Source organism: Pocillopora verrucosa, chromosome 7, assembly GCF_036669915.1.
Source record: "Pocillopora verrucosa isolate sample1 chromosome 7, ASM3666991v2, whole genome shotgun sequence".
NCBI lineage: Eukaryota > Metazoa > Cnidaria > Anthozoa > Scleractinia > Pocilloporidae > Pocillopora > Pocillopora verrucosa.
Window position 1 is genome coordinate 10750563 of NC_089318.1, and position 71757 is coordinate 10822319.

Sequence of the window (71757 nt, forward strand, 5' to 3'; positions counted from 1 at the left end):
GTAACACTTAAATACACATAGTTATTTTAAGTGAAATGATTGCGCTGAAAATCAAACCTGTAAAAGAGCACCAAAAGCTGAGCAAATTAGGACCAAGCAAAGGGCATACTGCATGGTCTCAAATTACCAACACAATAGGCAATGTACATGTAATTTAAGGTGAATCATCCTTTGCCCAAGCACAGTCAAACCTGCATTGAGCAGCACTGTATTAAGTGGTCACCATTTATTAAGCAGTCTGTTGTCAAAGACCCAATATTGTTACTCCCTTAATTATGTAACTGTAATTTTCACATCAGTCTACAATAAGCAGTCACCTCTATTGAGGTGTTGTGGCCACCTTTTACTGAGTCCCAACACCTTTTTGAATTGTCCTCTACCTGTACTGGATGGTTACTCAATGTGAAACCACACATATAAAACTAATCTTTCAAGTAAAACTTAATCCATTTTTTATCTTCCAAGAGAGTTTTTGTACATAGCAAAAACTGGCTATTTTTTTTATGTTTTCAAAAATACCCCTATTCTGTGGTCACTCTGCTATTCCTTGTGGGTGACTGCTTAACATAGGTTTGAATGTTATCCTATGTTACCATAATTTCCGGCCGTTTACCTGCATGGGCGATTGCCCACACCGGCCGATTATTGCATACGACGAGAAAAAAAAGTCAACAGATTACCCGCACTGGTGGATAACCCACACGTTATGTTATTAAAATTTTTGGTGGCGAAAACTTGACATTAAAGTGATACATTTCAGTCTTTTAAAAGTTGTCTGATCTAACTTTCGAAAACTTGAACGCTTCTTTGTCGAGTTTAAAGGTCAAAGAAATTCAGACAAGTGCACAATTCTGTGTCAATATTAGCATGTACTTTATTGATGAAATTATACAGTAAAAACACTAACGGCCCATGCGCAAATCTCAATGTTTCATATTTGACAGAATGCAAATTTGTGGCCACATTTTGTGTGAGCGATCGTTCAATGCCATGTTGATTTGTTGAAAGAACCTGGGTGAGTGTTAAAACTTGAATTATAAAGCACTGTCTGCGATTTCTGAAAAAAATAGATGTCTCCAGTTCTATTGGGCCTAACAAGTCCCTTAAAACGGGAAAATTCTCTTCAGCTCAAGCTGGTGTTAAATGGAGATTTGTTATGAGCCAGATATCTTTGGATTATTTTTTTCACCATCAAGGTTTTGTTTTCACGCGTGCCGATAACAATTTGTTCGTCGCACAACCAATTTTGCGTGAAATTAACTCGAGTCTGCATCATGTTTTCGTGCTGCTTTGTGGCACTCTTACTACAGTAAAATTCATTTGAGAGATGGAAACACATGTAGGTGAGAATTTTTTCAATTCAACTACCAGTAGATTTTAAAATTGTCACATAACCCGCATCTCCCTATTATCCGCAGTGGCGTGCGTTTAATGCAAAATCAACAGATTACCCACGGGTAAATGGCTGGAAATTATGGTAGTTCCTTTGTCTGATAAATTTAATAAATAGAGAAGCCTTGAATGTTCTCTGTTCTGTTCTAAAGCAGTCAAATGTTTCTTTCCATTTCTTGAGTGCTCTAGCTGCTTCCTGCATGCTTTACAACAGAACAGAGCACAGTCAAGGCTTCTCTATTTGTTTTATGGTAAAGAATCCTTTAAATTCTCCATGCATCACTTTCAATTTTCAAAACAAACTTTCTTTTCAAAGTGAACAACAGTGTCATCAGCATGCTCCATACTCTCACAAAGCATACTACAATAAGCCAATCTGAAGCCTTGTTAGAATGGTTCAAATAATGTGATTGGTTATTCATCAGTATGAATTTTAAGAGTTGTGCCAGTTTGGATATATTTTTCATCATTCCTATTTTGATCTGTATTGTTTTTGAATACAAAACTATATATACTATGCAAGTGTTAGCTGCGTTTGATTTTAATTACTGTACTAAGCTTCCAGTCTAACTGAGTGTGAAAACCTTCAAAACTTGAACTGTCTATTTTGTTTTCTCTTTGAGGATTTCCGTCTTTGCTCACATCATAATAATGTGAATTACCGCCATTTGCATGTTTACAAAACTTTGTTTGCTTCTTCTGTTGCTACTTGCTGGATCACTTGTTCCAAAATTTCATTTTCAATAAACAAAAAAAACTAGAGAGAGGTCCCAGAAAAGGTTGGACATAGTACAATTTGGAAGATTGCGTGACAGCTTTAGCTCAGTTCTATGCTTTTCACTCTGATAGAGCACACTCTTTCAACCAATGACAGCACACGTTGCATCCAAACTTTCTTATAAAACTTAATAAATCTTCCATATGAAGTTTAAAACTAATTTTAGAATACAAGCATACTTACACACAGTTTGTAAGAGTAGACAAGGAAGCATCCATCTTTTCTATTGGAGGATACTGTGCATATAGCTTGACTTCATCTGATTCTGATGCTTTTTTCTCATGTTTCTGTTCCTGTTTATCACAAATGCAGTACAAAATTAAATGCTTGGGTAACTGAGTTTATGCCAAACTACCATTGAGACTCTACATCTACTTTCCAAACATATTTTTGATTTGAAATGACTATAATAACTTAAAAGTTATTTAAACTGATACTATCATTGCTTTAAGCTTACTCAATTTTCTTTAGGAAATACTTGGGCAACAAACAGAACTTCCTACCCAGCCAGAATACCATGGTACTAACTGGCTGTACTATGAACTTGAAATACCGGTACTTAAAAAAAAAATCCCTGTAACTGTGATAAAAACTTTTCATTTTTATGTATTAAGAGGACTGTATATGGTCGTGAGTGGAATCGTTCTCCAGCACGTACTAAGTACTAAGCACTAACACGTACCATAAAAGACGTAAATTGCAAGTGCAAAGTAAACTTACTGTAAGTGAAATTCAGATTTCAATCTTGTCACTAATACCAACCCTAACAACTAAACACAACAATAAACTATGCTGTTTTCAAAACTAAATACCCAAAGTATGTACGAAGAAAACAGCTCTAACACTTCTGCAAATCCTTCTATTTCACGTTCACCATCGGTGTTTAGGGTGTATTACTATTGATATCTAATTAACTAATACAACAGCTTACCCATTTTGCCAAGGCATCCTTGATTGTTGTTCCCTTCGACTAAGAGAAAACAGAGACGAATCTTTTATAGACTACTTTTCAAAACAGAAGTTTTTTATCAAGACAGTACGTACCATTTCTAATAAGGTTTCAGGAAATAAATAACAATGTGTTGTGTCCTCTTTCCTTACTCGCAGAAACTCAACATGGCGGATCTCTATGGGAACAGAGAAACCGCCCAAAAAGCATGACGGGGTGAAGGGAGTAAGACCGACCAATCAGAGGAAAAGAATGAACAAATGGCGGACGACATTAGTGCAAAGGGTTCTTAATGTTTAAAAGGAAAAACTTAGAGCTCTCGGGAAGGAATCTCAGCAATTCTCGTACGGATAAAATTGGAGACTTCGTTGTCGATATTAAACGGAGCATTTTCCACATTCATCATCAAGAACAAGCAGCTCTTGCTGGGCGATTCCTGTGAAGATAACGATATCCCTTACAATGTTTCCTGGAAGACATCTATTAGTTTAAACGTCCTTGAACTTCTTGAGGAGTGTTTGATGATCATTGCGCAGAGCAACATTAGATTCCACGAAATATGTAAAGTCGCAAGAGTTTAGCCTTTGAAAACTTATCTCGTCCTTATTTATCCCAAATTGCACTCGAAATCATGTAATTACCTGAACTAATCAGTGCACTCGAAATAATGTGATTCCGTAAACAGATACCACTCGTAACATGTCATTACCTATACTAAAAATAATCATAATAAACTTTATTTAACGAGTGCGCATATTACAGTGTGAGCTGAATTATGTAAATCGCTGGTAAACAGGAAGCCGCTTTTTATACATAGGTTTACATCGCCCAGAATTCAGCGACATATCCGGGACTTTCATTGAGACGCTGGCGCTAAATTTAAAAGCTAATTAGAAAATGATTGTCAAACAATAAAGGAAAAGGGCTGAAAATGTCGAGGAAGGCTTACGTTCTCTTCGTTTACGGATAAACTACTTTTCAAATGCTACTTTTACCATATGGCTTTTAAAGAAGAAAGTTCAATTGAATAGTGTATCATTCTCACTTTGTTCTTGCGCTTTCAGAAGAGGTCGCAAATTTGCCTTGAAAATTGACTATGTTAGCATCCTGCTTGTATGAGAAGTCGATCTCAGCGCACTTTCAGGCGTAATTTATCTTCACTCAATTGCTAGATTTCTCTTTTACCATATGGTTATTTTTATTTGACATTCTAGAAAGCGTCATAGAAATTTTCAAGGGATTCCAAACTTTGGAAGTAGTCGCAAAACGCGAATTTCGAAAACGTTTGCTAAGCATCGTAGTGTTCTATCCAAATTTGTCCTTTGGAGACCCCCACGAGAATACAAGTGACCTATTTTAAACTTCCCGCGAGAATATCAAGGTATGTTAAGCTCCGCCTCCGCAAACAATCGCGCACACGCCGCCTAATTAGTATTGAAATTGAGGTGGTAACTAGACAATGCTTAAAAAACTGTAAAAGCTTTTAAGATATGATCGCTGAGATCGCTGCAGAAATATTCAGCAATCGTTACCATCATATGGAAACCACACTCCTATTATTGTCGCAAGATAGACTCTAGTTCTATCTCGACGATCGTCGCACTCACAAGCCGGTTGTCGGAAGCATCGCTCATATTTTTCTCTACCGATTGAAGCGATTTTAACGAAGTAGATTCTTCATGATACTTTTTTTCTAATTTTTCTTTTTTCTATTTTCTATTTTCATGATACTAATTTTTATAATTCCGATAACATTTTGACCAACGGGAGTCTGTCAGTCCATATAAGAATTCGCTGCAAACGAATTTGCTAAACGCTTTGTTAAGAGCGTGGCTATTGTTAATTATTGCTATTGTTCACTTTATGTCAACTTGGGATTTAGTTTACGCATCCAACCGTTTGATTGACAGCAGCTGAAATCTGCAAAGAGACACATGTATTCCCAAAGCTTTACCTGCTGACCAATCACAACCGACTAGTTCAGGATATGCAAATTATTATGCTGCCCGCTGATTAAATGGGCACTGCAAGTACATGTCGCGAAAGACAATAGCATTCTGGGCGATGATGAGCAAGAATAACACAAATTTCCAGAAGGAAAAACACCTGCTGTCATAATTGAGTCTTCGCCACCATCCTGAAAGACAATAATCGTTACTCACGAACTCACTTCATACAAGCTGAAAAATCGATCAATTGCTAAAAAATGTATAATATTTAAGCTAAGGTATAGGAATCAGTAGATAATTTCTTTGTGGCAAAGACGAGTTACTTATCAGTGGCGTGTTTTGTTTGGTCATTTAATGGGCCTTAAATACAAGCAGCTAAAAATACTAACCTCCTATTGGCTAAAATAAGATATTTTACTAGTAATGGAATGACAAAGAGCAATGTGACATCAAATGCTCAGCCTATTCGCGAATTCGAGCAAAGCTGAAAAGCTCGTTGAACGCAGTTACATTGTAATCCATCAGTGGTCCGAGCGTCATGTACTGCGTTTTCATTTGTCTCGTTTTGCTTACAGTGATTGTCGTGATATGCAACATAGACTCCTCCAAAGGCTTGAAAAAATATATAATATTTAAGCTAAGGTATAGGAATCAGTGGATAATTTCTTTGTGGCAAAGACAAGTTTTTTTTTATCAGTGGCGTGTTCTGTTTGGTCAGTTAACGGGCCTTGAACGCAAGCAGCTAAAAATACTAACCCTCTATCGGCTAGAATTAAATATTTTACTAGTAATGGAATGACAAAGAGCAATATGCCCTCAAATGCTCTGCCTATTCGCGAGTTCAAGCAAAGCTAAAAAGCTCGTTGAACGCAGTTACACGGTAATCCATCACTGGTGCGAGCGTCATGTACTGCGTTTTCATTTGTCACATTTTGCTTACAGTGACTGTTGTGATATGCAACATAGACTCTTCCAAAGGCTTGAAGCTTTTGAAGTCTTTCTGAGAAGTTCCTGTTATAAATGATGTTGTGCACGTTTCTTCATGTAGTTGTTTATTTAATTTCAGAGGGAAATTATATGACAAAGTTTTTTTAAAGCAGTAAGATCAATCGCCTAACTCAGTCAGACATTATTCCTCCAAAACTATCTCCTACGATTCATATTGATCAACGCGGAGGAAAAGTTCCGTCATTAGTCGGGTAAAGCAGTTTCCTACTCTGTTTTGTGGGGGAAAACTAGCTGCTGCAAGAATAAGGTGTGACTTGCGTGTCCCACTGTTTGAAGTGAATATCTTGCAGCCCCCATCTCAAAGTTATTGTTTGTCTCTCGTTGTTCGTGTCGCCGCTCTTTAAGATTTGGCTAGACTAAAGGATGAAAAAACGAAACAAAAATGAATGCAAAGTGTCCACCTTTAGAATAATGACGTCAACTGATAAAATTAGTAACGGTACCTTGCATAATGTTTCTCCTTATGAATATAAATTTTATCTGTGTTGGTTGCAAGTACAACTGAGGTGAAATTTACTTTTTTTTGTTTGAAAGGTAAGAGACTATAAGAATATATCAAGAACACTGGAAAAATTATCTCTATATTTTACTAATAAATAGGAGCAAGGTAAATCTAAAAAAATTAAAACTTAAAAATCTCCGAGGTTGTAAAATGCTTTAATGCTAAATAATTTTTCGAATTAAGATGTTTGCTAACTGAAGACATCCATGCAGCATTTTGGCATCAACATTGTAATATTTCAATTGGTATCAGATGAATGAAGAGCCGGCATCTCTTTTTGAAACAATATTTTTTCTTTTGGATTTTAAACGTAAATTAATCAACTGATTCACGATTAAAACCTTTTATCATCTTTAACAGAGGTATGGCCTTCCATTGTTTGAGATTTCAATTATAAGATCCTTGTCCAAATGTACATCATAATGGGAAATCGCTGTAGTGCGGTCAGCATTTGAAATGGCTTCGTAGAAACAACATAAAGAAAACTTATTGTCATCAAAGCTCTGCTAAGTACGCATACTAATTAGACCCTTTTCATTTCTCAGGCAATAATGTTTCATAAGCTAACCATAACCTTTAGCATAGCCGCGTTTAACATAATCGTTGCGTTGTCTTATTGCACATTCTTGGAGAGGACATCCCCACCATATCCCAAACTGCTCGACAAAGTGTATTCATGAAAGACGACTTCCACTATCTGAATGTGTCTCCAGTTGGGAAATCCACGGTGTATGACGCCATGGACTGCGCCTTTGAATGTCTCAGCAGTCCTTTGTGTTTTTCCTTGAACTTGGCCACCTTCAGAGGAGCTAAAGGAAAATTTTTGTGCAAGGTACTTTCCACTGATAAATACAGAAACGCCACACAATATGGTGGAAATATGAGTTCGCATCGCTTCTCCATTGCGGTAGGTATCCTTAAGTGTCTTGATCATGGCTCCTTTCTCGAAATGCTTCTCTCAAGCGTGATTTCCCCGTCCTGTCTGAGCATATACTATACACTTCAATGAATGATGCCCAGAAAGTTGCTCAAAGATGCGTCCTTTGATGTTGATAGAAACACAACTATGCTGATGAGTTCGTGACTAACAACTTTACTTTACACATTTATATCGATTTATTAGTTATTCATTTATTTATTTTTAAAGTCTCCTTGTTCTTCCTCACCATGTCAAAACCAAGCTATGTGTGTGACGAATCACAAATATGGTACCTTTAAATGTCTCTGTGGAGAAGGCTTCACAGGAGAGTTCTGGGAAAATGGTAGATAGCTGACGCAACTGTTGTTTAATTATTATTATTAACTTTAGTACCGGTTGGATAATGATTAACAATCAAAGTTAAAGTGTCTTTAGGCAGATACCTCTGTTGAATTTTTATCGTTCTTCCTAAAAATGATCATCAGTGATGATTTTCTGTTTCTGCATTTAGATCATAGAAAGACATGCAAAATACCACAAAACGAAGGCAAGTAATTAGAATGTTTAGGAGTACTTTAGTGAAATTGAGCATATGACAAGAAATACACAAAATTTACTCAGAATTTGCATTCTATTTAAAATACATTGACCGCCATATATTTGCCGCTTCAAGACAACAGGACTTATTTGAACATCAATAACCCGTGGAAAATCTGCGATAGAATAGAAGACACATACGTAGTGAGATCGCACCATTTTGGAATAGTAGATCACGCAATGTCCCTTACTCTCAACCCCTCCCCTATTCTACTATGTCCCACTTTGTTTTTGTCATCGCTAGACTTCGTAATTCATTTGATTAAGACGTTTTTTTTGTTTTTTTTGTTTTTTTTTACCACAAAATAATTTCGTTACTTGAAAACCAAATGGTCTTTTAGATTACTCATTCTACAGATCAAAACGTTACTCGACTGGTAAAGTTGATCTTGGACTCAAAACCAATTTTCATTCTTTATCACTGAGGAAGTCATGAAGATGGACGGTAGCAAGGTACATGTTGACAATTTGCAAATCCTGTATCCTTGATTAATTTGAGCCCAATTAGTTAAGAATCGAAAATCCGATACGGATCCACATTGTATTTTTCCATTTTCATAGGTTTCCACCCAGAATCAGTAGAATTGCAACAACTACAACAAGGTTGCACTGTAACCATTGCGGAGAGAAAAAAACTCTTCAACTCAAGCCGGTGGTTGTACCATCATGGTACAATCACGCTGTTGAAACATACCATTTTCACACCAAACTTCGAAAATTTACAGTGAAGCACTCTGTTTCTCGTTGTGATGGTTTGAAGGAGAATTCAAGAGCATTTCGATATCTCCCTTCGTTTTACATGAATCACCGAGCTTAAAATTTACCATCTTCATTCACACCATCTTAAATAAGTTCATTGATAACATCTTTTTGACATTCCAATGGTTGTAGTACGCTAAGTTTGTCACTATCGGACCTAGTCAAACCACTTAACTCACCACTAGCCTCCATAGCTCAGTGGTAGAGCGTCCGAAGTTTTAATCGGAAGGTTGTGAGAGCATTCGGAGGTTTTTTTTTATCCGAGTATGCCTGTGTCATTCACTGAATAACACACTGGTTCACCTGAATCACCACGCTTAAAAATTACCATCTTCATTTACATCATTGCGGATAAGCATTACATATTAACATTCCTATCCTCGCAATATGCTGGAAGATTGTCACCATGGACCTGGCTAAATGGCCCAGCTTAGCAATAATCACCAATGGTGGTAGAGCAGCCGAAGCACTAGTCAGGTTGTAAGTTCGAGTCTCGCTGGAAACTCTCCGAAAGGTTTGCCCCAAATTCTACCTTCCCCATTTACATCATCATTGCACATGAGCATCACGTATCGACATTCCTACCATCGCAGTATGCAGGCATTTTGTCATCATGAACCCAGGTAAACGGCCGAGCTTGCCACGAATTTACTATAGTTCAGTGGTAGTGTCCGTAGTACTAATCGGAATGTCGAAGGTTCCAGTATTGGCAGCACTCCGAGTTTTTTTCCCTCGGAGTATCCCTATGTCAAAGTATGGTGAAAAATGACAAATGACGACAGCACCACAAACACAAAGTAATCGCGGGAAGCTTCCTCAAGCAAAGAAACGGATATTCAACACGGTAGTAAAAACAGGAAAAAAACCATAACCTCTCCATCTTGTCGACCTTCCCCAAAAGAACAATGTTCCCACTGATACTGTGATAGAACTGACATCCAAACAAAAGACACTCGTCTCAGCATGCACAACAAAAAAGCTTGCCTTCCAATCACGGTAGTGGTTGTTTTGTGCTTGTGCAGAGGAACGGTACGGGCGGCAAAGCCTAAAGCCTGAATCTAATTGGTGCGAGCAACATACCACTTCAACAACCAAGACTTTACTTTAATATTTATGTTTGTTTTCAAAACTAACTCAACAACAACTCAAAAATAAATCCTTAGAGTCAGGGAATAATAACCACCTAAACATTATCCGCGTGGGTGACCCTTCACTTTCAAGCAATTGCCGAGAACGTTTGAAACAGCCCTCTAAATGCGATTCTCTAAATTACAAGCAAAATTGTATCATAACAGAAGCTGCTCATAGCCTTTCCAAAATTATGTTTCTTTAGTAATGCCTGAAGAAATTGGGTTCCTTTCCGGCCACCTGGCTGGAAAAGTTCACTTGGCTATTTTTCCATCCAGGTCTCTCTATAATTCTTGACTTTGCATACATGATGTGGTGATTCATCCAGGAATACTTTTCGTCCTATGATCCTTTGCGACATCTTAATCGTAATGTTATGTCTTTCTAAATGACTTGAGGATAGGATAGATGTTTTCGAAGGCTTCATAGATTTCTGAACGCACTTTGGCACCTATAGGACAAATAAACATGTCAAAGGGTTAATTCTCACGGCAATTTTCTCTACTCCAGACTACAAATGGGTACCAGGTAACAGTCAGGGAAACCTGAGGAGATGCTGGTGTAACTAGAGATGGACAAGGATCACATCCAAAGGGGGAGGAGGGGAGAGTACCAAAACATCTACTTCATGCTTTGAATTCACTTTAAGTTACCAAGAAAAAAATGAGCCCCAAACAATCCTATGACAGCTACACATGAATGCCAGTCAGTCTCAGTATGATTAGAAACCTGAAGCTTCTAGAGTTCTGAATTAAATGGTTTGGTGTGGGGGATAGCTACCAAAAGGAAGTTGCAGCCAGCACTGTAAGTTGCAAATGTATCAAGTGTAACAGTGAGCTACTATCGGACATCTGTTGTAAATAACAATTTGTAAATGAACCATTTAGAGACAAGTTAATACATCCTCATTACCAATTGTATCACATTCCTATAAGGGAAAGAAGGATTCTCAAAAATGTACCTTGCTCATAACAAGTGGCTTTGTAGCTCAGTTAGTGGTAGCACTGTACTAGTAGCATAGTAAATGTACATGGTAAATCGCAGCTCACCCTTGAAGATCATTGATCAACATAAATATGATTTCTTACCTGTCAAAACCACCTTCCCTGACACAAAAATTAATAACACAATTCTTGGCTTAACCATTCGATAAATCAGACCAGGAAACAGCTCTGGTTCATAACTGCAAAATTAATCAATACACAAAACAATAATTTATTTCATAAGCATTATCTAAACGTCTTAAATAAAACATTGAGAGTAATGGAGTATTTGATGAACACAAGGGTGAAAAAATGTGAAGAATTATGCTAATCAAAGGAGAAAATTCGTTTGTCTTAAAAATCTCACCATTAATCCCATATCTGTCATTTATTTAATCCATAGCAAATTAAACTCTTTTCTAAGACACATGGAAATTGGCCACCATTCTCCACCCTCCCAGTGAGCTTGAATTTGGCCATTTCATTACTGTTTGCAATTCTTTTTTTTTGTGGAGGATGATGGTGTCCACAGTTTATGCATGCAGTGCATTCTATCCTTATGCAATTTAAAGCTTAAATCTAACTTAATTCTTATTCCTTTTACCATTATGGTTTAATAAAGGCCTATCTAATATAATCAATATACATGAAAAAGGTAGATCAACCACACTTTCAAAAATGGGTACATTCTACATTCCAGAATTAAATAGTTTGTTGAGGCTATCATATCAGGACAAATTTTTTTTCCTACAGACCATAAAGGAACAGTACATCCACACTGGAAAATATAACACAAAAAGAGAAGAGAGATATTCATATGCATCACTATTAATCAATTTTCTGAATTTGTTACCTGGAAAACTGTCCATGGGCTAACACCAAGCCTTCAAGTCGAATAGGGAATCTCACATCACAGCTACCAACCATGTTCTGAATTTTGAATTCTGTAAACTTTGCCTAAAACAAAAGACATTAAAATTTTAGGGTCATATCTCTGTTTGCTTACACACAGGATGCATTTTGAAACTCGTAGTTAACAGCTACACACCCCATACAAAAAAATCAATTTTGCAAGCAGTCTGGCCAACAGTGATGGTATTGAATAATTAAAAAAATGTAGGTCTATCCAAGGAGATAGCTAAAAATCAATAAAAAAGCGATTAACACATTTCTTGAGAATTATTTACTGTAACAGAAGAAAAACCAACTAAATCAAATGTTTTTTGGCATTTTCGTTGTGTTAAAAGCCAATTAAAAAAAGAACAAGATCACAACATGTAATCACAAACCACAAAAACTTATCACTTGTGGTCCTTAAAGTTTTTCTATTTCACTTTCTCAATTCTCCCTGAAAAAATACACAATCCAGTTTAAAATGGTTCAGATGCTCCATGTTTACTGGAATAGGTTTTGGATCAATTTAACAACTTGCTGCGAGTGCCTTCAACACTTTGGAGTCAAAATACCTTACTGTTTGGGGAGTTTTTAAAGGAAATGCTCTCAAATATTCCTCCACAAATTAATTTGTTCATTAACCAGTGATTTTAAGGATACCAGTGTTATGATTGGCTAAGGTAATCATAATACTATATGTATTATACATTAATTTTCCAAAAAGATGGCTGCCATGCAGTCTCTTTCTGTTCCTAAAGTTGAAACCAGATTTATTGAAAGGAAATGAAAAAGCTGCCTTAACACTATCCAGAGTACCAATACCAATGAAAGTTCTCAAATAATAAAACAGGAAAGCAAGATATATTCATCTTATTGGTGACTGAAAAAAGTTTGATTAAAATCTCTTTTAATTATTAAGATTGCCAGCATACAAACAAGCATTTTACTCACTGGAAACCCAAGCTTCTGTACCACTCTGGCATATTTCCTTGCAGCTAGTCTTGATTGGTCTTCACTAAGGAAAACATAAAATAACACTTCAGAAGTCTTTTTAACAGCCTTCAAAAGTGCAATCATCTTAAGAATAATATGAAAGAGTCAAATTAAGTTTACAGAGAGTTTTAAATGGATAAGTTTAAAATGAACCAAAACCAAACCAAAGTCTCCATAAATCCTTTCATTTACCCAATGGTAGTTTTCAATGGAATTGGTAAGAATTTGAAATTTTAAAGCAACCAATGATAATAAGAGCTAAAACTTGTTGCAATTGAATAAGACACCAGTCAGTTTATGATCTCAATTTTAAAAAATTATGTTCTCTGAGTTGCAAATACCTTTTTGCTCCTGTGCAAACCATTTTTCCAGAACTGAATATCAATGCAGTTGTCCTTGGCTCTCGTATTCTCATGATTACAGCTGCAAATCGCTGAAAATTGACAAAAATAATTCAGTGTGCAGAGCTCTAGAAAACAAACACTTCTGTTACAAATAGTTCAAAAGCTTCTGTATAAACTTAAAACATGTTATTGATAAAAGTGCTACATGTACAACTTACCTTTGGATTGTATTCTGCATTCCTTGCATGAAGAGCAATCTTCTTCAAGTCTAACTTACAGCCAAGATTTACAGTGGACACAATATTTCTGTCAAAACAAAATATTGACAGCTAGAGATCAACTATATATACTATTGAAAGATTTCCTTTACAAAAATTTTTAGTAAGAATTAAAAAAAGTACGACTACTATAAGCACTTAGTCCACACTCCAAGTATGGCCACAGATCCTCTTCCACCAATGCACCCACAGTTTGGAATGAACATTTGAGACTGACAGTGAATCTGACTTCTTCATACGTGATCTTAAGAATTAGTTATCAGCCAGTTAACACAAATCTTTAATTTAAATTTGATGTACATCACTTTATAATTTAAGAATGATGTGCACCTTTATAAGGTTATTACTGTATACAGTCATATTCTTTTCATCATTATCATCATTACTATCATTGTTATTGTAGAATGATGTTATCATTATCATAATAATTGTTTTTGTATATAATTTATACCTTCAACTTGTTCATATTGGCACAAAACAAATTGCTGGAAAGATTTTTTTACCAGTTTTTTTTAAAAATAGTAGTCTTATTTTATTTTTTTAATCAAGTTAAGTTTTACCGTATTACTTCAGCTATAAGCTGAGTGATTTTTTCAGTATTTGACACAAAAGTCTGGGAGATTTTTCACAAGAAACGGGGTTCTGCTCATAGCCAAGGGTTTGGGATCAAAAACAAGTACAATTGCAAATTTAAAGTTAATGTGAAATGACCATAAATTCTGCGACTGCAGTGCTCTTTATGTGACATGTTTTAAAAATGTTATGACAACAACCTATTTCTAACCACCAATCAGATTCTTTGCTTCCCATGCATTGAAAGATGATCTCACTCAACTCTGCAAAGCTCTTCTCATTTCTATTGGTCTCACTGCTGTGAAAACCACTCCATCACTTGCTCTACTAGTTCTACTGGTCTCTTCTCCAGTGTCGCACCATGGACTTGCTAAGTCCATAATCTCAAGCGATTTCTGAGTTGTTTGCAACAGCTTCAGCTTCCGCAATAACATTTACCGTCACTGAAAGCCATAATACACGAAGAGCGATGTACTTTTGGCATGATGAGAAAAATAACAGTGACGAAAGAAATACTCAGTTGAAATGCTTGTCAGGTTACAGTAACTGAGGGTGTTGTGTTTCTGCAGTTGCATAGTAGTATTTACATCTTCACTGATTAATTTTTTTCTTTTGTGTTTATTGTAATTCATTAGCTTTTGTGTTCAGTGAACCATTTCCCAATGTTTTCCGTTAGGTTCGCTCACTCAAATGGCTGTTTACAATCAAGAATATCACTCTCGGCTTATAGCTGATGGTTTTGCTTTTTTCTTGGACAACACGAGTCTGCTGGAAGGTCTCTAACTTTTAGGGTCTTGGCTTATATCCAAGATTGGCTTATAAGTGAAGAAATACAGTAAATCTAAAATTACACAAGTATCCTCATCATTGTAATTATTATTAGTATATACCACACAAGTGAATAGAGGTTTTTACACCTGCTGATTGGCTGGTGATTATCATTATTATCATTACCATTACTAACAGAATCCAAATTTTTAACTTGTCATTATTGGCACAAAAGAAATTGTACAGGTGTATGTATAGTGTGTAAGACTTTGCACAAGAAAGACAACATGCAAAACCATGGAGGACAAAGATGTAACCCAAGTATCATTATATACACCTGTGCATATGATTATTACAAGTTACTAAGATATTCTTTATGCTCAGAAGGCAAAATAATTTGATAATGCATTTGAGACATTAACAAGTGTATCTCTTTCTAGCTGTTCCACTGAATAAACATTTAGCAAGTACAAGCCTGAATAGTACAAGGAATTTAAATAGTAGAGTAACCAATTATACACTCACTGTAGTTGAGGTACAATCCCAGCTTGTTCTGCTGTCATAGGAGTCATAGGTGTTAGTGGTGGCATTGGACTGGGTGTGGGTGGATAGGTACTCAGGCCCCCAGGCAAAGATGTCGTCGTCTGTAAACCTGAAGACCCAGCTGACAAGAGACCTCCATGGGACTGTGATAGAAAGTTAGGATTAAATTAAATTGTTGTACAACATGTCAACAAGATGATACCATTTAAGTGAAAGGAGGATCACCCGGCTCATTACTCTGGTATAATGTTTACAAATGTGTTCAATTCTCTTAAATAAAATCACCATCACCCTTATAATTAGGCCTGCGGCCATAATAAAAACCACAACTTTGTTAAGACAAGTGCACCTAATACATGTAAATGTCCACAGAAGGGATGCACAATCAAATACTAAGGAATTACCTTTGAGCAAGTAATCACACACTTTTGAGTGCAATTTGAAATATACAAGGAGTTGCTGATAGCAAGTTAAGTGCTGTGAGGGGATAAATGAATTACAACAGTAACACAACTGGCTTTATTAGCACAACTGTACATTTACAAAAAGTATTACAAAAATCAACTAAAAAAGTGTAGCAGGTTTTTTTAACTACGTTGCTAACGATTTGTCATGTAAATCAAAGCAAAATGAAACACTGATAGTAAAGGCAAATAGCCTCTGCGATGTTAACGTGTTTTCATTTGCATTAATTTGTGCCTCGACGTGCTAATCGTTTTAGCCGACTGTTTCACGGCCGCAAAAAGGCAACTTCAAATCGAATTTTTCGCAAATAACAAGAAGTGGCGTAAAATAAATACCAAACCTACTCCTCTAAAGCTAACTAGCAATGAATGCAAATGAAATGACAGTTTAAAGCTTCAGACCCCCTTTTAACCTATTCACGTAAAAACTTGAGCATGCATAACGTTTCATGCAAGGTACCATTAAGAAGGGGATGTTTATCGCTTGTTTTATCGTTTACCAACATACGACCGAGTATCATAACGTAGCGTACAAGACAAGAAGCTTGTCAATACTGAATATTCCAGAGTTGTTCTTCAGGCAATTTGCTGGTTCACAGTAACTCTACTTAGTTTAAACATGTACTGTCTAATGTCATTTACATTATATAGGGAGACAATTTTGTGGGAACGAAAGCAATCACAAGACCTTAGTCCTTGTCATATACATAGTGACAAAAAAGGGAAGAATAATTCAAGCTCATTCACAGGTAACAACCAAAGAAATTACTCCATGGGAATAAAACCGCCGCCGACACAGGTACGAATCAGCACGGATTAATAATAAACAAGACTTTCCCCTTGAAACGTCCAGTCTACGTACATTTAGTTAATTAAGCTTAATTTCTCAACTTATTCGTCCTATTCCAGAAAAATTTCGGATGGCAGCTCCGACTCACCTGGACTGGGGCACTTGTTCTGTATCTGTTATCGTCATTTGGGTCTAATCTGTTGTCCATTTCCTCGACTTCAATTCTCAAGTTGGCGGTTCGAACTGAGTAGTAGCGAAGGAAATTTTTATAATGCCACCTCTTGTACGACCGAAGTGCTTTATGGGAGTATGATCCAGTGCTTTTACGGTTCGTCCTTCTTGCGGTCGTCCCAGGAAGTCGCATCACCGTAAACAAGCAATGAATAACTTTGCTAGGGGGAGCCATTTGTGCCAAAATAATCAATCGCTTGTGATGAATCTCAATCGTTAGTGCTAAAGCATCAATTTCCTTCCTTTCCGTTTAGCCGCCATATTATTTACAAAATCGGTATTTAAAGTATCTGCCAACAACACGATGATAAATATGACGACTCGTTGCACGATGGAGACTGATGGCTGTCCCCTTCAGGAGTTCCCGTTAGACTACTTTACCCTTTACACCCTTAGATCAGTATGCATATTCTCCATAAAGTACGCTACACAGTTTCTGAGGTACCCGACAACGAGAATTTGTTTAACAATCAAGAGCCTCCTCAGTAGGCAATCATTTCATTTACTTTCGTGACCTCTTTGTGACTCAGGGGTGACATTGTAAGGAGATATTTGATGCTCCTCACTGCTAGGAGTTAGAGGGTTAACAGAGCTCTACGAGTTTTATAGTTTCCGCGTTTTTCAAAACATAGGAAAGGGTACCAGCCGCCTCTTGCATTGCCTCACGGCTACCGATGGAATATGGGGAAAGAATCGTAGCAATTGAGGGCAGGCGGAGAGGGCCTTTCCTTACTCTTTGCGGTACTCCTCCTAAGATCTCCTGGGTTTAAAGAAAAAAATACCGGTCTCCCGAACAGTTAACTTGGTCTCTAAATTTCCAAAGACTGATATCTCTACAATGGGGTTCATTTTCCTTTCTGTATCCTTACACCTTTCGGGGGTCCCCACCAAAATGTCGATGGACGAAAGGGGAAGGGGTGTACTAGTCCCCATCTACGCGTCGGAAAAAAGCATTGTAAATTCGGCAATGACTGCTACATAAAAGTGAAAAATCTTTCTGCTTCACTGAACTTATTTCAAACTTCTCACATTTATGATAAAAAGTTACTCACTTTATTTCGTCGAGACTATATACATGCTGGTCCTACGCTTTAATAATTTTGGAGGAGTAAAGTTGTAATGGACAAGTACTCCACAATCTTCATTGCACTTAATGTCTTTCGTAATATCGCTATACCTGAATTCTATTTTCAAGTGTAACACTTACAACTTAGTGCGAATCGAAGCGACTTCAGCCGCCCCACAAGCAATAAATAATTACATTTGATGCTTATTCTTTTTTTTTTTTAGTTTTACTTCAAACTAATTCAAGGCAAAGCAGATTCGCTTTCCACGGTAATAAACGCTGTTATTTTTTTTGCGATATTCGGCGAGATATTGCTTGACTGACGAGTGAGCCTTGAACAAAGTACAAAATACACTGATTTGACTACTTAAAGCGAATGATCTAGCATAATATCGTGGGCGAGATTTTTTTTTGTCAAGTAGTTAAAGTTTGCTTTGTCTCCGTGTCTTAAGCAATGTTCCAGGAAGTACTAACTACGCGAGAGAGAAGACATTATCCTCTCATTTAAGTTTATTCCCCATAAAATAGAAAACGGAGAGGAGAAAGACTACCGTTCTTCAGTTTTGTTTTTCTCTCAGGTTCTTGGTTAAATCTTCACACTTCTTTGCGGATTCATATTCGTCTACTTCGAGTCGTACGAGTCTCTGTCGCATCTAGACCCATGTCGGAATACTGCGTCTCAAAAAAGGCCGACAACCGAATCCCAGCTCGGGCTTCTTTGCCTCGTGGCCGACAATATTCCGAACAGTTGATGAACACTTGGCGAACGTCGGCGGCGAAATCCTCCACATAATCGTATGCCTTGGCAGCTAAATTTTGCTTAATGGTTCCTAAGTCCATAGGCCTTTCTATGATCTCCAAATAATCAGGGTTCTAGGACAAAAATTAAAAATAAAAGGAAGTGACGGAAGTTATCCTAATATAATTATAATGCATAGTCTACCAAAATAATTTTCGTACCCATTTGTAAATCTTGAAGAATTTGGCTAAATTTTCCCGAGTTTGCGACTTGTTACCGAACCCTGTTCCCTCCAGGCTTATTGCAGCTTGTTCTTTTTATTACTGCTCTCTCCGGAAACTATTATCTAGGGTTTCAACCAGGGTTTCAATACAATTTCTGAGAATTTACATTGACCAGGCCTCGTTCCCAAAGAAGACAATAAAAAATGTTGGAGTAATTTAGTATTGTCAACTGAGTTGATATCGTTAATTGGCCACCGCAAAGAGTTTCAAAGCTGACGTTTCGAGCGTTAACCCTTCGTCAGAGCGATGACGAATGGCTGACACTCGAAACGTCAGTTTTAAAACTCTATACGGTGGCCAATTTCCGTTATCAACTCAGTTAACAATACTTATGTTAAAAGGCAAAATTGGCATCAAGCAAGAAGTTTCTGTTTATGTGTTTTTTTTTAGACTTATTTCAGTGTTGGAAAATGAATGCACATAGCACATAAGCACAAACTTTTCAGCAAAAAATAGTAAAAACTAGTTGATAATTCAGTCCTATTTCTTTGGCGGTCTTTCTTTAAAAGTATAGTAAGTGACTCTAAGTTTGTAATTTGGCACTTTCAAAACCTCTTTCTTGATAGAGACTAAAGGTGTAAACAACTTGTACTTTTCACCCTCCTCACTAAATCTCTAATCAGTTAACTTATATGAACAGCAGGTAGTACTCTTGGGGGCGGTAACTTGGGTACGCCCTTTCTTCTTCGAATTATCTGTTTATTCTGTTGTTATGTAACTATCTTCAAAGGCTATTTTCTATTTAAATATCTTTTTAAGTGTAATAGTGTAATTCTTATTTCGTCGATGGGTTCTCTGTAATTTTTGTATTACCATTCTTGTTTTTGTTTGCCCGACCCTCACCGCAATATTGTGAAATTTTAGGTAGAAAGTCGTTTTGGAAAGAGCCAACATGCGGGATCTGTTTCACGTAACTTAACATAATTCGCTAAATAAGTGAAAAATAATGACGATGGTCAAAGATTGACAGCCTGGTGACCGTCACCTTCATAAGCTGGTGACCAACACTTTCCTTCGGAGTGTAGAGCTAAGTTCCGAGCTAGTTATTTGCGTTGAGTTTTTAAGGAAGAAATAACGAAAGTATCGACAGTAAAATTACCCTGTTATACTCTCCCACCCACGCAGCAGCACAGGTTTTTTTTTAAAACTTATCCCCTTAGTAAAAAATGTTGATACGTAGCTCAACTTGTCTTAAAAGCGCAAAGTTATTTGTTAGTTACAAGATTTGTGAAGGAGAATGGTCTACTTCCTAGGGATCGAAGCTTATCCTAAATTAGATCTTAGATCAATTTTTTGGCCACAGTTAATGGTTTACCTCATCGACATCCACAGGTTCAATGAAGGGCCAGGCGTCCTCGTGTTTAATCATCTCGTTTAGCAACTTTTGGCACAAAACAAACTTTGTTCCTAGCCTAGGATCTTTCCTCCCAGAAGCCTTTTTACTCGGCTCAGATCGAGGCATTGGAGACGAGGACCGAGAAGAATCGAGAGAACTTCGACCACGGCCACGCGACGCTATCTTAACAGTGCGTCTCTGACTGGATTTCGACGCAGGCGACGGAGAACGAGATGATGCTGAAGGTGACGAAGAAGAGAGTCGCCGCCGCTTAGTGGACTTGTCAGTTTTGGTGCCAACTCTTAAATGCGGTGGAGGTGATGGAGAAGACGATGGTTGTCTTTTCCGACTCTGACTGTTGGTGTTCTTTGCTTGCCTGCTGCTCTGACGGGAATTGCTGCGGGTAGCTTTCCTTTTCCCGACCTTGATGCTCTGCTGAAGACTTCTTTGGGCAGCTGGAAGTTGCAGAGTAAAGAGATAAGCATTTAATGGCACTTAAGAAGGTGCTATACCGTAAAACTCGAAGCATCAATCTACACAATTCACATCAACGTCTTCGTTCCATGTCTTCTTTATTCCTCGCCAAAGTCCACGAGATACTTTCGTGTGAAAAATGGATGTTGGACTTTCGCGTTTACTTCATTATCTCATCATAATGATAACTATTTATCCTATTTTCTTTTATTTTTATATTTTTCCCTTCTCCTTCAACAATGTTTGATCAGTCGGTAGCCTTGACTCCTCTACCGACAACTCTGATAAGATAAGAAATGCTTTGGGGGTGAGAAAATAAGCACCACCTCAGTTTCATGCTTAACCGATAAATTCCCATGAGTGACCAAGACAGAATTTCTTCTTAAAATATCAATACAGTATCAACCAGGCAAGTGATAAGAATAAAAAAAAAAGATCAAATAGGGCATTTGTAATTGATCCAATATCAAATTCTCCGAACCAACATCATAAGAATTGCATGACAGATAGTAAAGAGAATTACTAATGAGATCTTGGGAGTGAAAGAGTTACCGGGGTTAGTTATCTGATACCATATGCAATGGACGGGATAAAAGGAAACCGCACTGACTCTCGGAAAACCGACTCATCTGAATAGGAGGACATAACTTTGCCTGAAACAAAAAACTATTCTCCGAGTTTTACCTTCAATAGTGGCTTTCTTTACGCGGCAGCTCCGTGGTCGTTCATCGTCCGCCCCCGTACACACTTGACAAGCCCAGTTTCCGCGCGGAATTCGTCGTAAGGGCGGATAAACACAACTAATATGATAGGCAAGTGGACATGTGTCACAGCAAAGTAGCTCTCCCCCCTCAGTACAAACTGCACATTGATCGCCATGTTCAGAAGTCTCACTGGTGTCACCTACCATTGAAAACAAAGACAGTTAGTGGATGTACGTTATTGTTATTATGTTCTGGACAGTTCCTTTGAATCGTGAAAACTAACTTCATTTTTAAGGAGGCTGCAACATATTACTGCCTAGTTGGATGTTTGAGAAAAAGAGGCAAAAAGAAACTAAGAGGGATCATGGATGGAGAAGATTGAAAGACAAAAAATGACACACGGTCTAGAGATAACGCTAAATTTTTATGGTGTGATTTTAATACTAATGGTAGGTGGCCTTCGCAGAGGCCCTTTTAATTTCCCCCAATCAAGCGAGAGAAGCGTGAGCGGTGCGAGAGCATAGGGCGAAAGCACCTTCGCACGACTCCTTAGCTTAACTTAGCCAAGAGTAACCGAAAAAGACTTCCACGAAATCCAAAGATTGACCCAAAGATTGCCGGTGTCACAGCGGATTTGGACCCCCCGCGGATTTAAACCCCCGGTCCAAATCCACTAGCGGATATGGACCCCTATTCGCAGATTTGGACCCCCCTACCAAACGTTCCTTTTAAGCATCGTTTGTATCATACTTGGTCACTAATTCTATTTGGAAGCTTTTTGCCGATGTTCTCTTCTATCACAACAGAACATTCCTCAGTAAAGGTAAAGAAAAACAACCATTTCGTTCCAATTCTGCCACATTTATTATAGCGAGTCGTACAGTATACGCAAGAATTAAATGCGAACAAACTACTGCATTCGAACTTTTGAAATTGTTCCAGTAAATCTTTGCTTCTTCTGATGCGAATCAACATTAATACGAAACGTCATAACACTAGTGGAGACTGTTGCATCCAGTCACAAAAATAACTCAGTCTGATTTTCCAATTAAATAACATTAAACAGTTTCTGAACAAGAACGAAGTAACAACTCCTATTAAAAGTCGTTCGTAAAGCCTATGGCAAGTAAAAATTTTTCTATTCTGAAGCTTATTATTATAAGTTTATATTGGAACTCTCAGCTTATTTTCAAAGGCAAATAAACATTAATGTCTACGTCCTAACAAAAACTGGTGACTATTACATCGAACTCAATCTTATTTTCTAATTTCAACGGATATTAACCGTTGAGGGATCCGAAATAACACCTTAAAAATTACGAAGACGTCTAGAGCCGGGCGGTCTGCAGACAATGCAGAACCACTCGCCCTCCAAGGCAGTCTTATATCCCTCGCAGCTCATGTACAACCATTCCTTGCACAACTCGCACTGTACCATGTTGTCCCAACACTCAAGCATTGAACAATAACAAAATAAATTGGTGTCAAAAGTTTGTCTCCTATTGAATCTAGCGGTGTTCGACTATCGCGGAGAGTCATTTCCAGCCGCCAGTTGCATGTTTTGAATCGAAAACATAGGCAGTGTTCACACTTGGTGCCCGGGCACTAGTACCCGGGCACCGGCACAAAATGGTGCTGTGTTCAGACACACGGTACCCAGTCTGAAGATATGTTCACATTCAATAAACAGAGCACACGCTCACTATTGAAATCTCGAGTGGGACAAGGAATTGTGGGTACGAAAACAAGTGGTTTGTGGGTAAAGTGCCAGGGCACCAACGAAAAATGTGTTCACACAAGGACTCAGTGCCCAGTTTAGTGCCCGTGTACAAGGTCGAGACCTTGTACTCGGGCACCGGCACCGTGCCCGAATTCTGGCGTGGGTACCAGGAAAAAAGGTGTGTTCACATTGGTGCCCGGCGTAGAATAGAACCCGGGCACGGTGTCCGGGCACCAAGTGTGAACACTGCCATACTTTAGTACGCACTGGAACATAAATTAATTCTACTAGAACGTCAAGGATGATGTTTTTCACTCAGTTTTGTTGAGGGTCCAAATCCGCTAGGCCACCGGTATAACAGAGGGTCAACAGAGTACAATCTTCAATCTCCAAAGATTCGCGAAACAACGAAATAGAAAATGGTCGATGTATTCACACACCGTGATGTGAATGACAATAACCATGTCAAATTGAACGAAAAAAGTATAACCCTGTAAAACTTACTTTGTTCAGACTCATCCTGATAACTGTTTGATTTACTGTCGGCTTCATCCTCGTCACTAATTTCCTCGCTTTCTTCTGTTTTTTCGTTTGACTGTTCATTTTCTTCCTCTTCATCTTTATCATTAGCCGTGGGTTTCTTCTTTCTCTCGCTGCGCCTTGTTTCCTTGGGGCGACAGTCACCACAAAACCACTGTCCTTCAGGAACCTGGGCAAAGAATGATGTTACTTCAACAACGAACTATACAAAGATTTTGTACATTGGTAACATTAAAAGGAACACTAGCAGGCTGCCAAAGGATGTCATTTATCATTCTTGACCGAAAATGGTTCGATTTATCAAGATCAAGGTTACTGTCACCAAAATCTTTCCAAAATTTTCAAAATTTCGTTTTCTGCTCTTCAGTTGGAGAAAGTCGTAAGTTTAATTTGCGCCAAAAATTGTCTTAAAAAAGTATGCGAGATACGGCTGGAAGAATGAAAGTTGTCATAATCGGAAAAGCCTTCAGAAGAGTGTTGAAGTTTGCCGCAGAGTTTCGTCCAGGATCTCGATTTGCATATTTTGTTTACATCGCGTCTTGCACTGCACATTTCGCAAAACGTTAAGAGATAATAGTTTTCATCAACGACCAAAACGAGAAAAGTCGCAAGAGAGCCCGAGCCAAAGAAATCGAAATTAAGTTCTTCTTGAATTTTGGATTTAGTTTGATTCGTGTTCCCTGTTTCGCGAAATGACCTTCCCCGCGAATTTAAGTTCCTTGTTGCAAGACTTGTCGGGGGATCGATGTCCCGGAGTGACCGCATTGACACGCGCTTAAACCTTGACTTAAACGAATTAATAGGGTTTGTGGATTTGTTGGCTTTTCATGAAAATCGGCCAGAATCTTCGTCAGGTATTAACACATAGAAGTGTTAGAGGCTTTAACGAAATTCAAATTATTTCTCTCGTAACGTCCCGGAGCGTGACAACAACCGAAATTATTTCTATTGTCCAACCTCAAAACACATTCTCGTAATAGGAATATCGAAAAAGCCTCCTGTCCTTTGGTCGCCTATCATCTGCTAAGTGATACTGTCCAGTTTGTTTCGAGGTCCGCGGTAACACGGAAGCTGGTAATTCAGTAAAGCAAACACCGTCAGTGTTGTGTTTAAAGGCTTGAGCGCGCCTACCAAAACACCTTTGTAAGCTTTACAGTGATATATGGTTTTCCATAGTTCTACAAAAGTAGCGCGCGTAAAACCAATTTTTCGTGAGGCACCCTACTTTGTTGACAGTAACGTACAAAGATAAAAAACTGTCAACCGTGTCAAATGTTGTATAGGTACAAAGCCAATCAAGTAGCTGGAACAGATCGCTCGTCATCCGCAAGTGGATTGGTCACTTTCAATTTCGTAACCCTGTAACAACAGTTGAGCTGTAAAAGGAAAACTATGAGATTCGTTGAGACATTATGCCTAAAAAACTTAAATTAGACTTGAAAAACACCAAGTAAGAGAGTGAATTTTAAGTTTGACTCATTCATTAGAAAGGAGAAAGCTTCTACTATGCAAAGCATCCAAAGTTATTATAGAAAAATGTAACCCGATAGACAAACATGTTAATAAAAACAAAACGACGCGCTGAGCGTTCAGCATCAGCATGATGGTGCACACTTTTCTGTTGCATACCTCCTTGATAGGTGGTTTGAGGCAGTACATATGATGACCCCTATCACAGGCATCACACAGCAGCATGTGTTCCGCATCTCCTTTCCTCCTACAGAGTCGACACCGAGCGTTTAACACAGACTTGCTCCAGGCAATGGACTGGTCCAACGTGTTCAAATGCACAAACACCTGCGACAAATTTGTACACACAAGGAGGGACTCCTCCCACCTCTCCAGACATGTCTTCTGTTTTACGGGTTCCTCCTCCTCTTCCTCCGACGAACTACAGCTCCTGTCGTCTTCTCTTCCCTCTTCTCCTTCATCCTCACCTTTCTTCTCCTCGTTGTTCTTGGCATCTTCTCCACTTCCACCATTCTGCTTCTTTTTCTTGTCTTTCTTCTGCTTCTCCTTAGTCTCTGCAGCCTTCATCATCTCGTTGAACTCGCTGACAGCCGCGGCAGCCGCCTCTTTCTGTCTCTGTCGCTTGGTCTCCTCGTCCTCACCAAGAGGTGGGTTCAGATACTTTTTCTCTATGCCTTGCTCCACCTGTTAAGTTTAAGACATTAATTAGCTTAATCAGAAAGGGCGAATTAAGAGCGCCAAATAGAGTCTAACAGACACGTAGGAAACATATTCAATCTCTATTCCTCTGTTGCTGAACGGACGAAATTGAAATTGTACGCTCGTCAAAAACAACTTGTTCTAACTAGTCGACCACAGCAATATGAAACGCGAGTCGGTAAAAGTTAAACCGCAAGAGGCCACTAACTTCTATTACTCAGGGTTGATGAGGAGTGCGGACCAAAACATCGTTAACTATGCGTGCGTTGCCAAGGGCTACGCTAGGCGATCCCATGGTACACACAATGACCAATCAGATAAATAGTAAATATCACAAGAAGTCAATTCGCACACTACGTAAGGGCTAATAAACTGCCCAAAGTGCGAGAGAATGTGAGTAACTACGTCGCCCTTAACTAAGTCTTGAATCTCATTTGCAATGAAGGTGGCGAAATATTTTATGAATAATCACATTACGCAGTCAGGAAAAGCCATTCATCCTCGTATTCCGGCAATATTAAAAATTCGCCTAGTTTGACCGACATATCATTGCTAAGACCGGCCTTATCTCTTACAAAATTCCTCTTACTTTGAGCAGTTCCCGCGCAAGTTCTTTGACAGCGGGGTTGACTGCCACAGGTCCAACAACTAAGCTAAGAGTGGGTGTACTGCACCGAGTGTCTGCCGCTGGGGATGAGGCGCGGCTACTGAGCTGAAGATGAAATGGAACAGCTGTAAATGAACGTTCATCTGGCTTGACTTCCACTTTAACGCCATCCGCGGATTCTATAATTAAAAGAAAAGAACAGTCGTGAAAGTTTCGGGAACTGAAACGGGGGCGAAAGCGAAATATTCTATAACAGGTAAAACTTAAAAGACTTCCACGTTTGCCTCTTGACACCTCAACAAAGACAAGGTCCATTTTTCAACTAAGTGAATGCCTGCAAGGAATGCTGTGAATGAGAAGTAAAAAATTCCAAAGAACGCATGTTCACTTATTCTTTAATTTAGGTTACACGTGGACCTTTATCGCGTAAGAGCCAAAGCATGATACCTTACCTAGATTACTGTAAAGAAAAATAAGACCGAAAGACGAAAAAGCCCGAATTTTAACAACAGGATATCAAGTTCATTGGAATGTAAAACTTGTGAAACAAATAGGAGTGGGAGTTCATTCCGGTCTCGAGCGACGGAAACAATTACTACTCTACCTGAATGGGAAATGGTCAATTGTAAGTTACTCCCAACGCTAGACTGTGGGTCCGGCTACCTTTAGAGTCAGACGGTACCAATTTCTCCTCCAGCAAAGGGGAGAGGGGACCTTAGGAGTTAAGTGTCCTGTCTAACATCAAAACACAACAATACTAAAAAAGATCAAGTTACCTGTGCTGTGTTCTTGTTTAATCTCATCCTTAACTCCATTGACAACTGGCAATTCCTCATCATCATAAACCATTGGCTTTTCTTCCTTCACGCTCAATGTTTCCCCTTTGTTGTCCTCATTAAGCTCACTAATCTCTCTGACACTTTCACCAAGCTCCATAAACTGTGCATCGCCATTTTCTTTGACATCACTGACTCCATTCACCTTACACTCATCGCTGGCATGTTTGGTCTGAGTCTTGTACATATCATCATAAATACCATTCTCCACTTTAGCTCTCCACGCCTCACGGTCTGTATTCTTAATAACACCAAGTCCACCCTGCCATATTCTGTCCTCTAGGTCAAGTATCTGATCACGTAAATTCGCTTCAATGAACTCCTCCATTGTCTTATAACGCGACTTATCCACAGTAGGCTGGTTTCGACCTCCTCGCCTTCCTTTGGGCTTGAACTCCTTTTTCTGACCCTGAAGATCGGCTTTCAACGGACACTTGTCCACAGAAAGTGTAAGCTGTTTGTATTCTTGTTGAACTGCATCTTTCAAAAGTCTCTCGCGGAATCCGCGTGGATTCAAAGCTTCTAACAAACCGTCTATGTCTTCTCTAGAAGCGAAGTAAGACCACTTTGCCACAGATCGTTTCCTGTAAAGTTCGCTCCAGTTTTCATCTTCAGATGCTTCTCTAGCTAAATCATAAACTTTAAACATGTTCATAGCTTTTCGCTCGAAGTACTCATTCTTCAGTGTTGTATCACCGTTAACTAAACTTTTCTGTTGCTTCTTCGTTTTAACTAAATTGTTCGAGTCTAATGACGAGTTTCCATTCTCTTTTTCTTCTTCTTCTTCTTTTTCCTCTTCCCCTTCTTCATCACTTACTTCCTCGTTATTCTAAAAAGAACAAAAATTACTTGTTTTCCTCCCAAAATGAGTAAAATATAATTTATTTGACCTTTGGATGATAAATGACATATTCATCCTTACTGTGGACCTAACGGGGAACACTACAATTACAGAAACTGTAGAAAGTAAGGCCAAGAAAAAATTTTAGAATTTGACGGCGCTCCAAGCAAAACTACCCAGTAACAGCCTACCTTCCGGGTCAAAGCCTAACGTGTCACTAACATTATCTCCCCAGAGGACATCCATCAGCACTTACCTCAGATTCGGACTCAGACTCTGGCTCCAAAAGCAAATGTTGATCTGGGTCATCATCCTCCACAAACAGTCCTCGTAATGATTTGAATGCCCAGTATCGCCGGTAGACTCTGTCTCGTCCAAGTGGCTGGATTGCACTTCTAGATACTGCTTTAGCCAATTGATTCATAAATTCCTGATCCTTCCTCTTGCGTTCTTCACGTCTCTGCTGCGCCAACTCCTCTTCCTCCTCTTTAGTTAAAACAGGAGTCTTATTTGTGTTGCCTTCTTTGTCTGCCGTACCTTTACTTCCGTCAACTGTGCTATCTGTGGTCGTTGGTTCTTTTATTTCACTTGCTTGAGAAGTGTTCTCATTTTCGTCCTTCTTTTTGGGAGGTTTCTTTCCTCCTTTCTTTTCTTGACCTCCTTCCTCCTGTTTTGAGACTTTCTTAATTCCATCTTCAACTTTTGGACTGAAAAATAAAACATAAAATTTTTCACATACAAAAGATTTGGTAAAGGTACTGTCCATCTTCTTACACATTGACTACACAGTTCATTAAAGGTCATCACCTGCAATGCGATCAATGCCAATGTTTTTACAATGCATTCTTAGTCTTGTAGCAACTTCTCCCGTATTATTTTGGACCAGTAATGATATCATCAAGGTTACACTTACGAGCTCCCGAGGATTATTATCTTAATCTGCGTTAGGAATTCCTCTGTGGAGCTTTGTAAATACATTTACATGCATTCTACACAAGGTAAGTTATACTCAAAATGGTTGAAAAAAGTAAATTCATTATCATGCTTTTAAGGAGAAAATGAAACCTCACTTTCCTTACGAGTTCCGATCATGAAGTAAAGTGCACTCACCATCACGGTTACAATCATATCTTTAGGTTTCTAATTCATATTCAAAGTTGATTTTACCTGGAGTCTCCTTTTGCAGCATCAATCTTCTCCTGATCCTTCTCTTTCTTCCGTTTTTCCAGCTCCTCTTTCTGCCGCTGTCTTTCCTCTTGCTTCCGCCGATACCTTGCAGCAGCTTCCTCTTTCTCCTTCCGCTGATCTGCCCACTGGTCCTCCTGCCACTCCCGACGAACCTTACGGCACCTGAAGCACAACGAGTACAAGTAAAGGTAAAGTTAGGTCACGATAGCATCATTCAACTGTGTACTGGACTGAAAAACTGTTTTTAAAAAATTAAATCATTTAGAACCCTAATCCACTCACTGATCAAATCCTTCTTCCATATAGTCTCTAGCTGTTGCGTATGTTATCAACTGAGTACACAGGGAAACAAGGACTTTGAGTTTGTCTTCAGCAGCCATATCATATATATTCCCTGTTACCAAGGATTTTAATAACTGAGGTTCAGCATGGCGAAATTCTACTCCAGCGTCATCACTGTATGTAAATCCACCGCGACGCTGCCAGCGATAAGATGACTCGCCACAACCTTACGGATGAAGGAAGGAAGTCTAAATGTCAACATACATGTGCAATGTAGGCAAATAAAGACTCCAATCATAGATTGTTATCAGTAACAGACTGTTTTGGTACATTTGAGCTCCAACAAGAGAACAATTGCGTAGCTGTTCTAAGCAATCACACATACATTTAGAAGCTTTACTTACATCGTACTGTTCTGTACTGTTGCCCCTTTGAGATCACTGTTTTCAAGCTATGAGAACTACTGATATGGAAGTGTAACTTTGTTTGTCAAATAAGCACAGAACAAGTAATGCTCTGTGCCTCTTAAATGAGTCATTATATGCCAAAGGCTTTAAAATTTCAGATTTTACGGTCAGTAAAATAATTTTTTATCATAAAAACAAACTATCTTTTCTAAATTGAATGAAATATTACAAAGTTCTGAATACTCATGCAACTGTTTCAGGCAATGCCTATTCAGTGGTGCACACTTGTGGAAATTTAACGTAATGAGAGATATTACCAATGGATGTAAATAATCAGTCACAATCTTTTTATTGTTCCTCTGGCTGACTGACTAAGACAGAGGGCATTTTCTTTAACTTTGGTAATTTCCCCATGGAATATAACTTGAAATTGAAAACACTGAAAAAGGCTTAACTTTGCCTAAAAGTATTACAAGTTCATTAATGGCAGATGGTTTTTTAACAGACCTGGTTTAATTACTTTGGTGTTACTGTACTAAAATAACATTTTATCGTGTGTTTTACAGTTCACTGACCCTAACTGAACACTGAAATGGCTTCCTAAGAAATTGGACAACAGCATGTGTTTTTGACCTTCTTGACCCTGAACCCTTTCACCACCAGTAATTCTCCTTACTGTCTGCCATATATTTCTTATGATGTTAGTTCTGAGAATTTGGTTTAACATTCCTCAATTCACACTTTCCTTTCTTCTCATCACTTGTCTGCTTGAGATTGTACTGACATTATAAGGACACATTCTGTCTTGGTCACTCACGGGAGTTAAAGGGTTATTAAAAGAAAACTTTTACACTTCATTTTATTAAAATCTAATTGCATGTTTCTACAGAAACTTCTGAAAACTTGCATATTATTATTCCTTAATTTCACTTGGCCCCATGCAATCACTGTTACCTATACAAACAAGCTTCACCTATGATGATGCAAATGCTACAAAATCACATAATTTCCATTGAAGAATTTAACTTTCAAAATCATCAAGTCAGTTTGCATACCTATTCTGGCACCAGATGATAACAAATGCAATCTCAGCAGCTCAGAACTTGTGAAGGGGTCCATTATTAATTCATGGAGAGGTTTTCCTTGGTGCTGCATTGGCCAAGCAGCTGCCATTGTGGCTGAAGCTGACACTGTTGCCTGAGATTTCTCATTTCCATCATCTTCAAGATCCATAACAGGTTCATGCTCATGAGTGCCATCCAAGCCTTCTTCCTCCTCTTCCTCTAAGTGAGTACGAAGTATTGCTCCCAACAAGAACAACAGCAAATCATAGTAAACACCCTCTGCATCGTGTTCAGTCAGAGCCTCTTCTAACATAGCTTTGATCATACAAGTAAGAAGAAAGCAAATGCATGAATAAATAAACACAGAGGCTCAAAGGCTAGTGAAGAATGTCATTAAGAAGTTTGGGAAATGTTAAGGCAATTTATCAACATCAACTTGCCACTTTTAACTACTTGTTCCTTTTAGTTGGTAAAGGGATGTAACATAGGATAGGACAATCATTGTTTTTCATCTTAATCATAAACAATAATATTTGGGGGGTAACTTGTACAAAATTACCTCTAATCAATTTCTTTAGCACTCTCTGTGCAGAAAATTTCCCCAATTACTTTAATTAAAAGCGAGATAAATTTTTTTAAAATTATTCCTCCATATAGATTGCAAGCAAGTAAGGCTGATCTAGGAAGTACTTGACAACACTATAAAATATGTCTTCTCACCAAATGTAAGACCATTAGGAAATTCATCTCTGATGTCAAACAGGTTTCCAAAGACAGTGAGAAATTCCAAGACCATCATCATATCTCCAAACAAGTTGGATGAAAGTTTGATGGAGACTGGAATAGTTTTAGGCAGATCCTGTAGATCAAATATGATAAATTAAATCTGTTGAATAATCAACTCATAGATAGTTTTTTTTTTGTTTATTCAAGGACAGTTCCTGATGTCCTTGTTACTAAGGAAATCACAAAAGTCAGATAAAAATATCAAAAGTTTTTTTTGTCTTTCATGGAAAATGTTTCAACATCTGCAAGAGTAAGAAACTTAAAATTTATATTTCAAAGCCAATTATCTACCTTACCATCCATTCAATAGAACAAAATCCAACAGATCACTTCTGTTTTTAATTCTTTTTAATCAAATTACATGGGAACGAGAAAGACTGCACTATAAGAGACAGAAAGCTTTTGAGCATTATATGACACTGACAAGGTGAATGCATGACAACCAATGCAAGCCTAAACCCTTGACACCCTAACATCAGCATGCATATTCTTATTTAGCATGACAGCTGACAGCTTCTTTTGTTGATGATCATTTCCTTTCTTCTTGTAACATAAATGTGTGATTCAGGGGTGATATTGTTAGGAGAAATTAGATGCTGGTCACTCTTAGGGGTCAAAAGGTTAACTACCATGAGTGACCAAGAGAAAATTTCTACTAAGAATATCAAATTAATACAATTTTAAAGGATAAGAATAAAGAAAAAGATCAATGAACAGATTATAATATGCATGCCATCACAGAAACAAAGCATTGCTTTGTAACAGCTGAACAAAGCATCTAAATTTACCGCCACATTTATAATGCAAATTTTATAGTATCTCAACAATGGTTACAAATGTTCTTGCCATTAAAATCCCCTGGAGTGTATTTAATCACAAAAAAGGACTTGTCGGGATGAAGTGTTCTCTACTAAGAATATCAAATGAATACAATTTCAAAGGATAAGAATAAATAAAAAGATCAATGAACAGATTATAATATGCACACCATCACAGAAACAAAGCGTTGCCTTGTAACAGCTGAACAAAGCATCTAAATTTACCACCACATTTATGATGCAAATTTTATAGTATTTCAACAATGGTTACAAATGTTCTTGCCATTAAAATCTCCTGGAGAGTGATTTAATCACAAAAACACATGTTGGGATGAGGCATAGTCTCCTTTTTTCCCCTAACTCAATTCATGTCAACTTCAATGTATTGAGCACGTAATACTGATATAAATGTAAATATATATATATATATATATGAGAATAAAATTTAATCTACAATTCCAAGAAAATAGGAAACAAAAACCTTCAAATCATCCAACTCTAGATCTTCTCTTGGCCTGTTCCATTCCTTCAGTCGTATAGCCTCCAATCTCTTTTCTTCCTTTTGTCTTTCACGCTCCTGTAAATCACAACAAAAAAAATACATAACAGATAAAAGGAAAATATTCTTGTGTACCCCAAAAGATCTGATTATCAACTCTTATTTACCTGTGATATACTACCATTTAACTAAAGCTAACAAACAATTCTTTGTGTTGCCAACTAAGGTCATCTAAATCAATTTATCAGACTTGAAAGGCAGATATCTACATCTCTATCCAATAACAAATAACTTGTGTATCTCTTGAATACATGTACAGTATAGCACCAAAAATCACACAAACCTGCAGGTAACAGGACATAATTACACAAGTAAAGAGGCAATCTAGTTAAAATGTACATGAAACATTGTTGCCCTCACTTTGTCTCTTTCAATCTTCTTCACCGCCCTTTCCTCCTCTCTCTTGGCTTTGTTCTCAGCTTTTTCCCTTTCTCTTTCCAGTCTCTTTTTTTCTTTTTCTTCTTCCAACTGTTTTTTTCTCTTTTCTTTTTCTTGTTCCATGATTTTGCGCCACTCCTCAGGTGGCAGCTTCATCTTGTCCCCCTTGTCTTTGTTATCCTTCTCCTTCTGAAATTTATTGAGATATCAAAATTCATTTCCACTTACAAAATTCCTGAAATAGTTCTAAAATAGTGGATTACTAACATGGTAAATTAATAGATATTTTGGTGTCCTGGACATTGCAAGTTCCAACAGATGCACCACCTTTGCCATGTCCCACTATGCAGTAATATTAAGATAGCGCCACACCCATTGGTACTGGTAGCGGAGCTCGCAGAGTGTAGCCCCATAATTATACAAAATAGTAGTAACCCATCAAGCTGAAAAAATTTGGATGTATGACTGTACGTCCGTACAAGGTGCTACTTTCAACATGTGTGGTCAACTGTACCACGAGCAGTACCCTTGAGACATATGGGGGAAAAAAATGCGAGCTCCACTTTTAGGCTTGGCTAAATCTATATATTATAGGCATAGGGGCCAAAACTATGAAAGGTGGAAGTTTCATTCAATGAAAGCTTCCTTGATGGAAACGGCTGTTTACAAGAGATTATAATCTGAGAACTTATCCCCCAAACACACCCCCATTCCGATGATAATTTTTTAAATTCAATTTTAGTGCCTTTCGTGCTTTGCAGCAATTTTGAGAACAACACCTGATTTTTTAGTGATTCTGAGATGAAATTTGATTTTTGTTGTTTCGCCACCTGCCAATTGTGTTCATCATGACAACATCTTAATGACGATGTCATCAATACAAACTAACTAATAGTGACCTAGTTTGAGCTACAGTTAGGTGCAATTTCTTATTGATTCATGTATCTGTGTGCTGACAAATTTATTAAGGTTAGTGTTTGAATAGTGTTTTGAATATAGCATGAAGGACAAGTTGAATCAATCTGAAAACATCCATTTATATACCAACAAAAGTGATTTTGCAATATAATTAAAAAACTTCAAGCCCATGAAAAGAGCTGGTTTGATCTCATTGTCAAAACCAATTAATTTCTAAGTTTGAAATTTCACAAAGTGATTTGACTAACCTCTTGCTAAATTTAGTCAGCCTTATGGCTTATTATTTTAATGAATTGATGGAAAGTTTGGTACATGAATTTGTGTACATGAGCCAATACCATTTGCAGGGACAAGTGTAACGCAAGTTAGGCAAGATTTTTTGTTGATTCAGACAGGTGTGCCGATAGATCAGTAAAGTTAAGTATGCAAATGGTGGGTCAAATATTTCAAAATTAGTTCTGAGAATGATAGGTTACAGTTTTGAAAAACTAATTTAAAATTTGAATGCTGCAAACTGCAACAACACATGATATTGAGATTGTTGACTCCATTTTCATGGAAGCTTGTAATAAAAATAACTTCCCACCATGGCCCAAATTTAAAATAAACATAGGAAAACTATCATGTGTCATGAAGATAAGTTCTTTCAGTTTCTTTCAATTTCACTCAATTTCCTAAATGATTATCTTACCTTTCCTTTCTTTTTGGAAGAAACTCCTCCTTCATTCTTTCTTTCTTCATCCTTCTTTCTTTTCCTTTTTTTTTTAGCTGGCTCACCCTCCCCATCTTGCACAGTGCGAGAGATATTTCTTTTCTTTTGTTTCTTGTCCTTTGGAGGAGAGGCAAGCTTCAGCGGAATGTCTGGTTCACCCAAATCAAACTTCTGCCGAAATGTTCTCTAAAAACACAAGTGGAAGACATGCAGGTAAAGTGTAAAATGTGACAAATAAGAGGAAATAGCCAAAATTGTTTTGTGCAATTTTTATGCACCATCACGTAAGATATCTCACCTGAACAATATAGATGCCATCTTCAGAATGGGGAGTACTCCTCTCACAGCTAATCTTAAGGAACATTTTCACTTTGTCTCTTGTGAACACACCCTTTCTACGACTGAGAAAAAAAATCAGATGATAAAATAATAAATGGAAACATAGGAAAAAATTTCACACTGAGCAGTGATAAACATTTTTGTTAAAAAAAAACGAGATGCTTTAATGTGAAGTCATGTGAGTCCTTTTTAAGAGTCTGAATGTCTTACTTAAATTGGTGCTGAAAAGGAATGTGGTCACTGATGGTGACTGATGTTTGGAAAACCTCAGAAGTCAAGATCACTAACAAAGAATTGGTGATGTTTTCATCTTGTACAAAAATGTGATAGAAAAGCATGTACTAATCAGGTGCCACTGAGGTGTATATGCATGTGTACATTTTCAATAAATAACTGCACTAATAGGACAATATGTGATGCTTCATTTGTGGGCAAATGTAGTTTTGGCACTTTCCACTGAGAATAGAGGACTCTGAACCCAAGAGCACAGGCTTGACCAGGAAACAAATCCTAGTGTGTATTTGCAGTTTAGATTGCTTTGATTTCATGCCAAGTTGACTGTGGTATGAGCTTAATTTTTTTTGTCACATGATTCAATTCAATTATTGACTGACCAAGAAACAGCATTGAGTAAGCAGTCAGTTATTCAAAGTAGACAATGAAACAAACTGGGATCCACAGAAAATAGTTCTCGATAACCCATAAGGTGGAAGCATACTTCTACCCTTGGTCTTCTGAATCCACTCTTGAAATGTTTGAAGTTTGTTTGGGCAAGATTTGAGAAAACTCTTCTCAGACCTCTGATGTCTAAGGGTTGAAGATAGAATGTATTTTCCTGACACATCCCATTTTACATTCATAAACAAGGCTTAAGAGTGAATTGTAAATGCTTTGTAAATGATATAACCAAACATAAAACCTGCAAGCTACAACTTCCCTATACCCTCACCTCTCCTTACATGGAAAAAAAACCAAACAAATTTTTGGTAAACACCTGGGGCACTTGTTAAAGGAAACATATGAATTCAAACATTACTGAATGTCACACAAATGAAATTAACCATTATCAGTTCATTACCTGACCATGGATGATTGAACAATGATAATCTCAACATGACCATCCTTTTTCTTTGATCCCTTGTCCCTTTTATCTGACTGAATTCTGATTTCATAGTTGTAAAGAGCTGCAGAAGGCCAGTTATACACTGGCTTCTCTTTGGGAGATGATAACTTTGGGGAAGTTCCTTGAGAAGTCTTTTTATCTCCTTTATTGTTGTCATCATCAATAATGACAATTTCACCCTCAAAACTTTTTGTTTTACCAGTATTTGGTGTTTTGGGTTTTGGTGACTCTGTTGCAGTTCCCTCAAAAGATTGCTTGCTCCTTGGAGAAGTGAGCTTCTCCTCCCTGCCTTTCTTTGAGGAGGGTGTAGATGCCTTTTTTGTAGCCTTATCACTTATAGCTTTGCCAGATGACATGCTTTTTCCCTCAGATGAAAGCTTTCTAGATTTGCTAGGAGTCTTTTGACCTGAACTTTCTTCACTAAGTTTCTGTGATTTATGTTTTGATGGAGATTCCTCATCAATGCTCCTCCTTGGTGATTTCACAGTTGGAGATTTGGTAGACTTGCCCTCTGAATTGTACTTTTTAGATTGGGTAGATAAAGGCTGGCTGTCTGAGCTACTAGAACTACTTTTCCTTTCTTTAGAAGGTGTTCGATCAGAACTGCTGTTACGATACTTAGATGTAGGAGACTGTGAAGCTCCTCCAGATTGGCTTTGCTTTCTTGATTTTGGAGAGAGAAGTTTCCCTGGCTTTGATCCATGACTTGGAGAGCTTTGATATTTAGTTGCCTGGCTTGTTTGCTCATAAGGGGAAATAACCCTGGTTATAATGCCTCTCTTCCTAATAAAGAAAATACAAAACAAAGATGTCCATCTTAACCCTTTACACCCTAACATCAGTATTCATATTCTCCATACTGTTCTCTGTACATTTACCATGGTGCTGACAAGGAGAATTTTTCTAACAATCAAGAGTTTCCTTAATTGGTGATTATTTCCTTTATTCTCATGACCTTTATTTTTTTGATTGAGTGGTCATATTGTAAAGAGGAATTAGATGGTAGTCACTCTTAGGGCTCAGAGGGTTAACCAATCAATTTGAGTTCCTATTTCAGCAAGTAAGCAGAGATTAACCCCTACACCTTTAGAAGACAGTGATCAACATATACTGTAAAAACCCGCAGATAAGCCACACACTGAATTTACAGCTCAAATTTTGGAAAAAAAGTTTTTTGAAAGAAATCAAAAGAAATCCAAAGTTGAGTCTTGAGAAGTCTTCTTCATCCACTGTTCATCGAACATAAACTCACTATTAACATTGCAATGGAAAATACTTCAGTCTCACCCACAATTTTAGCACTTTTAGCACTAATGAATATTGTTTCTACCAACTTTGACATACGACCAATCTTTTTCTGGTATATATTGACATGAATTTCTTCATTCAACACAGTTTTTCCATAGATTTTTGCATTACAACAAGAATGTGAGTGGAACATTCAAAGCTTGGTAACCAGGCATTAGATCGGATGCAAAAATGGAAATGTTCCCGCAGATAAGCCACACCCCCAATTTCTAGCAATGATTTTTGGAAAAAAGGTGCAGCTTATCTGTGGGTTCTTACAGTAACCTCTCCTAAAAGCACCCACAAACAGTCAAGTTAATTAACAGACAGGACAAACAGACTTGACATCTAGAAGATAGTGTTTCCAGCCAGCACTAAAATCTCAGCAATAACATACAAGGAAGTGCACATAATTGGTACTCAAGACAGGGAAGTGTGATTAGATCTCAAGAGGGTGAGATCATTAAGAACTCAACTCTCAGACTGTTACATACTTATACACTAATATGTGTACATTTAAGGGCAGTAACCAAAGTAAAGTAGAGCACTGTTCATGAAATTGCTGATCAGCCACAAAATACTTTTGATACCAGGCTGATCAAGTCCATGAGGTTTTTAATCTCTAAGGATCCTCCTTCTGATAAGTGCCCCTCCCTCCTGCCTAAATTTTAAAAAAGGGCCCAGGCATTTATCTCAGGAAATACTGTAATTAAAAATCTCAAAACAACTGAAAATTAAAGATAATCAACATAATTAGATATTGCCATTTTTTTATGGCAACCTGTTTGCAGAAATTTTCCATTCACAGCAGCAAAACATATTTCGTTAACCCTTTAACTCCCATAAGTGACTAAGAATTTCTCCTTATGATATCAATACCATATCAAGCAGAAAAGTCATGAGAATTAAGAAAAAATATCAGGTAGAGAATTATTAGTTGATTCAACACCAAATTCTCAAAACTAACATCACAAGAACTGTATGGCAGACAGTAAGGAGGATTTCTAATGAATCTTGGGAGTTAACCAGCTTTAAGTGAATAAAAATGAGCAACAGAAAACTGAAAGACCAAATCTTATAAATAGATCAAGTAATCATTGACTTCTGCTTGTATTATGCTTAATTTGAAGTCAACAAACATCAATTTAAGCAACTTCCACAAAGAAAACAATTTCAAACAGTGTTCCAAAAAACAGAGCAGTGTGATTGAAAAATATAACCAGAAAGCCATAAGGACAAGGTCTCATTGAAAAACAGAGGACAGCTTAAACAAACAAAAAATACCCAAATCGAACAAATCAACAATAGAGACACACAAAATTTTCTTCAGTTTTCATGACACAAAAAAATAATTCAAAAGGCCAAAAACACAATTAGAGAATGGTCATTTCAAAACATAAAAGATTTGATTAGGTCATAATTTTATTGCTTTTCTTTAATCTGTTTCTTTTACCTGCATTTCAAAAAAAATGAAAAGGATTTCAGTATCTAGAGAGACAAGGAAATATTCAGTGAACAATCCTCTAGGTTAAAAAAATCAAAATGCCATGATAAATTTGAATCTTTTCCTAACATCTTAAGTCTCATTGGTAATCCTCACTTAAAGAACATACATAAATTTCTCAAGTGTTGAAAGTATCATTAAAATATAATATTATCATTAAACACATTACTAGTAGCTAAATTTATAAAAATAATTATGTTAACCCATTTAAGTTATGGATAATAATAATTTATTAATAAAATAAATATTTAACTTTTTATTATTAATCTATACTACAAGAAATATCAGAACACCTATGGCAGCCCCAATTATATTATTGAAAAAATTTACTCCTTCATGCATAATAACTAAGCTCAACTAATTGCCAAATAACATCTAAATATTTGAGTTGACAATGTTGCAAAATTCTATTAAAAGTTGAAAAAGTGTAAAAGTTACAAAATAAAAGATACTTTATGACAGCTGTCACTCAAAAAAGTTAATCACATCTCCAAATGTCGAAAAACTCAATAAACTAAAATTCAGCATAAACAAAAACCAAGGTACTTCAGGGCCTGACTACTAAAACAAAATGGCTGCCTTCCTTAAGTTAAGTAAAAATTTCTCTAAATTTCCTTGAGACAAGAACTGGAAAAAATTAACCCCCCCAAACCCCACCCCTGCACAGTTTAAGAGACCCAGAATTATCTGATGAGGAAAAAGAAGAGAACTGTTGAAAGAAAGGTGATATTATAGTTAGATCAGTATTGTCTATGACGAAGACGCCCGCTGGATGGCATGTGACGCTTCGTACCTTACGACGGTTTGGTGCGATCACCATAAGCAATGCCATGCAAAATTCTGCCCCACACCCCCTAAATGTGATCCCATTTTCTAAAAAGCACCCTTCAAAAAGAAATAAACATACTTACTTGCTCGAGAGGTAGTGTATATCAACTTCTTCGCCTTCCTGGTAGCGATCTTTCAGATAGGAAAACACTTCATCGCATAAATTAGCTAAACGACCACGTTGAGTGTGGTGGACCAGAGTCAGCGCCGCTCGCTGGATGGGCTCTGGGAGGCTATGGGCTTGTTTTCTAATCGACCTTTCCGACTCAAGCGCCTCTTGGTAGGTTAATCCACTCTTGCCAGTATATTTACAGCTCCAAAGTAGGCTGCTGCACAAAATTGTCCGCTCGAAAAATGACCTGAAACGGAAAAATGGCGGTGTCTTTCAACAGTACATGAAACCGTGAACGTCAAAATAAATGCGAGTACACCGGATATAGAAATACTACAAGAAGGATCACAATTTACCTATAATCCCGAAAAATTTCATTTGTATAGCGACAAACAAAGACTTCCTCGTCAGGTTTCAGATCTGAAGGTAGTTTTGTTGGTGAAAACGGTTTTCTGTTTAGCAGAGGCATGGAGCTGCCAAACTAAAGAGTACGGTGGTCGATCGCGAAACTCTCCCAACGCGCGCGTAAACTGGCCACGACTTCTTGTGAGTAGAGATCCAAGACCTTGGATGAATTATCTTAAGAAGACCCCGAGCCAAGCTGTAATGGCTTGAAGAAAGAGCCAAAATATTAGGAGCAAACGAGAGAATTCCACGCTGCTTACCCAGCTCGTGTGCTCGTAGGGACCCTACAATGCCGTGATGTTTCAATAGACTTCCTCCAATACCATCTAGTCCACGAGAGCTGAGATGCCCATTTCGGAGGCCATTTATTCCAAATATACCGGATTGAATTTCGTAAAAATTCGCCAGACTAAACTACCTTTAGTACTCAGCAAGATCCTAAGTTCAGAAATGGATATATTTCTTTACTGTAGCGAGATTTCGCCGTGAAAATCACTGAAAAATTTTTGAGGCTCTCTTAAGCACATTTGAGTTTTGCGGGTCTAATGGGCCGGCTTTTATTGTAAATATCACATTTGATTGGATGAAAAGGCAATGATTGACATTCTTGCCTGTTTTAGCAAGCCATATTTGGTGGAGATTGCGTGATCTCGGTCAGCGGCTTTCATAAATAACATACTATTTTCAATGCTTCGACAAGGCAGCCAACTTCAACCTTTTCTAAACATAGGAGGAATTGCAAGGTACTTTTGCTTCATCTCCTTTAGTTTTTTATTTCTCTGAACGTGTAAATAATCTTTCTGGTCCTTTTCTAGCGGACATTGTCGGTTACCTTTGTAATTTCACCTGAGTTCAACTTGATTTCATGTAATGTACAACTTGTCAAAACAAGAAATTACGTAAAAATTAAACATATGTTTAAATTTGATTCTCTAATTTCTTTCGAGAAATAAAGGAAAGAAAACATATTTTAAGAAAGATAAACGGTAGATCATCAGAAGGATGTGTTCAAGTGGGTTTATCACTTTGCTTTTATTTTCATCGTTTGATTCCAAACAATACCAAGGAATTAAATTAATTATAGGCTATCACGAGAAACTATGTATGTAGTTTTACTATTAGGGTCAGGGTGAAATTTTTTACTGTTTCTATTTTTTAACATACCTCAGTGGTTTTTTATAATTAAATGAAACATCTGACTTCTTGCCCACACCCACCATAATTAATTTAACACAGGACACATAATACTTTATACTTGTGTTACTTGACATGGTAAGCTCAGTGCCTTCTCGTGGATCCTAGCACACATGAAAATGTCATTACAGCTGAATTCTTTTTCAATAAAGAATTGGTTCAGGCTTACCGTGGGTATATCGAGTCATGGATGTTTGTGGGAGGTTTGGAGAGAGGTGTTGAAGTTGCTTAAGGTGCAGCAGAGAGCAACTCTAGCTTCTTGATCTTCATGAATGTGCATCTGATATATGAACCGATTGTTATATGACATTATCAACACAGTAATTTGGATGTTGTTTTCTTAAAATTTAAGGTTAATATCAACAAAATAGGGTGCCTTATGGAAAATTTGTCATATTTTGTCTTTTAAAGGAACCATAGAAAACTAACTAATATATAGATTTAGCATGCCTAAAAGTGGAGCTTTTTTTTTTTTCCTGCACGTCTCAAGGGCACAACACCTTGCCCCTGCCAGGACTAGAACCCGGTTCGTCTGACTTGGAGCCCAGTGCACTGACCACTGGACTACTGAACAAAGCCATGGCGTTGGCATGCCCACAGTGCAGTTGACCACACATGTTAAAAGTAGCACCTTGTATGGTCATACGGTCGTACATCCAAATTTTTTCAGCTTGATGGGTTACTACTATTTTTTATAATTATGGGGCTATGCTCTGTGAGCTCTGCTTTTACTGTAAAGCTTATTTAGTATAGAGTAAGGAAAAAAATTTTCACAGTTTTTGTTTTGATGAGTGCTCAAGCCTTTAATCACAAAACTGACAGTGTTGTGTTACTGAATTTGTAGCCTACATGTTACTGTGGACCTCCAAACAAACTGTATTGTATCACTCAGCAAATAAGAGGCTAACAAAATATTGGAGGCTTTTTTAATACTCCAATTGGTTCCTGAGAAAATTGTTTTGAATTTGGATGATAGAAAATATTTTGGTGGTTGTCACGCCCCAGGACATCACAAGAGAAATATTCTAAATTTTATAAATGCCTCACATAGTTTGGTGCTTTTATATCCGAAAAATATTCTGGCCAATATTTATGAAAATCCAACAACTCTAAATACCCTATTAATTAATTTAAGTATAGATAACCCACAAAAAAAAAAACAAACCTTGAGTTTTTGGCCTTCAAAGAAATTTCCAGATTTTTACACCTAGTTTAAGGGGGTTTAAATGCTCTCATACCACCAACAAATGAAATGCACCATTGAACCCTCCTGACAAAGAACTCCTTTGAAATTTGCCAGAAAGGTCTTATAGCAAAATGAGGAAAACAAATTTTCTGGGGATCAAACTAAATCCAAAATGTATGGGAAAAACTGAAGGAAAAGTAGGAAAAGCAAGCTAGGGAAAAAGAAAAACTTAACTTTGAAAACTTTTATTTCTTAGTGTTGTGTGAAATGCGCAAGAAATTCTCTTCTTTTTTTGTGTGGTGCAAGATGCAATGTTTAAAAAAAAATGCAAATCAAGATGCCCGACAAAAGCCTGCTAAAAAACTTCAACACTCTGCTGGAGCCCTTTTCAAATTTTGACCCCTTTCGCTCCTCACTACAACTCCCCCAAAGCATTCTTTAAGTCATATCTTGCAATATTTTTAAGATATTACGATTTTTCACTCTGTAAATTAAATTTAACTGCTTTCACCAACTAAAGAGCAATTATTTTTTACCAAAAGAAGATCTAATGAAATTAAAATAGTTAAAAAAACTTATTCCCAAACTAAAGAAGTTAATTTGAGTTTTAGTCAAAATGTTCTCAGAAATCAGAATTTTAGGCAAAAATTGCAGTGTATACTTGACAATCAGATTTCAAAGTTGATTTGCACTTTTTTCAGGTTTACCAATTAACCTGGTATTTAAAAGCAAAAATGACTTTGAAATATTTCAAGACTAAAGCTTTATTTAAATAAATACCAAATATGCTATCTAGAAGCACAGAAAGTCAGGTTCAGTCATATGTAACCTGGGCAATAGTTTCACAATACTTGAATTCTCATTTGCTTGACTCCATGGCCAGAATATTGCCCAGAGTTGTGTTGAAAATTTGGATAGTTGTCAGATTTGAAACAAGATCTTCTGTTGCACAATACTTGAAGGCATATCTAAACTCAAAATTAATAATTTGCAGATGAGAAAATGGTGAAAAATTGGCAAGGCTCCACTTTTTTTAGGAAATTCAGTTTTAATTTTTCAGCCATAGTTTGGATCATCTTTGGGAATTGCAGTATTGTTCACTGAAAAGCTCTTTCTGTCACCTTTAAGGTTCAAAAGACCATTACTTTCCAAATCAAGTATCCTTTTGTAGATTTAATTTTCATTTCTTTTCATTTAAAGCTTCTAAAAGTCTATCTCAATCGTTATGAACCAGAAAATCATCTTGAAAGTTTCAAAACTCACACCCTAACCGGTCAGGAAGTTTACATTCAGTCTCAGTCTTGGGGCATTTGTTTTCTGACATTGTTAGTGTGCACAATAGGATTAGGAAGCATGTTCACATTATTGAATTTGGGTATCTGAATTTGCTAGCTATGTTACAAAACTCCACATCCATTCTAGTACAGACTTTTGCTTATCCATCCTGATATTAGTCTTTAGGTAGTGCTGTCCTATTTTCCAACTCTGTGTATTCCTTGAATGTGTGGATCCCTTTGAACAGCTCTGCAATATATGATTTTTGAACTTTGCAGAACATTGGTGAGGTCTGCAGTCAAGGGAAGCAATCAATCAAGATGGCTTAAGAGACAGCAAACCGTAAGCAAGCAATTTATTTCCATCATAAGTGTTTTATATTTTGTCTTCATGCATTGCAATAATGTAACAGAAGTGTGGTGGTTCATGTGGTTGGGCTGAAGTGGTGATTTTTTATTTTTACTCTCCTATAAAACCATAGCCCTATCTGAATAAGTACTTAAAAATGGAGTTACTCATGTAGCCCATTCCCTATCTGATTGTCTGGCCGAGGGTCCTCCTGAAAAAAGGACTATTATTGGTGACTGAGGAACAGTACAGCAGCTTGAGTCAAAGAGGTCATCTGAGTAAAGTTAAAAATTCATGTGATATTTGGTTAGATACTTGCCATGATGTTTTCATTTGTGTTCAATACTCATCTAAGATATTGTAGAAGTGATGGGTCAGTTTTGATTTTTGGTTATGTTGATGTTGTGAATAAGTATATATGGTTCTTTACATGTGTTTCAAAAGACTGTTCCTAGTTAATGTATCAGATTTTAAATTTGGGTCATTTTATGAATTAGGTTAAGTCATTTTTAGAGACAAAAGAGCTTTTGAGGACAATCAGACTACTTCATCAAATGTTGGATTAAGTACAATGTTGTGCAAATAAGCAAGCACATTTTAATTTATCCTTTCTTTACATAGGATTTGTATGTAAAAAGGGCCCATAAGGACAACTATCGCTGTCGAAGTGCTTACAAATTGATTGAGCTCAATGACAAGTTCCACTTCCTTCAACCAGGAAAAGTTGTGATTGACTGTGGTGCAAGCCCAGGTATAGAATTAACAGTTTTGTTATTCTGGAGCATGTTATGATAATTTTTTGATGAGTGATTGATCTTAACTTTGTGGTTAGGTTCTTGGACTCAAGTGGCTGTTGACAGAGTGTTATCACAGAAATCTGGTTGGTACTCCAAGTCTTCTTAGTTGCTTTAATGTATGGAAATAATAAAATCTCTTAATTAGAGCAAGTGCTATAACAATGCATAACAGAATTTAGAGGTCTCATACAAAATAGCATACAAAATGATAGGGTGTCATTTGAATAAAAGGATTTAAATAGTGTGGTAATTTGGTGGGAAGCTCTAAAATGGGGCTGATATTTTACAATGACACTCTCAGGAATACCCCTTATTATTGTTTATTATTATAATGCTTATTGACTTTTTGACAGGTTACCAACATGGAGCTGTAATATCTGTGGATTTACAAGGTATAGAACCATAAACCAAATATCAAGTTCCTGAAGAAGATACTGCAGAGTTCAATCTATACAATAAGCTGCATCATGCACACATTGTAATTGGTTTTTACTTATGACCTATTGGAGCACAGACAGATTGACGATGTCACCATTCACAATTTTTGCTTCTTTACTGTGTAAAACAAACAGATTCCATGTTGCAGTGGGTCTGTTCAGGAATAGATCACAGAGGCATCAAAATGTGGTAAGAATATCAGTTACACTCTCAACTGTGCCTTGTGTGCCATATTTTGTTCTTACCACATTTTAATGTCATGTGTAATCTATTAATGAATAGACGCACGGCAACATGGAATCTATCATTTTGTGAAACTGATAATGAAAAATGCTATTAAGCAGTTATTGGATGAGGTTGAGCATGATATTATTAATTGTCAAATGAATGCAGAGGTCTGAGTTACATGCCAAGGCTGAAGGCTGAGGCAGATAACATAGACACTAGGTTTCATGATTCATGATGTCATACAAAAAACAGATTCAATAATTGTCTTATCATACATTTTTCAAACAATCTGCAAAAGAAGATAGTTCTGTCTGAGTTTGCAAGAGTTCACAAACACTACATGAAAGAGGGTTTCCTAGAAAAACTGGATCAAGATCACCGGATCACCGGATCACCGGATTACTGGATTACCGGATCAAGGATTAATTAAGGAGGAGATGACAACGAATCCATATTGACAGTATTTTCAGTAAACACAATACTCAAATTAGAAAGATAACAGCCACAGGAGTTGTTTCCAACCTCAGCACTGCAAACAAATGACATCACAGATTTTCACTCTGATGTGCAAATGACTTGCAGCCAGTTGTCTGTTTGGTGTTAGTTAACTCATAAATGTGACTTTTTCATTTAACTACTTTTTCACAAGCAGATGGAATATCCAGCTCAATGTCTAAGAGAAAACCTGGGAATTATTTGTTAGATTGACTAATGCTTGGGTGGAAATGCAAAGAATTGGAAAATAATGACGATTTTGTTTTCCCATGGCTGTGTTTACAAATGTTTTGGTGCAGAAAAAGGTTTGCATGAATGACAAAAAAAAAATTCTCTTTTCATTTCTCTGGTGAAAGAATAAAATTACAAAAGTTTGGATTGTCTTTTAAAATGAAAGTCCCCAAAAACTGCACTAGAATCAAGAATAGACAGTTTGCTATATCTTCGTATCTCACTTGTGATCAAGCGTTCTTGAGGGTAGCATTAAAGTCGGCGGATGGGGGAAGGGCAAAAAAACGAAGCCTGTCTGTCAACAGTGGTGTTATCTTGTGTTATGCTCTATCAATCACCAAAAATCATTGTGGCTAGCAGAAAACATGATTTATATGTATACTACAAGGGGAATGTCGTCACCAAAATCATCCCAGTTTTCGTAAGCATTGCTGCTTTTGCAAACCATGCTCAACTGTTAGTGCAGTTCCCCTGTTGAAACTGAGGAGAAACAGAGAATCGGCAATTGTCAAAGTCCTTAATTTTATCAGAAGTGATCAAAAGTGTGGGAGTAAACTTTCTGCCTGCCGTGCTTATCGGTGGCAAAATAAGAAAAAACAATTCTTCCTCATAAGTCTTCAGTTACTTTCTTTAACTTTCTTTTTTCTTTCTTGTGCAAGACTGAGAACTGATTCAATTCTCCAGTGTGTGGTCTTGAGATTTTTGACTTGTTGCTTCCGTTTATACTCCAGAGGACTCACAACAACAACTCAGTGGACCAACGAAACTTTATCACTTTCCAAATCAATGGTCAAGTAACGTCTCTTGTCAAATCCCATCATATAAACAACTAAAGCATCTTCTTCTAAGCTAGTGTTTCTTCAGATGCATTCCATCTGCTTTTCCTTAAAGGATATGTGGTCAGTAAAAAAATTGAAGAGATGAAGTTAAAGCAGCCAAAAATTTGCTATGTACTCCGGCAGTTGCCAGAAACGGCTTTGTGTTTTGAAATTACACTGGAAGTCAGATATGCAATGACATAATGACATTCAAAATGATTTGGAAATTTCATGTGAAAATAGCATATGCAGAGGTGAACCGGCTCTGAAGCTGTCAGTCTTCAATAGCTGTCCTAATAGTCGGTAGGCAAAAACTAGCACTTTCAGAAAGTGGTATGGCTTTTTCAGTATTTTAATATATTATATTTTATTTGTGCTGATTTCGTTTGTTCTCTCTCATTTTCGCTTGAGCATACAAGAGATCTTGATTAAGTCACATGAGGGATCAATCAATCATGCCCATTAAGTTATTTCATTTATTTGAATCATTTTGAACTGACCCTTGATCCTTGATCCTTGATCCAGTGATCCTTGATCCTGTTTTTCCAGGAAGCCCATCAAAGAAGGGCCTTGGAAACTATGTGGACTTTGAACTTGACCTGATAACCCATTATTTGCTGCTTAAATTGGGTTATCATGTCAATTAATTTCACACACTACTGTATTGTGAGTGAGTGCTCTGGACCAATCAGAGTTTTCATAGGAAGTCTAGCATAAGATAATTCTTGATATTATGCCCAACCTCATCCAACAATTGCTATATTGGGATTTTGCTGTTTTAAACATATTAAAAATGTTCACTTGCTGTATGTCTTAGACAACCAATAATGTAAATCAGTTTTCTATGCCTCTGTGTATTGTTAATATACCATTAATATATTGGTCTGTTTGGTCATATAATGTGACTTCCTCTTCCATTTTCATTGCTTATTTGATATACTAAAGACATTGAAGACATAGATGGAGCAACTATATTTTCAAGATGTGATTTTACGAGCACAAGTACACAAAAGAGAATTCTTACAGTATTGCCTTCATCTGGTGCTGATGTTATTATGAGGTACATCAAAACCATTATGGAATGTAAAAAAAGAACAAAAATTCTCAAGAGTAGAGTATTTATGCTACAGTTAACATCTTCTCTCTATTTGTGATATGTCCCCTTAATTTCAGGTTTTATCAAGAGGGAAAATTTGTCAAATGTTGAAAATTAGTTCTCAATGTGAAAAAAAAAAATCTACCTCTAAATCTATCTCTATATAACCACCTTCTTGAAAGGAAATGAAGTAGGATTGTTGTACACCTTGGCAAGGCATTCAAAGTAAGGATAAAGAGGGCCACTTTGTCTGAATTTATTTTTCAGTGATATGGCTCCAAATGCAAGTGGAAACCACACAGTGAATCATGAAGCTATCCTGGTAATTATTTGATTATTTAGAAAATGTCAAATCATTTTTTGAGCATAATCACTAACAGGCAGTCACATCAGTCAGACACTCCCTAGTGTCTGCCTGTCGAAGGGTGTCTGCTGAACACCAGTTGATGAAATGTACAATTGTAAATGTTGTGCACAAGATGTCCTAACACTTAGGCTGCTGGACTTCAGGTTTAAGATCTGGCAATGTCATTGTACTGTGTTCCTAGGCAACACACTCCATACTCACAGTGCCTCTCGCCACCCAGTAGTATAAAAGGGTACAGGCAAAGAGTCAGGAAGCCTGATCAAATGTGTAGTGGTAACCTGTGCTGGACTAGCATCCCATCCAGGGGGGGGAGTAGCAGTATTCTTAGGAGCTTCACACTATGAAGACTGGGGTAAGCTGTAGAACCTTGTTGGTTGCTTATATGGTGGGGAAGCTTTTGTTTATTCCCCAAAGTAAGGCTTTCCACAAAGACCTGGGATTAATTGAAGTTTGAGAGGAGTCATTATAAGATATTTAAGCAACTTAAGATTATTTTCAATTTAAATTAGCATTAATTTTGTAACTTTTTTGGCTAAACCCTGTGTTTCTCTCTGTTATCACTGAAACAATTTTCAGTTATTTGCCAGAAAAATTCAGTCTACAATTTCCCACTTGAATGAAATATTCTCCATTAATGAGAGCAAAAACATTTTCCCAAAATGGGAGATGTGGCTATATCAACAAGCCTTAACTTCCTTTTCCACAAAAAATTATTCGGATACTTTTTCACCCTCAACACATGTTAAAATTTTGGCTCTAGTGATTCAAAAATATCATAAGACAGTTAAAAACTGTTCTGTGAGAATTTTAGTAAGGATATACATGTAATAGCAGCTTTGCATGAAACCCACCATGGTTTACTTACCAGCAAAATAAGTCTACTTTAGAATTTAAGGAAACCTAAAATAGTTTGAATTATCAGCAAGCTATATCATTGTGAAAGCCAATATTGATGATTACAAATTTTTCACCAAATTTTGTTGTCTTCAGTGTCTGTGTGAGTCAGCCTTGGATTTTAGCAAATCAGTTTTGAGGCCTGGTGGGATTTTTCTTTGTAAACTATGGGATGGATATGGTACAAAAGGTAATTGAGAAGTTTTTTTGGTAACTGTAGTTGATTGCACAAATGACCAATATGACAACTGAGGGTTACTAACTTACTGATTTTATAGTGCTTATAACAACTTCACGTAACAGAGAGCTCAGTGAAAAAATAGAGGATTTCTTACCTCAAACTTGTTTATCTGAAATTTTTGTTGCTAATGGTATTCAGGCAATCTTTCTTTTGTGACAGTTATGACACACACACACACATGTAGACATTTAGTAAGTGAAGTAGGTGAATTCCAAGTACCAGTGGTATCATTATCATATCATTATCTTCAAGAGCAAGCTAATGGTATCACAGTTTACTTAACCATCTCAGGTATTCTGTCATTCAGTTTAGCTTTATCACTTTAACCAAAACATAAAAATTTACTGCTCAGTGTCTTGAGACATCTGAATTAGCAGAAAATAAAAATCATCATTACTACCTTAAGTAACTATCTGTGAAAACCATCGGAACACAGGGTATTGTAAAAAAACAAATATATTAATTAAGAAATGTTTATGTCTAAGTTGGGGTTTAATTTTTCAGATTTTATCAATACACTGGAAAAAAATTTCCATCAAGTTCGGAAATGTAAACCTCAAGCAAGCAGAAGGGAATCAGCAGAGATTTATCTTTATGCAGAAAACTTTAAAAAATAAGAAAAAACTTTTTTTTCCACAGACCTTTATTGCCAGTCACTCAAATAGGTATTACATCATGCCCCTCACATAATTTGGAACTTACATTTATACACACTCAATTCCGCATGCACCAAAACTGGTTTAACCTATGCAATTAGTGGTGATGGAGAAAAACTGAAGTAATAGATTCCAACACTTTATATTCACCCAATTGACTGTCACCTACAAAACAAGAAAGTATCAACTTGTTCACTGAGTTTGCTGAGTCTTTCACCACCATGAGGGACCAAGACATTATTTATCCTCACAGTATTGATACAATATCAAGCAGGCAAGTGACTAGGGAATTATCACTGATCCAACACATAATTCTCAGTACAAACTTTGTAAGAAATATATGGCAGACAGAAAGGAGAATTTTCTTTGAGATGGTGGCAGTTAATGGGTTATATTTAATTGATAAAAGATGTAGTTATCTTTATTTTGAAGTGGAAAAAAGAAACTTGAAATAATGTTTTTGAGAACTTGAAATGCGTTCAGTGGAAACTCTAAGAGGGGGAACACCCTTTGTTACTACAAAAACTGTTCCAAATTGACATCCCTTCAGTGATAGGTTGACAGATACAAAGATAACTGCAATATTTTTCAGTTGCTACTTAAGTTTGCACTTCCACAAACTTAACAAACTGAGACAAGGTGTTCTCTAAAAAGAGGAATCTGAAGAGAGGTTCCACCTAGTTACAGGTGTAAGTGTATTGTACTGTGATGATGTATGCTGTTTGTGAAAGTATGCTACCATAGTTAACTTTGCTGGAATCCTCTAAGGTTTTCTTTGGCATGTGTCTTTGTCTTCTGGTAATTCAAACTGAACTTCCTGATCTTCATTGTGAAAGTACACTTTGCATGATACAAATATCTTTATAACATAGCTAGTAAATTTGTCCAATTAAATTCAATTATGTGAGCGTGCTTCAAATTCCTATTGTGCACACTCATGACATCAGCAAACAAATCCCTTGAGAAAAAACATTTTCATTGTGATTTTTTACTTTGGAATTTTACTATTAAAAAACTGGTCAAGACTCCGGCAGCAATTTAAGCTAAACATGGAAAGTTGTGAGCTAGCTCAAGAAGCTAGAGTTGCTCTCAGCTACGCCTTGAGCAACTCTTACGCATCTTTCATGCTCTCTAAACTTCCTGCATGCTTCATATCTTGATGAACACTCACTGATGTATGAACCAATTGCTAAACATTGGTTTGGGTTGGGTATCGCAGTTGTGTAACAACCAGTTTAAACAAACCATTGCACAATAAGGAAAGAAGCTGGCATAATTTTATAGCAGCTTTCAACCTTTGGGGAATACTACTGTATTTTCCAGAATAAGCACCTACCCCCTTGGCAATAATGTCAAACAAGTGCTCCTCTCCAGTCCCTTCCTGTCTTAATAAATAGTGGAGATATAAGGAAACCTGTTTCTATTGCCACAGGCTTCATTTATAACTTTCCAGTTTTATCTACAGTGGAATCAGCGATGGAAAATAAGAAGAGCCACCTCAGATAAGCACCCTCCTTTCAAACCAAATTCTAAATAATTGCCCTGGCGCTTATTTAAAGGAATAGAGTATTTAAAATTTCCCAATTCTCCAGGCATGAATAATGATATTGTAGTAGTGCATGACCTTGGTTTTTCAAGTCCTGTAAAAACCTTGCAACAGTTTACACTTACATGGGGAAAAACATGAACGACTAGGATTTCATAACATACTGTTTAAACTTTTCAAATGATTTGGTAGAAGTTGCACCCTGTGCACTTAGATTAAGATATACAACTTGAGTTCAAACATAACAATTTTATTCATAAATCTGTACAAACTGCATTAAGATATTCTTAATAAATATTCTACAAGTAACTGAATTTGAGGGTAAATAAAAAATAGTTTCTTTTAAAGAAATGTTATAGTTTTTGATACAAAATATCATAGTGACCAGGCCTGTATAGTAAATTAACCAAAGGCTGGGACCCATCTTCTGGAAAGTCATGATGATTGACAGACGAGTTCCCACCTCTGTCCATATAGACAACACGCACACAAACACCAAGTGCATCAGTCAAAGCTATGATATGAATCTGATCACTTTCTTTGGCCATAGGCTCGACTTCCTGAAGATTAGTAAAAACAAGGATTATTTGTAAGTCTCTAGATGGTTCATGGTCATTAGGTAGAATTGTGGTCCCCTGGATGGATTTTATATACTGCATGTCTTTTCACATGTGTTATCTGCCCCAGACCTCAGGTTTGATAATTCATGATATCATGCTTAAGCTCTTCCAGTAATTGGTAAATATCATGAGACAAAACAGAATGAGCTGGTTTTGAGCTATACCCACAATCTGTATCATTCTTTGTGTATCTAATCATTTCACCATGAGTGACCAAGATATAATTTCTCCTTACAATATCATTACAATGTCAAGCAGCCATATGATAAGAATAATAATATTATCATTTGATCCAACACCTAATTCTCACAAGAAACTTTATAGGGGATGTATAAGGAGAATTTCATTGAGATGTTGGAGGTCAAAGGATTGAGAGGAGAAGGGGTGTCAAGATAAAACATCAATAATAAATATATGTTTATTACCTGGCTGCGGAATTCTTGTACTGTCCTTCCTCCCTCAATAAAGTTCTCAAAAAAATCAGATTTCTTTTGAAGTTGTGCAGATGTTAGGAGTCGTAAATACACAACAATATAGTTTGAAAGTCCTTCATCTTGAAATGTCTGAAAAGGCATTAATACACAAAACACCACTGATTTAAAAGAAATACATACATTGGCACATTTACAAAGTATTAGGAGTAGAACAATAGTATTAAAGTTACAGTGCATAAAGTTATATGTCAAAAATTCTGTGATCATCAGGCATTATAACTCTAGAAAGGTATTCATCCACAAAAAACGTACATATCAACATTAATGATCTACCATGGAAAATAACTGGTTGTATAGACAGAAACTAACACATTCAGTAGAAATTAACACTCCCTACCTCAGAGATTTTGCATTGTACAATTTTTTTGGGAGTGCATTCCTGCCAATCTTACACAATCTCTCACCCTTAGAGGAAGCAACATGTGTTTTTCTTCTCTTTTTAAGTATAACTTTAGCATATCACTTAAAAACTTTGAACAGGCTTGATACATGTAATCATTTGTTAGAACATTTAAGATACACAATGAGAATTTTTACCTGTAATAATTCTTCCTCAGACTGACTTTTTCCAACAGCTTCAATTGTTTCCATGAACTAAATTGGAGCCAAAGAACCCAGTTTAAAATTTTCAGATAGTAAAATTGCAGGAAAAAAACAAGAAACTATGAAAATAATAGGTTCTAGGGAGTGCTACATCTAAGGGCTAGAGCCATGTTTCCAGAGAAAACAGTGCAGACAAGAAATGATAACAAAGTATATCTACATGTAATACCAACTTACTACCCAAATCAAACCAGTGTCAAAGAAGAGGAAGGTTAGTGCCCTAACTAAAGTGCCATTCCTGCTCCATTCTTACCTGAGGATACAGTCTCATCCACTTGCATTTCAGAGTCGTGACTCATGAGCACACATATTAAATCATAACACATGAAAAGTGTAGAAACTTACAATTTGATGAAAGTCCTCTATTGTAAATGATGGGAATCCCATTGAAACAAGTTCATCTTTACTTTGTGAAGCTAATGTTTTAAATCTGTTTTCAATGGAACAGTAAAGAACATAACATTAATGAATATTGCCCACAACAGCCTTGGAACTTCAATACATGATGGTTGGATGAAGGAAAAAAACTCACAAATGATATCAAATTACAACTAAGTTATCTGGATTTTCATTGACACATTTAGCCACAGGAGGATAGGGAAAGGTCTGAGGTCAAGTCCTTGCATGGGAATGAGTTAAGCTCAAGGTCAATTAAGATATTTCCCTCACAATAGTGTGGTACCGCCCAGATGTGTAAAAGGCTGTTGACAAATTGTAAGGGAAACTTGACAATAAATCAGAAGAGGAAGAGCACAGTGCAGACAAGTGTTCAGCTAGGAGGAGTAGCAACGAAACTCTTTGTAGCATCATGCTTTATAAAAAAGCACAAACTTTGGCAGAAATGGGCCCCTAAGCCAGAATGGAATTTAGAGCCTTTCTAAATTGCTCATATCAAAAAGTTACTTCTCCCAGAGTTTGTTATTTTAGTTAACTAAAATAGCAGCAGTAGCAGCTGTAGAATAGTGACCACTTACCAGGGTACACATCTAATAGCTTAAAATTAAATTGGTTTCAATTAATGGCTATTTTAAAAAGTATGAACTAAAATCATAAATGAACTGTTAAATATAGGGGAAATATGACTACAATGGTGGTGAAATAAATAGAAATACACTCAACAGCAGGATATGAAAAGATCCTTTTCCTCCAAGCAGAGTTGATCATCTTGAAATTATGATGTCCTTTGAATTTATTTCTCTTTGATTACCTGTCAAATTCTAATTGATTGCCAATCAGTTCCTCAAAGTAGGCAAATCCAAAGGCTCTATAGAAGCAGTTACCATCACCTCTAGTCTTCCGCACATGTGAGTAATTCAAGCTTAGATCCTAAAGAAGGAAGTTTACCTGTCATCTCATCAAGGAAAATATTCCTCACTGATCCATACCTTTTTCAAGGACTAACAACTAAAAACATAATCACACTGTCTGCCCTGTTCATTATTATAACAAGCAAAGATTTGGTCTGATTCATCTCAATTTAGATCGCATTGTAGCATGTGTGGCAGCTACTCCCTCCACCATTTGAGGAGAGGAGGCTGACCGAGGGGCTGACTGAATGGCTGGCTGAAGGACTGACTAAGGGGCTGACCGAAGGGCTGACTGAGGAGCTGACTAAGGGGCTGACTGAAGGGCTGACTAAAGGGCTGACCAAAGGGCTGCCTGAAGGACTCATAGCATAACAATGACTTTGTACTCTTTCAAAATATTAAACTTTATCACTTTCTTTGACTGTTTCCTGGATGATTTTTAATTTTTCTGTGACCATCCATTGTGAAGTTGGTTTCAGGAACCATGTAATAATGGTGTTTTTTAAATTTTTTTAATGATATGATATTTTTGAAAAAATTATCATATAATTTCACTAATTTTTTTTTTTATTTTCCACATCCCACACTCAAATTCAAGGCCTATAAAATTATACATAAGAAATCCAGGTTTAAAAGACTAGCAATTCATCTACATGCAGAGGGCACAATTGAAGAACCTAGAGATTCACCCCAGGCTCAAATAACATAACTTTCAAGTCTTTTAAGTACTTGATAGCTTGCTAGTATACTTTTGATTACCTTTATTTTTGTTTGGTATACAAAGTCATCTATAGCATATTCCTTTTGTAAAAAGTTGATATCCAGTTTATCACCAACAAGTGGTTGAATTTGTGCTATCTAGACAAGGAAATAAGATAGATTGTTTGAAAAAATGGATGTCATTCATTTTTGAGCAAGTATAGTTCTGAATACCAGGGAATCCCTCAAACCCCTTAGAGGAGGCTTAAACCCTGACCAGGGTATTTGAGTCAAATGAAAGATTAGTTCATTGTCCAGATGCCATGGTACAGTTATATATAGAAATATAGCCTTCTATGAAAAAATTCATTGAGCAATATGTACATATTGACTTGTGGACAGTTGAGACATTCATTATCAATAATGAAACATCTCTTTGACTTTAAAGCTAAATTATTTTTATCATGGTAATGCCATCTCCACCCTCTCTCCCATCAATACATTCTGGCCTCACACCCTAAACTTAACTCACAGATGAAAAGCATGGGCTGGTGTGAGGGGAGAATAGGAAAGCATGTCCAAGAAATTAAGGTAGGATGTCTTGAAATTATTAGAGTTCAAGGCCTGATCTTGTCTGAACAAGTTTTGACCTTTATTGAAGTTAAAACCAGTAATACCTCTTTTTGAATGTTGTCAACTTGGGCCATAATGGCTTCATCATAATTAGCTGCAACTAAAAGAGCAAACAATAGAATGATAGGCAGTGTAATTCTTATAGCATTGAACAGAAATTGAGGTTGTACATTGACACTAGAGGGTTGTATTGCAGAATATTTGCTAGAAAAAAATTATGTGACCTTAAATTAAAATACCAAAAGTATTGTCAATTAAAAGTGATAATGTAATGGGAAGAGGTGATAAATACTTAAACCTTGAGTAACAAAATGGTAAGATATCTGTTTGAAAATCTGAGGCAGAGAATTAACAGTCTCAGTCAAAACAACTTCTCTTAATTACAGTTGGGTTACTTAGACTGTTGCAATTTACTCAATAATATTTTTTTTGACTTTCAAATCCTAATATTCTCAAAACAAAGTGATCATAGAGGAGTTTCCGTGGTCACAACAGAAACAATATCAAATCTATTGACAACACAAATCTCTCCTTTGACAATTGTTTTATCAATTATGTGGTTATTATTCCATTTCTCTTTTCTTCATGTACATTCTCTTTTCAATTCTTTAAATCCTTGGTTGTTCACATGCTCCATTGCATTTATGGAGCCATAGATTCTCTTTAAAACTACCATGGATACTTAATTCAACTTCAAAGCTAAGATACTTCCTTTGTTGTTTGCATGCTTCATACAATACAAGGGACCACAACAGGCAAAAAGAGTATGTGAGAGAGTGAGTAATTCGTTGATGATCTTGAATCGAGTGCTGTAATTTGTTGGCCAAAGTAGAAATTGACTTCTAACCTTATATTACTATCATATATCGTTTGAGTGCATAAATTTCTTATCTTAATGCCAGTTTCCTGATATGGAAGTCTCCATCGAATAATTCTTGATAAAAAATTTTATCATTTCCAGAAATTCCAAAATAAGAAACCAAATTTCAACAACATTCTCTCTTATAATTCGAGACAAGATCGCACTTTCAGCCAAGGGATAAACGATTTGATTGAGACACTGAGAATCGATAGTAGCTCTAAATTTAAAAATCCTGATTTAGCGGGGTGTATGTTTGAAACTTACATTAATTCATGCATGTGATAATTAAATTGTCATATACATGAAAAACAAAACACCGACTGTGAGACTGGCTCAGGACATAACCAAGTGACAGATGATATCGACCAGTTTCACCTGTGATAATAAATATCTTTTCAATTAAGATTCAATAAAACACCTAAAGACAGTGAAATAATTCATGATACTGATTGATACGTAAAGTTATATTATTCAGTACACTATGCACAATCCATATACCGTTTGTAAATGCACTCAAAACGGAAAAAAACACCAAAAGTCACTTCCTTACCATCGGACTGATCCGCCATGTTTCGCTGACTTGCTTGGTAACCACGCAGACTCGTCCCGGACTTCAGGGAAGTGCTTGGGTGCCAACAAAGCCGTACTTAAATTTCCATTTCACGTGAGCCGTTTGAGTCGCATTTTATGAGAGAATGTGTGCAGATGAAAAACATGTGTCTCAAAAATTCTGCCTGTTGTGAAAAAGGCAAATTTAAAATCACCTGTCAAGTTCTGACAGTCTGAGAAGACGTAAAAAACGTCTCCAAGAACAAAAACGAGTAAAGGCAATGCTAGGGGGATTTCCACAATTTAGTTCGCGAGTTCCAGCTCGGAGAAAGAGCATTTAATTCAGGTATGAGCTAAGCAAGAATGTTCATTTAAATTGCTTTTGTCTTAGGAAGCACCTTTTCGCTCTCATAGGGATGGGGAGGGGTTACAGAATACTACAGAAATGTAAAAATATCTTGTCTATTGGCATTTCAAATTATTTATACCAAGCAATCTAAATAGCGCGATTGACAATGTGGATGCCTTTATTATTTTCGACACGAGTCAACATTTTTTTTTCCATTAATTCTGGTGTTTTAACTTTCTCATAATACATGAACAATCATTTGAGAAAATAAAGAATTTTAAAAGAAATTGACTTCAAGTGCTTGTAGTAAGGATGCAACATCCAAGCGGTGGAGAGTTCCATTGCAAAAGCAAATTTTGAGTGTTTTTGCATAATTTGTTTTCTCTCCATATTGCTGGTAGCCTCCGTGGGCCATATGACGCGAACCCTGTGTTCTGATTGGCTATCCGCGCGGACAAAATGTACCCATCTCACCCGCTCGGGATCGCCTGCTTTGATCCTGTACAAGGAAAAAATTGCATGGAGCGGACTCACAAACTTTGCAATATTTGAAAAATGTCGGCGATTAAGATGCAAAGAGCGAAAGAACACAGTCAAAACAAAGAAAACACAAGCGTCTGTCGTGAGTTTATTTGCTACAAACACAGTTGGCTTTCTTATCTGGCTCTTGAAATAAACAAGGCACTCTTGATTCTGAAAAATGCGAAAAAATTTTGTTACATAATAAATCCCTTATTGACCAAGCTTGTTCGGTCAAGATTGCTGGATAGTAGTCTCCTTCTTCTTTTTCTTTTTTTGTGTGCCCCGACTTTGTCTCAGTCCATAAGAATGCAAAAAACAGAGCTTGGGCAATATCTGGCCATCTTGAGTTCACGATTGGTCAATAACGCATAATTATTATTGTGATCGATGCAGTAAAAGGGATGGAAAAGGGCATCAAATATAACCAAGATCAGTCGCGCATAATGATGTAGTTGCTATGGCTTCCTCCACATCCTTTGTCCCCGCACCAGACAGTTTATTTTTCCTTGATTTTTTTTACATTTTAAACATCGGTTTCTGAGATTTTGGAGCAGCGTCATAACCGCTTTTGTCGTACGGAACGGGAGATTTCCTCTCACTTTCTGCAAGTCTTTCTTCTGACATGGCGGACGACGTTGACGCCGTCTTATTTTGAACTGTGCTGTGGTGGGACCGATGGAACCTCTCTTAGCATTTGCGTTTGAGTTGCCTCAGATCACACGTGTAGGTAGCGAACGTTAGCTCAAGAAAATGGCAACTTTACATTCCTTGCGTTGACGATTCCGTTTGCATTTGCATCGGCGTTAAGGTGGTCCACACGAGTATCTCCTTGCGTTTGCATTTTATCGGCGCTAGCGTTTGCATTTGCATCACACGCATGGACCAGACTTTATTCATAAGGGCACAATTATTTCCCATTTGGACCTCCTCTCCGGTGAAAATTTTTTAAAATTTTTTTTCTGCTAGTGACGCGAAAAAATTTCCGACCGTTTTCAGCACAGTAAAAAGCTTATTGGCTACTACCGCATGATTAACCAATCAGATTCGAGGATTTAAGACTCATCCGCTGAGATGCTTAAAAATTTCTTTCTACTAGGCACGCGCATTGGTGCATTGTAATATCGACGTCAAATTGACTTTATTTGTGATGTAAGAAAGTCTGCATACTGACTAGACTTCTTTACTTCAAGAGTTTTTAGGTGCCGCGGGTCAAGATGGGAAACTGTTTCTCGGAGTGCACTCAAAATGAAGGTAGTTCTTCCTCGTCTGGGAGAGAAAAGAATGCTAAAGGAAAAAGAAAAGGAAAGCGAACAGGAAAGAAAAAGAGTTGCGGCAACAAGAATTCTTCGGAGAATTCTCCATCCTTAAGGCGAAAGAATAGCCTTTCAATTACCTCACTACAATCCATCAGTGATGGCGATACTGGGGAACAAAGTGAGTCCACAACCGAGGGAAATCAAGGAAACATGAACTTAACAGTCACTGGCCACGCTATTCCAGTTCTAGCGAAGCAATCGAGTCCCGAGATTGAAACGACCGAGTCCAATACCAAGATAATTGTCGTGAAGACATTCACAACTGACGAGAATCCTTCCAACGATAGTATTGAGATAGAAGTCAGGAAACCCATCACCAGTAGCGAATCAAACGTCTTGTTATCACATTCGCCTGTCGTTAAACAATCGACGGGCAATGAAGAACTTGAAGAACTAAGTAATGATGAAGAAGCAAGAGCCTCCCCTCCTGCGCCCTGTCCATCAGGGGACCAGGAAGGCTATGCTCAAAACAGCCATTTTCAGCTACTTGAGTTTCTTAAAATTCGTCTAGACATGGCGGCTAACAACATGGAAATGAATAGGTTACTAAGTAATGTGGACCGCGCATTGGACAGAGCAGCACGATCTCGTAAACTGGGATTTAAACGCATGCGTACTGCTGCAGAGCCAAGGCGAGCTGCTCGTGAAATTCAGGAAGAAACTGTTATTGAAGAAGAGGAGACTGAGACCGAGGACAGTGACGAAAGTGACGAGAGTTACGAAGAATACAATGATATAAATGACACCCTGTCCTCGCCTTCCCCTCCCCCGCCCATCCCAAGAATTTGCTGGCAGTAAGTGTTCAGTAAAACAAGTTCTCCTATACTGATGCCTCATTGAACTGAAAATGTGTGGTAAAACTTACTACGGTCATGAAGAACGCGGACAGAAGTGATGGATGCTCGCTGAAAGATGACAGGCGCAGGTGTCATGGTAAGACTCCTGTTATTTAATTTCTGTAACTTCATTGCCAGATTGGGGAATTGGAATTAAGGCAGACGTGGCTCTAAGCTATGAAATGCAAATTGATAGCGACCCTTTTTGTACTTATTTCAGTTGTAAGTGTCATAGGAAATAATGCCAACGGAACCAATAAAGGGTAAAAGTGAACTGTAATTTTACTCAAAAGAAAGTCTCAAAATTGCAATTACAAACGGCCCAAAAACGACTGAAAGATGATAGTGACAAGTTGACTTCTGCCCGTTGCCGTTTGAAGGAAAGTCCATAGTTCACCTCCCCCATGACCTACGTTGTTACGAGACTTAGTCCCAACGAGTCTTCCCTCGTATTAATCACAGTTTAGAATTAGTGTCATCCATCCATCCATTTAAATTTCAGCGGGCGAAAAGTTTGACTACTTCGCCTTCTTCGTCTATTTATTACACGACCTCTTTTATTAGTTTGAGGGCCGATGGGGGGTGATTTTATTATGGGCAATGGGCCTGCTCGGTTAGCTGAAATATACCCACGGTAATAGCGTAATCTCGTGCAAGCAGGCATGGACCTTGCAAAGTACAACGGTACATGTGAGGAGTTTTTCAAAACTGATCCTAATGATTGGAAGATGTGTGTAAGTGAATGATTTATTGCTGAGGGCATCAAGTAATTCATTATCAGGCATTTTTCACAATAAAACTCTTATCTTTTGCTGACTGCGGCATCTTGAACGAACGAGTAATCGAGCTAAACGATAGATCTGTGAGAAGAGAACCTCGTAGATATTTTATTCTACCAATATGCACCAGAGGCTTTACTTATGAACAAAACACAATAAATTTTTTCCGCCACATCGGAACGCCACCATGAACCAGCCCATATTTACTAATATTACTACTGATCCCTTTCCTTTACAGCTACAAACCCTTGCTCTTCTGGTCACAGTTGCGATTATGTTTCCCTGAAGGGAAGCAGAGGTGAAACAACTTGTGCATGCTTTGCTAAGGAGGATCCGGTGTGTGAAAGAGAAAATCAACCATATTCTCTTGGTTTTTAGTAGTAGTGTCCGGTATCCCAATAATATTTCGCCGAAATATCCTCTATCCCGACAACCCTAATAGGGCCTCGTACTACGACCTCGAGCCAATCGTCGCCAGCACGGGCCTCATGCTCGGTTTGGTAGAGTTAGTGTTTTTATTTGTCGTTTGTATTTTGACTCACCCCGCGGGCTCATCAAACAACTGCGTGACTCGTAGCGATACTACACCCCAAAACATCTAATAGTATTTAATTATCGTACAAATTTAATACTCTTACAGTCTGGAAAAAAAACGAGACAGCCACTAAGCCAGTAAGTGAGGAAACTTTTCAGTTTTCAATTCCAAGAGGTGTAGGTAAATCTGGTGTTCACCAGTGACCTCTGGGGCCACAAATCAAATGGAAAACATAATATTCACGGTGCCGAGTGAGTACGTCGCGATTACTTGCTTTAGAGCAGTGAGCGCACAGGGAAACATCTTCCCGGACTAGGGCAACAAACTCTTGTGGGTGAACTAGCTTGAAATTACTGGGCCAAGCGTTCTCTTACATTAGCCGGAAAATTATTCTTTGGTGGAATCAGTTCTAGTCAAATTGTTTTAAATTGCTCAGTTGTAAAAAAAACCTTCACGTTTATCTTGTTTAATTTTTCAGTTTGAACGAGATTATGACAAGGCCAGGCAAGTCTTTTCAAGAGAAATTGGCGTCTGTTGCAACAGATTTTTGCCGCGAGAACAGGACATGACGTGCAATCAAAGGAACACGATGGAACAGATGAACTACGCATAGAGGAAAAGGACAGCATAGCTTTCTGTGAGCCTTGTAGCCGATACCTCCAGTGCTTCTCTTTCCGGTTGTTTCTTCGAAAATTTGGCAGCCTCACCGATTCATGCCCATTACTTCATCCTTTCACGCGTAAGATCTGAATTTCAATTCCTTAAAGTGTCTGTTGTACATTTGTCATGATTTCAGGGTCAGTTCAAACAATATGTTTTCTTCATTTCTCTTCCTCGCCTTTCTCCTTGCAAAAGTTATGCCATTGTAATGATAATTTCCTCAATTTTCACTCTTTGAAGAGAAAGGGTTAGTGATAAACATTTCGTATAAAACCAACCTTTCGATGAAAACTATTAACATTATTGCGCCTGGTTGAAATTACCCGAAGAAAATGTAACGAACAACTTCGGCAGATCAATGATTTCCTTTTCTTGCTTCATTGTCTTCAGTTAATCAGTTTTTTAACACAAAAAATTTCACTGTTCTTCTGCATTTAGACCTTTACGCCGCTGACCAAGTTCATCGTAGATCGTCAGTGAATAAAAATGCCTGGACCGACGCCTACACCTGAATTTGAAAATTCGCTTTATTAAAGTAGTTTATAAACATGATCAGTTATAACGGCGTTACGGGGAAGAGTTATTAATAACAAGGAAGTTCAGATGTCCCAAGACGGCTACCAAAGACGGCTTCCAAAGGAATCAAGAATCTTTTGACAAACTATGCCCTTAAGAGAACGACGAAGATCCTTTTGATCAGAGACAATGAGTTTAGACACGATGTGTCTAAAAATGAAGAGACTAAGTATCTAAGATATCATAGCAACCGAAATATCCTTCAGATGAAAATGTACTCGTTTCGCACGATGATAATAACCACAATATTCTTAGAAAATAAAAATAAACTTAAAATAAAAAATAAAGGCGTTGACTTTGAAATAAAAAATCAAACTACAAGACTTCCGAGGTTCGGAGTATTCATTACCTCTAAAAGGCTAAATGATAAACTCTCCGTTGCTTTGCCACAATCCAGCGGTGACATCGGTACAGCTGTTGGGGAACGAGGTGACTACACAACCCGGCGAGGGAAGTCAAAGAAACGTGGACTGCACAGTCATTGGTCGTGCCATTCCAATTCTCGTCTGTTACGACTGGCTGCACCGACGAAAATCATCCTCAGTGAGGATAACTATCATACAGCCATCCTTTACAGACGACAATCCCTCATATGATAATATTGAGAGCGAAGTCATGTGGCCTATTACCGGTAGCGAATCAAACACCTGGTTGGCTCATTCTCCTGTCTTTGAACAACCAACGAACAATTAAGAACTTGAGGAGCTAGATAATGATAAAGGATCAGGAGCTTTCCCTCCCCCACCCCGTCCATTGGAGGACCTGAAAGCCCCTGCTTGAAACAGCTTCTTGAGTTTTTTCCAGATTAATCTTGACATGGCGGCTAGTATATGGATATGAACAGGTTACTAGGTAATGTAGACGGTGCATTGGACAGAGCATTACGATCTCGTAAACTGGAATTCCAACTCATGTGTGCTGCAGCAGACCAAACCAAAAGGGAGTCGGCAACGAGGATTTGGCGAAACAAACTGGTTTAATGGCCAGAAAAATAGCCCAGTCAAGCGTTTTGAGGTAAAACGTACAAAGCTCGAGTCGAGGAAAAGACGAATAAAAGTGACGGATACTCGCTGTTTGTAAAATGTATTAACAGTTACAACTGTTCGTGTGAGGAGTTTTTCAAAACTGACGCCAGTGATTGTAAGAAGTGTGTAGGTGAGCGATTCTCTTCTGAGGGCGTCAAGTAATTCATTATTAGGCATTTTCCACCACACTATGATAATAACGCTGATCCCATTCCTTCATAGCTACAAACCTTTGTTCTTCTGTTCACGGCTGCGTTTATATTTGCTTCAAGGTAAACAGCGGTGGAGCAACTTGTGTTTCCTTTGCTAATTACGAGCTGGATGGAAAGAAATGTTTGGCAGCTAATATTAACTGAAAACAAAATTTTATTTTAAATACTAAACATAATTTATAAGCACCATCTGCAGCCAAATGATTCCTTTTTTTACTTTTATTTCGGCAGATATCGTCGAATGTGATCCAACCGAAAAATTAATTGCAGTCGAATTTGTACAAATACTCCAAGAACTTATGAGCGTTTGATTGTAAAGGGTTTTTAATTAAAAGCATAGGTGTTCCATTCAAGTTTTATGAAGTAGAAAGTGAAGGGCATCCCAAATAAAATGGACAAGACTTGATGGTATTTAAACGATGGTATTTAAATGATATAACATATTTATAGTAATGATATAAAAAATTACTTACCGAATCACATTTGATTGCAGGGAACTAGAAGTTGCAGGAGCCACCATGATTCTGATGTACATTTTAAATCTTGATTTCGTTAAAGACGCGCAGAACATACTCGAAAATTTGGACTTGAGGGCAATCTTCGATGGCTTCCTTGATATCTTACAATGTGTTCAATGTGTAAATTTGCTTTATGGTGATAAGAGTTTGAGATCCCTTAAATTAACAATTAACGAGGAGTTAAGGAATGTGAGCAGTTGGCTGATGGTAAATAAGTTATCTCTTAACGTCAAAAAATCTAACTTGTATTCAGACCGTATCAAAAACCTGTTGGTTATGAAGTGAAAATAAATATCTTTGACTATAGCACCAATTCCTTTGTCTTTCTGGAAAGGAAAGAATATATGAAATACCTTCAGTTGTGTCCTTATCGATTCAAAGTTATCTTGGACTCAACGCATTGCATTTATTTCATCTAAAATTAGAAAGTCTTCAGGGGTTTTATCAAGCTTGGGACATTTTATCCCACAAACTGTATTGCTTAACATATATCAATCTCTTGTTCAACCTTACTTGTCTTATTGAGTTGCAGTCTGAGGCCAAAGTGCCCGGTCAAATTTGGAAAAGGTGTTGATTTTTACAAAAACGTGCTCTCCGCATAATATTTTTTAAACCCTTTGGATTTCATGCTGTACCTTTGTTCAACATGTCAAACATTCTTCCTCTTCATCTTATCTAATTCAAAACAATCTCTTCTTTTATGCATGATTTCGTCAACTATCTAACGCCTCCTAACATTTCAGAATTATTTAGTTATTCTTCAGAAAAACACCACTATTATACAAGGTCCTCAGTGGCTGGCAATCTCAGAGAACAGAACATATGAAAAATTTTTCTTCAAGACTGGATGCAATAATCTAGAATACTGTTCCCATCTGTCTTCGTTCTCTACCAAAGTATAAATTTATAGGACTATTGCTTAGACAGCTACTAAACATTTTGATGTGAGAGGATACTGATGTTAAAGTCTGTACTTAAACTGATAAATTTAGAAAATTATAATCTCTTTAGTTTCATTTGTTGTTTTTGTTGTTTTTTCTTTTCGCGTGTAATTTTATTCAGTTGTAATATGTAATACCTGAATGGTTTATCTATAGCTTATCGTACTGTTTTTCATCGTTCGTGAATATGTATGTTGTCCTAGTCAATTCCTCTGTTCAGTCAAACTTGTTATTGAAGAATGTATTTAATGATTGTTTCCCTCCCGCCTTGATTAGCTTCCGTATTTTGCAGGTAGGGGTGTTGGATATGTATTTCAATTGTTAAAATAAATAGATTTTGTTGTTTTTGTCGATTTTGTTGTAACTGAAACACAGCAAAAACTTGACACGCAAAAATAATCACAACTCCTGAAAACAAACATAGAAGTCATCACGCCCGCTTTTTGCGAAGATGAAATATGTCTTTTTATTTATTTATTCATTTTGCATATACGGTGTTTATCAGAATTTTACTTACCAAAAAGACCTGTTTAATTTTTAGATAAAAAAGAAATCGCACCATCTCTTTTATGCGCCGCGTGCTCAGCGAAAAACGGCAAAATCATAACGCCCTGTATAACTATGATAGTTTAGGACAGAAAACTTGCTTTCAAGCAAGACTTGTTTTCTTTTTTTTTTTTTTTTTTTTTTTTTTTATGGGGAGGAGGACGATAGAACAAAAAAGACTCACTGGGAGACTTGCGAGTAAAAACATCACACCTTGTCTTGCCCGGCGTTTTGAATGAATTCAAGGGATCTCAAACTCTTATCACAATAAAGCAAGTTTGATCAGTTCAGAGCAAGTTCATCAGCAAAGAAGAAAAAGCTTAGTTTCTCAGATGAGGTACAGATATCATTTATGTACAACAAGAACAGTAAAGGTCCTAAGACTGATCCATGTGGGACACAAATGAGACAACACTCTTACTTGGATACGTTAGCGCCGACCTGAGTAGTTTGATGAGTCGTTTTTGAGTCGTTTGTGAGCTGAACTAGAACTAGAACTGGAAATAATTGCGTTGATCAGTATATCTTCAAGATAATTGCTAGAATCTGGCACTTTTGTGTAGAAGGAATGCTCATCATAGATGGACATGTTATAACAATAATAATAATAATAATAATAATAATAATAATAATAAAAGCTTTATTTAGACTAGAGATATCTATCAGCATTATACAACGTTGGTCTTCATGAGATTACATATTTCAAAGACGCTAAAAGCTGCTGAGATAAGACTACTAAAAGCCGTCAATTTAAGAACTACTAAAAACTAGTTTGAAATATTAAGAACCACCACAAACTATTAAAAACATTTTACAAAAATCCAACTAGTCACGCCATACATTTATGATTGGTAATGTCGCTGTTTGTCAGTTGTTTAAAAAGGTTAGATTTAAAAGAGCCTATTCTAGTTGTCTTCCCAAGTTCTGTAGGAAGTGATTTCCAGTCACTTGCACCAGCAATTTGGAAAGTCTTTCTTCCTGAAGAAATCTTAGATTATGGTACGTCGAGAGTGCCTTGTTGGTTCTAGCAAATGAGCGCCTTGTTCAAAAACAGTTGTACACCAGAAACAAGGTCCTCAATCGCTTCGAGGCTCTGTGCGGAAAATCGTCACTTTCGACTGCATTTGACACTGATAGTAAATTAAAGAAATATTTTCGCGCGTTGACTTTTTACCAAGCGACTTGACTTGCATGTAAAGAGAGCTGGTTTAAATGAGTCACTACATTACTTTGGAACTTGCAAACCTCTAGTTCGATTCGCTCATCCCCAGATTACATCAATGAAGATCGATCTTATCAACGCATATTTACACTACCCACTCCCCCAATTCTGCGAAATTGTCATTCCAATTATTTTCTCGCTCACTAACATACTTTTCGGCCTCGCCTAGGCAAAAGTCCCTCAGCACTTCCGATAACAAACGGAATTTTGTTTGGTGCTTGTTTTGAGCCTTGATACATATTCCAATGTTCAGGTAATGGAGCAAATTCTACATTCTAAGTCAGATTAGTGACATAATTCATAGCTAACCTCCCCTTCTCAAAAAGTCCTCCCCAGCGATTTGATCACGTTGTAGAATAGGATTTGTTTGATCTCAATTGAAACCTCAGAAGGACAAAATCTTTATTTTCCTTACAGTCGTTCATAATTTACCATAGAAGGTCTCTTTATTTCTGTTGGGTCCTTTGGTGCTTGATTTTAATACAATGCATGGGCCTGCTCAGTTAACGAGCGTCGCAGATATTTTACTCTACTAGTATGCCATAGAGGCTAACTCAAATCAAAAAAGACGAACTTGTAGTCGCCACCATATCTGAAGACCACATCAGTTTCGAGTTAGGAAGTGATGGAAAGAAATGTATACGCAAACGTCATATATTTTGTCAATTAATTTTTCGGAAGTTGGTGATTTAACGTTCGTATTGTACTCTTTAAGCGAGAGCTTTTAGTTGGCTCAGTGAACATCACTTACACTAACGCCATTTGAGGCACATATCAACTAAAAGCAAAATGTTAAACAACAAATTTACCCATATAATTCAAAAGCACCTTCTGTAGCCTACTTTATTTTCTGTGATCCGGCTGAAAGAGTCAATCGTTACAGTCAGTTTTGAACAAATACTCAAGGAAGTGTGAGAAGAGGTTTTAAACTAAAGAAAGCTATGTGAAGGTAATAAACCAAATTTCACCCACGTCAAGTTGGTGGAATAAGTGTGGAAAAATAAAGAGATTCAGGCAAATGACCATGTAAACTAGTTTTCACTTAACTACTGAACGTGTTTCCCATGCAAACTCACCTCTTAACGTCAAGGTACTTTGACTTTGAGTTGTTGACCTGCATAAATGCGTTCCATACACAATTGTGTTAACACTCATGGCTCATGCAAATGTAAAAGTGAAAAGGCAGAGGCATTTGATTGTGTTTACCCAAAAAAATTTTTAAAGGGGTTAGTTTTTAAAGTAAATATATAATAAAAAAATAAGTAAGTCAGTTTTGCTTAATTATTTATTATCTATTATCTATCTATATATAACTGGCGAGTCGAGTACGATATCCTGCGATTACAGTTGGTTATCTTTTACTTAAAAAACCTGTTAGACAGGTCGGCTTCGCGTGCGAGAAATTGTATCAAAGGAGAAAAGAAAATGGCCTATACCATCGTTCTTGGTTTACTGGGATTCCTGCAAAGCGTTGTCGCCACGTTGTTGAGTCTGATGATAAATATTATATGTAGTGTGAAGTTCTGTTACAGCACTTTTGTTACAATGCTTCGAGCTCAGCCATGTCCTGAACAGCTTGTCATTTCGGCGAAAGGAAAAGTGTTTTGTCACATTATTCGAACATTTTTCATTGATAGTGGTCACGTCTTATTGGGTAGTTGCCAGTACTGTCAAGACACCTCTTTTAAATGTGTACGATTTGCGCACAGAATTTTGAAACGTTTTGAAACTTGTTTGACAGGTTGACGTCCTCAGAAGCAAACAGAAGTATCCAACGCCAACGTGTCGTCCCACAGCAATGGCCATAAGCCGTGTATTTTTGTTGTGTGCAAGCACAGGCCAAATATTCGGTCGTTATTGTACGAACATCTCTTTGCGATCGCTCAATTCGTGTTGTTCCGTGGGATAAGGGTGCCGAGAGGGGTTTGAGAAAGAAGATAAATTTGTGTCTCTAGTGTTTTGCAGGCAGTTTCGGAACTTGCCTAGATGGAAGGAAAAACCGCAAACTGTTATTGCAGTTCCAGATGTGGTAGCGACACACTGTGGTGTGGTCAAACGTTTGACAAGCTGCATGCGCATTCGCCTCACGATTTGGTAAAAACTTGTCCTTCCGTCTTCATCATAACGTTAGAGAAAACATCGGGACCCCCCCCACCCCCAGCGATCCATTAAATGATCACAGGATCACTTTAGTGGTACCTCTGACAATGTTATTTACTGCATAACTTGCACTTATTGAAATAAGTTATACATTGGCGAAACAGAAGACCGACTAAGTGACTGATTTCCGAGAACACCCTTCGCGAAGTGGAAAGAAATGACAAGGACGCATCCAAACGCAGTCGCTAGACACTTTAATCTCCCTAATCATTCAAAACAGCATATGCAGTTTGCGGCGTTTCCCTGAAACAAAAAGCAAGAAATTAAAAACATTATCAGACGAGACAAAAAAAAGTTTTATGTTTGAGCGTTATCCTAAAAGTTATGTAGAAATGGACGTTCACTTTCTATCAATTTACCTTCTTGTTAGAAACCCCACCAAATTCCTGCGTGGGTACGCTGATAACCGATAGGAAATGGATCTAATTGAGTTTGACCCAGTCAGGCGGGCCTCGCAGTCTTGTCTCAGCAATTTTTTTCCACAAACCACCGTGAATACATAATAGTATGACTAGTTTTAGCTCGAACGTCAACTAGTGACTAGCGAGATCAAGGAAATTTTTCACGCGACGTTAGTGTGTCTCGTTACTCTAATAATTTTCTCGAGCCTTCTTAGATTCGTAGGTAAGACCTAGATCTGGGTCGAAGCGCGTAGAGAGAGACCATGTAATTAATCGATTAATAACATGGATGTCCAATCACATTAATAGTCGTTTAGGTTTTTATTATTAATTATCGAGAAATCCTTGTGCTCCAGGGCACTGAGAGGAATAAGCAGGGGTATTCAAGATGTTCGTGGACATTTTAGAACTTAACGATGAGATGAGAGTCCTTTACAAACGATGCTTTGCTTGTCGTATTAATGTCTCGAATTTGAACCAATTGGTCAAATTATCGTTGAACTTAAATGGCCATATTGGGGGTGGAAATGCCGCCCCTTAAGAAGAGATCCACAGCCGCACAAGGACCAATTAGCGGTATATTTCAACGAGTAATACTCAGCCCAACCCCGAACCACTTTACACTCTCGTTGGCGCCACAAATCAACAGTTATTAGCAGTTTAACAGCTGCTCCACACCCATGCTGTGACTGCCATCATGACCTGCCCTCAAGG

General features: G+C 37.3%; 5 protein-coding genes across 6 annotated transcripts in view; 1 reads left to right on the plus strand and 4 right to left on the minus strand.

The window, feature by feature from the left end:
- Positions 1 to 3294, minus strand: part of LOC131770994 (dynein axonemal light chain 1) — an 11286-nt gene extending 7992 nt beyond the window's left edge. Inside the window, exons 1-3 of the mRNA XM_059086743.2 lie at positions 3215 to 3294; positions 3102 to 3140; positions 2354 to 2463 (exon numbers count right to left, since the gene is read on the minus strand). Of these exons, the coding sequence (XP_058942726.1) occupies positions 2354 to 2463; positions 3102 to 3140; positions 3215 to 3217 (152 nt within the window). The 5' untranslated portion in view covers positions 3218 to 3294. The remainder of the gene's footprint in view (positions 1 to 2353; positions 2464 to 3101; positions 3141 to 3214) is intronic.
- Positions 3295 to 9936: 6642 nt separating this feature from the next.
- LOC131771020 (uncharacterized) lies at positions 9937 to 16893 on the minus strand. Its single transcript, XM_059086775.2, has 8 exons — positions 16760 to 16893; positions 15340 to 15500; positions 13414 to 13501; positions 13193 to 13284; positions 12810 to 12873; positions 11818 to 11921; positions 11070 to 11164; positions 9937 to 10432 (listed from the first exon to the last, which is right to left on the minus strand). Exons 1-8 carry the CDS (start codon positions 16817 to 16819, stop codon positions 10356 to 10358), a joined length of 741 nt encoding a protein of 246 aa, XP_058942758.1. The 5' UTR covers positions 16820 to 16893; the 3' UTR covers positions 9937 to 10355.
- A 985-nt stretch (positions 16894 to 17878) lies between these two features.
- LOC131771019 (bromodomain adjacent to zinc finger domain protein 1A) lies at positions 17879 to 41388 on the minus strand. The gene is made up of 19 exons (XM_059086774.2): positions 40820 to 41388; positions 40435 to 40710; positions 36688 to 37515; positions 35569 to 35671; positions 35250 to 35456; positions 33623 to 33829; positions 33185 to 33280; positions 31820 to 31958; positions 31091 to 31414; positions 29629 to 29854; positions 29326 to 29508; positions 28415 to 28865; positions 27258 to 28146; positions 26464 to 26660; positions 25335 to 25859; positions 23670 to 23874; positions 21426 to 21644; positions 20247 to 20722; positions 17879 to 18781 (listed from the first exon to the last, which is right to left on the minus strand). Exons 1-19 carry the CDS (start codon positions 40930 to 40932, stop codon positions 18521 to 18523), a joined length of 5925 nt encoding a protein of 1974 aa, XP_058942757.2. The 5' UTR covers positions 40933 to 41388; the 3' UTR covers positions 17879 to 18520.
- A 154-nt stretch (positions 41389 to 41542) lies between these two features.
- Positions 41543 to 56073, plus strand: LOC131770955 (ribosomal RNA large subunit methyltransferase E-like). 2 transcript variants are annotated; one of them, XM_059086679.2, is made up of 9 exons: positions 41543 to 41611; positions 44802 to 44865; positions 45493 to 45622; positions 45704 to 45751; positions 46022 to 46060; positions 48824 to 48938; positions 49242 to 49296; positions 50332 to 50425; positions 55877 to 56073. In XM_059086679.2, exons 1-9 carry the CDS (start codon positions 41556 to 41558, stop codon positions 55918 to 55920), a joined length of 645 nt encoding a protein of 214 aa, XP_058942662.2. In that variant the 5' UTR covers positions 41543 to 41555; the 3' UTR covers positions 55921 to 56073. The 2 variants fall into 2 exon arrangements, with proteins under 2 accessions (XP_058942662.2, XP_058942661.2); XM_059086678.2 differs by lacking the exon at positions 55877 to 56073 and adding an exon at positions 50981 to 52055.
- On the minus strand, positions 52933 to 58494 carry LOC131770954 (ubiquitin thioesterase OTUB1). Its single transcript, XM_059086677.2, has 8 exons — positions 58447 to 58494; positions 57079 to 57134; positions 56462 to 56560; positions 55603 to 55721; positions 54741 to 54825; positions 54330 to 54386; positions 53724 to 53861; positions 52933 to 53238 (listed from the first exon to the last, which is right to left on the minus strand). The coding sequence occupies exons 1-8, from the start codon at positions 58463 to 58465 to the stop codon at positions 53032 to 53034; spliced, it is 780 nt and encodes a 259-aa protein (XP_058942660.2). The 5' UTR covers positions 58466 to 58494; the 3' UTR covers positions 52933 to 53031.
- Positions 58495 to 71757: the final 13263 nt, after the last annotated feature.

Coding starts and splice junctions, on each gene's coding strand:
- LOC131771020 (XM_059086775.2), bottom strand. CDS start 16,819: ATGGACAACAGATTAGACCCAAATGACGATAACAGATACAGAACAAGT. Junction 15,501..16,759: donor GAACAAGTGCCCCAGTCCAG/GTGAGTCGGAGC, acceptor TTTCTATCACAG/TCCCATGGAGGTCTCTTGTC. Junction 13,285..13,413: donor ATGCAGAATACAATCCAAAG/GTAAGTTGTACA, acceptor GTCAATTTTCAG/CGATTTGCAGCTGTAATCAT.
- LOC131770955 (XM_059086678.2), top strand. CDS start 41,556: ATGCTTCGACAAGGCAGCCAACTTCAACCTTTTCTAAACATAGGAGGA. Junction 45,623..45,703: donor TGACTGTGGTGCAAGCCCAG/GTATAGAATTAA, acceptor CTTTGTGGTTAG/GTTCTTGGACTCAAGTGGCT. Junction 46,061..48,823: donor AATATCTGTGGATTTACAAG/GTATAGAACCAT, acceptor GATATACTAAAG/ACATTGAAGACATAGATGGA.
- LOC131770954 (XM_059086677.2), bottom strand. Junction 54,826..55,602: donor AATCAATTAGAATTTGACAG/GTAATCAAAGAG, acceptor CATTGAAAACAG/ATTTAAAACATTAGCTTCAC. Junction 53,239..53,723: donor TACAAGAATTCCGCAGCCAG/GTAATAAACATA, acceptor ACTAATCTTCAG/GAAGTCGAGCCTATGGCCAA.
- LOC131771019 (XM_059086774.2), bottom strand. CDS start 40,932: ATGCCTCTGCTAAACAGAAAACCGTTTTCACCAACAAAACTACCTTCA. Junction 37,516..40,434: donor ATACACTACCTCTCGAGCAA/GTAAGTATGTTT, acceptor TTTCTTTATTAG/GAAGAGAGGCATTATAACCA. Junction 31,415..31,819: donor TCCTAATGGTCTTACATTTG/GTGAGAAGACAT, acceptor GTATGATCAAAG/CTATGTTAGAAGAGGCTCTG.